At 36.9% G+C, this 72,089-nt stretch overlaps 1 protein-coding gene and 2 long non-coding RNA genes across 3 annotated transcripts; all 3 read left to right on the forward strand.

Annotated features, from left to right (window-relative positions):
* Positions 1–10,740: 10,740 nt before the first annotated feature.
* LOC112709114 (uncharacterized) lies at positions 10,741–13,385 on the forward strand. Its single transcript, XM_025761010.1, has 4 exons — positions 10,741–10,870; positions 11,466–11,580; positions 12,085–12,458; positions 12,562–13,385. Exons 1-4 carry the CDS (start codon positions 10,741–10,743, stop codon positions 13,383–13,385), a joined length of 1,443 nt encoding a protein of 480 aa, XP_025616795.1.
* A 24,110-nt stretch (positions 13,386–37,495) lies between these two features.
* LOC112710893 (uncharacterized) lies at positions 37,496–39,276 on the forward strand. Its single transcript, XR_011865128.1, has 3 exons — positions 37,496–37,651; positions 37,983–38,085; positions 39,118–39,276. It is a non-coding gene; the product is annotated as an uncharacterized lncRNA (long non-coding RNA).
* A 564-nt stretch (positions 39,277–39,840) lies between these two features.
* LOC140174969 (uncharacterized) lies at positions 39,841–49,675 on the forward strand. Its single transcript, XR_011865129.1, has 2 exons — positions 39,841–39,988; positions 49,388–49,675. It is a non-coding gene; the product is annotated as an uncharacterized lncRNA (long non-coding RNA).
* Positions 49,676–72,089: the final 22,414 nt, after the last annotated feature.

Here is a 72,089-nt window from a genome sequence, read left to right on the forward strand (position 1 = left end):
GGCACAGAAGATCCTATGGCATTGCCATGGATCACAATATGGAGGACATTTTGGAAGTGAGCGGACAGCCACAAGAGTCCTCCAATGTGGTTACTACTGGCCTACTCTCTATAGAGACTCCCGAGAGTTTGTACGCAGCTGTGATAGTTGCCAAAGAGCTGGTAATCTGCCTCACGGTTATGCCATGCCTCAGCAAGGGATCTTAGAGATTGAGTTGTTTGATGTATGGGGTATCGACTTCATGGGGCCCTTCCCACTATCATACTCAAACACTTACATTCTGGTGGTAGTAGATTATGTATCTAAATGGGTAGAGGCAATTGCCACACCCAATAATGATACTAAGACAGTGCTGAAGTTCCTCTAGAAGCACATCTTTAGCAGATTTGGTGTCCCCAGAATACTAATCAGTGATGAAGGAACTCATTTCTGCAATAAACAGCTTGACTCTACTCTGATCCAATATGGAATTAACCACAAAGTGGCAACTCCATATCATCCACAGACAAATAGGCAGGCTGAAGTCTCAATTAGAGAACTAAAACAAATCTTGGAACGGACGGTAAGTACCCGTAGAAAGAATTGGGCAAGGAGTCTGGATGATGCTCTATGGGCATACAGAGCTGCATTCAAAACTCCTATAGGGACCTCTCCATACTAGCTTGTGTATGAAAAAGCCTGTCACCTGCTAGTAGAACTGGAACACAAGGCCTACTGGGCAACCAGATTCCTAAACCTTAATGCCAAGTTAGCTGGAGAGAAAAGATTGCTCCAGTTGAATGAGCTAGAGGAATTCAGACTCAATGCTTTCGAAAATGAAAAAATTTACAAAGAGAAAGCAAAAAGGTGGCATGACAAGAAACTGACATCTAGAGTCTTTAAGCCAGGACAGAAGGTTCTGCTATTTAACTTTAGGCTCAGATTGTTCCCTGGGAATTTAAAATCCCGGTGGAGGGGACTATATGTGATCACAAGTGTGTCACCATATGGATATGTAGAGCTTCAGGATGTTGACTCTAACAAAAAGTTCATTGTTAATGGACAGAGAGTCAAACATTATCTTGAAAGCAATGTTGAGCAAGAATGCTCAAAACTGATAGTAGACTAAAGCTCAGTAAAAGTCCAGCTAAAGACAATAAAGAAGCGCTTGCTGGGAGGCAACACAGTCATTAGCAAAGGTTTTTGCTATTTAAATAATAATTATAGGAGTTTGATATAAATTATCTTTAAGGTTGATTGTCCAAATGCAGAAGTTCACAGAGTTACAGAAGGATTCAGAGCACAAAGCAGAGAAAAAGAGCTCACTGGCTCGAAAATGCCAGTAGGAGGTATTTTGGGCGTTAAACACCAGAATGGGTATCATTCTGGGCGTTTAACGCCAGTTAAGATACCTTTTTGGACGTTAAACGCCAGAATGGGCACCATTTTGGGCGTTTAACGCCAGAATTACAGCATCTTGGGCATTTAGAAAAATGCCCAGTGATAAAAGATTTCTGGCGTTTAACGCCAGCTAGGGTACCTGGTTGTGTGTTAAACGCCCAAAATGGGCAACAAATGGGCGTTAAACGCCAGAATGGATACCATTATGGGCATTTAACGCCAGAATGGATACCATTCTGGGCGTTTAACGCCAGAAAGGATAGGGGGAGGAGATTTTGTTTTCACTTCAATTTTTTTCAAATTTTCATGTTTTAATTCATAATTTTCTGCATAAACATGTTACAATTTTTCATCTCTCAAATTTAATTTTCAAAAATTTAATAAGCTTCTAGATTCTTTTTAATTTTCTTTCAAAATTTCTTTCAAATCTTTTTCAAAAACTCAATTATCTTTTCAATTTCTTTCAAATCTTTTCCAACTCATCATATCATCTTTTAATTCTTAGATGCATCAACAAAAATTCAGATTTAACTTCTTTATATCTTTTCCATATCTTTTGAATTTTAAAATCTCATCTTTTTCATATCATGATTCATCTTTTCCAAATCATATCTTTCTATCATATATTTTTCAAAATTTTTGAAACCCACCCCCTCCCTTTTAAATACACGTTCGGCCATCCCCATCAATCCAGCATTCGAATCTGTCTCCCCCTCTATTCCTCTCCTTTCCTTTCTTTTTCTTGAGGACAAGCAAACCTCTAAGTTTGGTGTGTTTTTCCATGATCACTGAGCAAAAACTCACCAAGATCATGGCTACTAAAGGAAATCAAACCACTCTAAAAGGTAAGAAAGAGAATAATCCAAAACCACTTTGGAATCAAGGGAGGTTCTTAACCAAAGAACATGCAGACCATTACCACAAAATAATGGGTTTGAGGTCAGTGATCCCGGAAGTTATGTTCAATCTAAAAGAAGACAAATATCCGGAGATCCAAGAACAGATTCGAAACAGAAGATGGGAAATCCTAACTAATCCTTAGACAAAGGTGGGAAGAAATATGGTCCAGGATTTCTAGTCAAATATGTGGTTAATAGATAAGCAGAGAATGACGGGAACTGCCTTCCATACCTTTCGAACTATGGTCAGAGGGAAGACTATTTACTTCCACCTTGACAAAATAAGAGAGGTCTTCAAGATGCCTCAACTACAAGATGATCCTGAATCCTTTAATAGGAGAATGGTGAGAGTAGATAAGCGTTTGGACCAAGTTCTAGAGGACATATGCCTCCCTCGAACTAAGTGGATAACCAACTCAAAAGGTGTCCCAAACCAACTCAAGAGAGGAGATCTCAAACAAGTCACTAGGGGCTGGTTGGACTTCATTGGGTATTCTATACTGCCCACTAGCAACCGCTCTGAAGTCACTGTCAAAAGAGCAATGATAATTCATTGCATTATGCTGGGAAACGAAGTGGAGATTCATCATCTGATTGCTTGTGAGATTTACACAATTGCAAATAAGAACTCCACTGAAGCCAAATTGGCTTACCTAAGCTTAATCTCAAAGCTTAATCTCTCTGCTATGTAAAGATGTTGGGGTAAAGATGGGAGTGGATGAGTGATGAGCAGATATTTTATACGCTTTTTGGGGGTGTTTTAATATAGTTTTTAGTAGGATCTAGCTACTTTTTAGTATATTTTTATTAGTTTTTTTTTTGCAAAAATCACATTTTTGGAATTTACTATGAGTTTGTGTATTTTTCTGTGATTTCAGGTATTTTCTGGCTGAAATTGAGAGACCTGAGCAAAAATCTGATTCAGAGGCTGATAGAGGACTGCTGATGTTGTTGGATTCTGACCTCCCTGCACTCGAAGTGGAATTTTTGGAGCTACAGAAATACAAATGGTGCACTCTCAATTGCGTTGGAAAGTAGACATCTAGGGCTTTCCAGAAATATATAATAGTCCATACTTTGCCCACGTTTAGATGATGCAAACTGGCATTTAACGCCAGCTTTCTGCCCTATTCTGGCGTCAAATGCCATAAACAAGTTGCAAAGCAGAGTTAAACGCCAGAAACATGTTACAAACTGACGTTTAACTCCAAGAATGGCCTACGCATGTGAAAGCTTCAATGCTCAGCCCCAGCACATACCAAGTGGGCCCCATAAGTGGATTTCTGCACTATCTATCTTAGTTTACTCATTTTCTGTAAACCTAGGTTACTAGTTGAGTATATAAACTACTTTTAGAGATTTATTTTGTATGTCACAACATTTTACATCTAAAATTGTACCTTTGACGGCATGAGTCTCTAAACCCCATGGTTGGGGGTAAGATGCTCTGTAGCGTCTCAATGAATTAATGCAAGTATTTCTGTTTTCTATTCAATCTCACCTGTCTCTATTCTAAGATATTCGTTCGCACTTCAACATGATGAATGTGATGATCCATGACAATTATCACCATTCTCAACCTATGAATGCGTGCCTGACAACCACTTCCATTCTACCTTAGATTGAGTGTATATCTCTTGCGTTTCTGGTTCATGAGTTTGACTGCCTCTCCTCACAACAAAGCATTCAATCCATGAGTCCAGAGTCTTCGTGGTATAAGCTAGAACCAATTGGCAGCATTCTTGAGATCCGGAAAGTCTAAACCTTGTCTGTGGTATTTCGAGTAGGATCTGGGAGGGGATGTCTGTGACGAGCTTCAAACTCACGAACGTTGGGCGTAGTGACAGACACAAAAGGATCAATGGATCCTATTCCAACACAAGTGAGAACCAACAGATGAATAGCCATGTACATGGACCCTTTTCACTGAGAGGACGGCTGGCAGCCATTGACAACGGTGATCCACCAACATACAGCTTGCCATGGAAGGAGACCTGCGTGAGTGAAGAAGAAGACAGTAGGAAAGCAGAAATTCAAAGGACAAAGCATCTCCAAAACTCCAACCCATTCTCTATTACTGCGTAACAAACATTCATTTTATGCTCTTTCACTTTTCACAATTAAAATTAAGAACCCTATTGATATCATGATTAAGAATAATAAGATAACTATAGCTTGCTTCAAGCCAGCAATCTCCGTGGGATCGACCCTTACTCACGTAAGGTATTACTTGGACGACCCAGTGCACTTGCTGGTTAGTTGTGTGGAATTACAAAGTGTGATTGTAATTTTCGTGCACTAATGAGTTTATCTCAGTTGAGCATCCAATCACCAAAAAGTCAATGGAGGGACAACAAGTACACGACAACTCGATTAAGAGGAGGGCGCAGGAGTTCCTCCCAGAAATCCCTCAAATTGACTACTGGGCCCACCTAGAAGCATCTGTCACCAAGCTGTAAGAAGCTATAGATCAAGTTAAGGAAGAACAACAAAATCAAAATAGCATGCTCTGCAAGCTGCTTAAGGAACAAGAAAAGCAAGGGCGTGAGCTACAGGAGCTGAAGCGCCAGAAGCTCTCCCTTGAGGGACTAGACACCCCACAGATTGAAGGAGCATCCATCTCCCAAAATAAACGTTGTTGAGTCCTAATCTTAAATCTGTGATAACTTTTATTATTAGAAACATATCTTAAGAATTACATAAGTATTAGTAATTAGGGTCTTTATTTTTATTTTTATTTTTATTATCTCCAAGTAAGATATAATTTGTTCTTCTCATCATCACTAAACATGAATAAAATAGTAGATTCTCTTTAGAGTAAGGAGGCAAATATTTCAAGTTTTCAATAAGAAAAATTTTGATTATTTTTTTGTGGTGGCAACACTTTTTGTCTTCTGAATGAATGCTTGAACAGTGCATGTTTTTTATAGTGAAGTTTATGAATGTTAAATTTTTTGGCTCTTGAAAGAATGATGAAAAGAAAGAGAAATGTTATTGATAATCTGAAAAATTAAGAAATTGATTCTTGAAGCAAGCAGGAAAAGCCAATAGCCCTTAAAATCAAAAGGCAAGGGTAAAAAGGATCCAAGGCTTTGAGCATTAATGGATAGGAGGGCCCAAAGGAATAAAATCCTAGCCTAAGCGGCTAAACCAAGCTGTCCGTAACTATGTGCTTGTGGCATGAAGGTCCAAGTGAAAAGCTTGAGACTGAGTGCTTAAAGTCGCGATCCAAAGCAAAAGAGTGTGCTAAAGAATTCTAGACACCTCTAACTAGGGACTTTAGCAAAGCTGAGTCACAATCTGAAAAGGTTCACCCAGTTATGTGTCTGTGGCATTTATGTATCCTGTAGTACTACTGGAAAACAAGATGCTTAGGGTCACAGCCAAGACTCATAAAGTAGCTGTGTTCAAGAATCAACACATTAAACTAGGAGAATCAATAACACTATCCGAATTCTGAGTTCCTATGGATGCCAATCATTATGAGCTTCAAAGGATAAATTGAGATGCCAAAACTGTTCAAGAGCAAAAAGCTACTAGTCCCGGTCATCTAATTAGAATCTGAGTTTCACTTAAAACTTTGAGATGTATTGCCTCTTGATCTTCTTTTTATCCTATTTTATTTATCAAGTTTCTTGAGGACAAGCAACAGTTTAAGTTTGGTGTTGTGATGAGCGGATATTTTATACGCTTTTTGGTAGTATTTTCATGTAGTTTTTAGTATGCTTTTGTTAATTTTAGTATATTTTTATTAGTTTTTATACAAAAATCACACTTCTGGACTTTACTATGAGTTTGTGTATTTTTTTGTGATTTCAGTTATTTTCTGGCTAAAATTGAGGGACCTGAGAAAAAATCTGATTTAGTTGATGAAAAAGGACTACAGATGCTGTTGAATTCTGACCCTCCTGCATGCGAAATTGATTTTCTGGAGCTACAGAAGCCAAATTGGCACGCTCTCAATTGCGTTGGAAAGTAGACATCTTGGCTTTCTAGCAATGTATAATAGTCCGTATTTTGCCCGAGATTTGATAGCGAAAACTGGCGTTTTAACGCTAACTTTTTACCCTTTTCTGGTGTTAAACGCCAGAACTGGCATAAAAGTTGGAGTTAAACGCCCAAACTAGCACCAAAGCTGGCGTTTAACGCCAGAACTAATCTCTACACATGAAAGCTTCAATGCTCAACCCACACACGCACCAAGTGGGCCCTGGAAGTGGATTTCTGCACTATCTATCTTAGTTTACCCATTTTCTGTAAGCCTAAGTTACTAGTTTAGTATAAAAACTACTTTTAGAGATTCATTTTGTACATCATGACATTTTACATCTGAATTTGTATCTTCTACGGCATGAGTCTCTAAACCCCATGGTTGGGGGTGAGGATCTCTGTTGTGTCTCGATGGATTAATGCAATTACTTCTGTTTTCTATTCAATCACGCTTGTTTCTATTCTAAGATATTCATTCGCACTTCAACATGATGAATGTGATGATCCGTGACACTCATCACCATTCTCAACTTATGAATCTATGCCTGACAACCACTTCTGTTCTATCTTAGATTGAGTGTGTATCTCTTGGGTTCCTGGTTCACAAGTTTGATTGCTTCTGCTGACAACAGAGCGTTCAGATCCGTGGAACCAAAGTCTTCGTGGTATAAGCTAGAGTCAATTGGCAGCACTCTTGAGATCCAGAAAGTCTAAACCTTGTCTGTGGTATTTCAAGTAGGATCTGGGAAAGGGTGACTGTGACGAGCTTCAAACTCACAAATGCCAGGCGCAGTGACAGTGTGCAAAAGGATCAATGGATCTTATTCCAGCACGAGTGAGAACCGATAGATCATTAGCCCTATGGAACCCGTAGTTGGACCATTTTCACTGAGAGGACGGATGGTAGCCATTGACAACGGTGATCCACCAACATTCAGCTTGCCATGGAAGGAGCCTTGCGTGCGTGAAGAAGACAATAGTAGGAAAGCAGAGATTCATACGACAAAGCATCTCAAAAACCTCAACCTGTTCTCCATTACTACATAACAAGTATTATTCATTTCATGTTCTTTTACTTTTTACAACAAAACTCTCTTCATTATTAATCTCCTGACTAAGGTTTACAATATAACCATAGATTGCTTCAAGCCGACGATCTCTGTGGGATCGACCCTTACTCACGTAAGGTATTACTTGGACGACTCAGTGCACTTGCTGGTTAGTTGTACATGTTGTGAAAAGTGTGATTTACAATTTCGTGCACCAATGCCTGTTTATTTTTTTAGATAAAGTATTTATTTCTAGTTTTAAAAGAAATCAGCGATGCGTTGTCGAGTTAAAGGCTCCTATTTTAATATTAAGTATATAAAGTCGTCGTAATACTTTTTGCTATCAGAGTAGCATAGCGCAAAGCGTGACATTCTGATAGTGAGGGTGTTACACTAATACTCTTACATTCTAAAACCTTAAGATAAATCACAAATAAGAACACAAGTAGAAATCACAAGTAACAACATAGAGATAGAAGAAAGAGTAAACATTCTGAAATTGGAAAAGAAATTACAAGAATACAGAAGTAGAAAAAAGAGTGAATGAATGTGTAGTTCACTTCTGCGAGGCTAACTTTTTATGTTAGAATAAAATTAAATTTTTAATTACTTTTTTCACAAAATAGTAAGATTTTATTTGAAATAATATTAAATTATTAATAGTTTACACGAGAAATGGAGTTGGTCAATCTAATCTGATAAAAAGAGCTTTTTGCAGTATACAAAAGACTAAAAATGTCTAATCACCCATTTAAAAAAAATAGAAAACCTTTTTGCTATTTACGAAATTATTTTTAAAATTAAAAAAATATGAAATCCTTCTCGTTAAGGCTCAATTTTATGGAAATGGAGCCTGTATGTGAGCTTTTCACCGATATGGAATCAAGGTGTGTTAGACATGTATGTGGGGCAGAATTTTGGCAGCTTTTGGGAGAGGAACTCGGACCGTCCGAGTTCTTCGTTTGTGAATTTCGTAAACCCGAAGACGCACGGTCCGACTTGTGGTGGGGAGGGAAAATGGTTTGTTGCTGATAAATCGGACCCTGCGATATGGCTGAGGTGGAAGAGAACACGAACGGTCCGAGTTGCATGTAGCGATTGGAGTCGGACCGTCCGTTTTGGCTAGGGATGGCAGAACCGGTTTATGAAAACGCATGGTCCGATTTGGTTGTTTAATATATTTTTGAATGAAGTTAACCTAGTTGAATGGTCCGAGTTGAGTATAGAGTCTATATAAAAGTGTGCAACGAGTTAGTGTTAGGTTACCCGTCTTCTTCCCCTTCTTCTGCGCCGCTTCCTCTGTTTCGTTCTTCTGGATCACTTTCATGCTTGTTCTAAATCACAGAAGTTAGTAGTTAATGTTATGTTTTTTTTTTGTGAGTAGGAGAAATGAGTGATAGAGTACTACTAAAGGTGTATTATTTTGGTCAAATTTTATTACAAACGTCTGAAGGGGCAAAATTTATTTGTGAAAATCCAGTAGATGTTGTTATTCCTTTTATCATTTCCTTTGAAGAACTCAAAGGTTTGATCTGTGAGAAGATTGATTCTGAGAGGGCACAAAAAATATCCTGTGTTCTATACAGATGTCCCATATCGGTATTTGGTGGGTTTGTCCAATTTCAAACAAGATATGTGACGGATGAAGCGAGCATGCAGGAGATGTTTTCAATGTATATTGAAAACCGGGCCCAGATCTCGTTTATCGAGTTGTATGTTGAGTTTGAACAATCTGAGGCAGACCGAAACATTCTATGGGAAGATTATAATAGTGACAGTGAAGAAGAGTTCGAAAGCAACTACGAATGTGTTGGTTGGTGTACGAAATTGTGATCACATCAATGTAGTATTCTTTGTTGTTGTATGGAATCCTTATTATGGCACTTATGTGTGGACACAACTCCGTTCAACTAACCAGCAAGTGTACTGGGTCGTCCAAGTAATACCTTACGTGAGTAAGGGTCGATCCCACAGAGATTGTTGGTATGAAGCAAGCTATGGTCATCTTGTAAATCCCAGTCAGGAGGATAAAATTATGGAATTTAGAAAATCAAATATGATTAATAAAAATAAACAGAAAATAAAATGGTTAGAGATACTTATGTAAATCAATAGTGGAAATTTCGGATAGGCGTATGGAGATGTTGTGCTCCTCTTGAATCTCTACTTTCTTATTACATTCATCCTATCCTTCTTACTCCTTTCCATGGCAAGCTGTATGTAGGGCCTCACCGTTGTCAATGGCTACATCCCATCCTCTCAGTGAAAACGTTCCTATGCTCTGTCACAGCACGGCTAATCATCTGTCGGTTCTCAATCAGGTTGGAATAGAATCCCTTGATTCTTTTGCGCTTGTCATCACGCCCAGCCTTCAGGAGTTTGAAGCTCGTCACAGTCATTCAATCCCAAAATCCTACTCGGAATACCACAGACAAGGTTTAGACTTTCCGGATCCTCATGAATGCCGCCATCTATCTAGCTTATACCACGAAGATTCTGTTGGGGAATCTAAGAGATATACGCCCAGCCTAAGGTAGAACGGAAGTGGTTGTCAGTCACGTGTGTTCATGGGTGAGAATGATGATGAGTGTCACGGATCATCACATTCATCAAGTTGAAGTGCAACGTATATCTTGGAATAAGAATAAAAGAGAATTGAATAGAAAGTAATAGTAATTGTATTGAAACTTGAGGTACAGCAGAGCTCCACACCCTTAATCTATGGTGTGCAGAAACTCCACCGTTGAAAATACATAAGTGAAAGGTTCAGGCATGGCCGAATGGCCAGCCCCCAAAACGTGATCACAGGATTCAAAATACAATCCAGGATGATAATATGATAGTAAAAAGTTCTATTTATAATAAACTAGCTCCTAGGGTTTACATGAGTAAGTAATTGATGCATAAATCCACTTCCGGGGCCCACTTGGTGTATGTTTGGGCTGAGCTTGATCTATCCATGAGCTGAGGCTTCTCTTGGAGTTGAACTCCAAGTTATAATGTGTTTTGGGCGTTCAACTCCGGATCATGACGTTTTTCTGGCGTTTAACTCCAGACAGCAGCATGTACTTGGCGTTCAACGCCAAGTTACGTCGTCAATTTTCGAATAAAGTATGGATTATTATATATTGCTGGAAAGCTCTGGATGTCTACTTTCCAACAGCATCAGCAGTCCTTTTGTCAGCCTTTTTCAGAGTTTTGCTCAAATCCCTCAATTTCAGCCAGAAATTACCTGAAATCACAGAAAAACACACAAACTCATAGTAAAGTCTAGAAATGTAAATTTAACATAAAAACTAATGAAAACATCCCTAAAAGTAGCTTGAACTTACTAAAAACTACCTAAAAACAATGCCAAAAAGCGTATAAATTATCCGCTCATCATTGATGCAGATGGAGATGAAGATCATGGTGAGGGAAATATGGATCCAGATGTGACAGAGGTGGCAGATGCACTCGCAAACGATATGCCGTTTGGGGAGCCTTCATTCATGCGAGTTCTGGACTTGGAAGCCATGCATGTTCCGGAGTTTCCGGAATATATGACTGCAGGTACGTTATAAAAAAAGAGTAGTTTTTTTTATTTAGTTATTGAATTATTTATGAATGAATTAGTATTTATTAACCATTATTTTAGCATGCGTTGATGTCATGTATGTGTTAGACATTGAACCGGTTGACCCGATCCTATGTAAAAAAAAAATTAAAAAATAGTAAGAAGTTAAAAAAATAAAAGTCAACATATGTGTTCAGTAACATTTGAAACATATAACGTTATTTTAAACGAATATAGAACATAGAAGTTAATATTTTATTATTATTTACGTTATACACTATAGGTATTGGGTAGAAAATAATAATAAAATTCTCTACGTTACGAAAATGAAAGTTAACGTGTGTTTGTAGGTATGACTTAGAGAACCGGACCGGTTAGTATTTGGTTCATCGGGGTTGACGGTCGACCCGGTCGGTCTGGGCCGGTTTTTTACATCTGACGTTCATGTCGGTATTTGTGAAAAAAGTTACCCAGTAACATGATGTTAGGGTCGGATTTATGTCATACTTGATGCAGTTAATATTGATTTAGTATGGTTTTGAAATATATACGTATTTATTGAAATTTTTCCCATGCTGGTTGTCCTGGCAGAAGTTCCTATTGTCGCAGATGGTGAATTTGCTGTTGGGATAGAGTTTAGTTCCCGGGAAGCTGTTATTAAGGCAATAAAAGAGTATACCATACGACGAAGCGTAGACTACCGGGTGTATGAGTCTGAGCCTTTGACATTTTATGCCAAGTGTACACAGTATGGGCCAGGGTGTGATTGGCTTATCAGGGTTAGTCTGATCAGCAGGAAGTATTGTTGGGTTATAAGGAGGTATAATGGTAGTCACACTTGTACCAGAGCCACCATTTCACAGGATCATTCGAAGCTGGACTCCATCACAATTGCAGAAGCAATAAAGCCATTGGTTGAGGCTGACCCCTCCTTAAAGGTAAAATCGGTTATAGCAGAAGTGCAATCGAAGTTCAACTATACTGTTAGTTATCGGAAAGCATGGTTGGCTAAGCAAAGGGCAGTAGAAAAAATATTTGGAGGTTGGGAGGCATCGTACGAAGCGTTGCCTATATGGTTTGAGGCCATGTGTCATAAGGAGCCATCAGCTGTTGTCCATTTTGAGACTATGCCTGCATACCAAGGCGATGACTTGGTCGGTCATATTCGGGTACTGCATAGAGTATTTTGGAGTTACTACCCCTGTATCAGGACATTCAGACATTGTAAGCCAGTTGTCCAGGTGGACGGGACTCACTTGTACGGAAAGTATAAGGGTTGTCTCCTAGTCGCAGTTTCACAGGATGGCAACAACAATATCGTCCCAATTGCGTTTGCTATTGTCGAGGGAGAGACTTCTGATGCATGGCACTTTTTCCTTAGTAACTTGCGTCAACATGTTGTGACTCGGGATAGTGTGGGACTAATATCCGACCGACACGAATCCATCAATGCAGCTGTGGAACGGAGTAACGGAGCCTGGTCACCTCCTAGAGCTTTTCATATGTTCTGCATCAGGCATATAGAGTCGAGTTTTCTGCGGAAATTCAAGGCACCGTACCTCCAAAAATTGTTCGTCAACATAGGTAATCATTTACTAAATTTAAGTAACTTATTAACAGTTGTTAAATATTAATATTTGTTTTCGACATTTATAATTTTTCTTTTTTTTTTGTTGCTATCCTCTAGGATATTCCAGGACGGTGCGGGAGTATGAAGTGCGTTACCAGCGATTACGGGAACGGGGGGAAGCGTATACCAACTGGTTAAACCAAATTCCTCGCGAACAGTATGCATTGGCGTTTGATGGTGGATACCGATGGGGTCACATGACAACGAATATAGTGGAATGCATCAATTCAGTGTTGAAGGGTGCACGCAATCTTCCTATTACTGCTCTTGTCAAGGCAACATTCTACAGGCTAAACGAGCTTTTCACCAGAAAAAGAGCAGAGGCAGAAGCGCGGATTAATGCTGGCCATGTGTTCTCCGAAGTCGTGATCTCGAAGTTGCATGCAAACCAACTTGCATCAGGAAACATACAGGTCAGTTGCTTTGACCGGCAGAATGAGGTCTTCGAGGTGCGTGAGATGCCAAGCGGACTGGAGTTTGCAGTCGATCTACGTGGCCTTCAATGTGACTGTGGTGAGTTCCAGGTGGACCGGATCCCCTGCAGACATGTGTTCGCATGTTGCGCAAACCAGCGACTGGATTGGAAACTATATGTGCATGATGTGTATAAGATGGACCAAGTTCGGTGGGTGTACCGAGCAAGATTTAGGCCACTAGGTAACCCGACGACATGGCCTGCGTACAACGGTCCTTGCTACGTACCGAATCCGTATCTGAGACGTGTCTCGAAAGGGCGCCCCAGGATGACGCGCTTCTTGAATGAGATGGACACGCGAATGTTACGTCGTCCTAGGCGATGTATGCTATGTGGAGCTGAGGGACACAGTCGTAGTAGATGCCGTCAGTCAGCTGGTAGAATTGCCGACGGAAATGCTCAGTAAGTTCACATTGTGGTAGGTGTAGAACGTCACTATTGTGGCATGGGTTGTCATTTTGATGTAACTTGACCTGATATGTGTAACATTATATAATGTTTCTAATTTGTTTTTATCTTTAAACGGTTTTTGTATTCTAATGTTTTTCTTAATGAACCGGCCGGGCCGGTGCACAGATATTCTCGTTGCACTTGCCGGTCCACTACACATTTTTCTTGATTGAACTGGCTTGTTCGCATCACAGGTCTTCCAATTGAACCGGCCGGTCCGGTTCAATCATTTTTAATTGATGAACCGGCCGGTCCGATCCAATCAGTTTCTCTGATTGAACCGGCCAGTCCGATTCAATCAGGTTTTGCTGAACGAACCGGCCAGTCCGGTTCAATCTGTTTTTCTAAATGAACCGGCCGGTCCGGTTCAATTATTTTTTATGGATGAACCGGCCGGTCCGGTTCAATCTGTTTTTCTAAATGAACTGGCCGGTCCGATTCAATCATTTTTAATTGATGAACCGGCCGGACTGATCCAATCAGTTTCTCTGATTGAACCGGCCGGTCCGATTCAATCAGTTTTTCTGAACGAACCGGCCGGTCCGGTTCGATCAGTGAACTGATTGAACCGGCCGGTCCGGTTCAATCTGTTTTTCTAAATGAACTGGCCGATCCGGTTCAATCATTTTTTATTGGTGAACCGGCTGGTCCGGTTCAATCTATTTTTCTAAATGAACCGGCCGGTCCGGTTCAATCATTTTTTATTGATGAACTGGCCGGTCCGGTTCAATCAGTTTCTGAGATTGAACCGGCCGGTCCGGTTCAATCTATTTTTCTGCAGGAACTGGCCGGTCCGGTTCAATCATTTTTAATTGATGAACCGGCCAGTCCGGTTCAATGAGTTTCTCTGAATGAACCGGCCGGTCCATACCAAAGCCGTACATATACAATACCTGTAGCTTAATATGTAGTCAAGATCAATAATACCTGAATAGTGTCCGTAGTGCATAAATACTCTAAACATACAACATAAATGTAGTGCGTACATACTGTAAACATACAACATAAATACAACATAGTCCAGGTGATTGCTACTTAAATAAATAATTTACAAGACAACTACTTTCTCATGGCCCACTTCACATCCTTGACTAAATTCTTGCATTTCTTGGCCGCCTTTCTGAAGACAGATGGAGTGTAGCGACTAGCACTGTGACGTGGTGGATCAATCCTCAGATTGTAACCTTTGGAGGTTTCATCCAGAGTGCTTGCATGACCTGTATACAATTTATAAAAAACAATTAAATGTAGTGCACCAGGTAATCAAAGCAAGACATATACCACATATGATTTACTAAAAGTAAAAAAGAGATGCCAGTTATGAACAAAAAATAAATAAGTAATGGAACATGTAAAGTAAAATACAAAACATAATACCATCATTACGAGATTCCTCATCCTCATCGAAGTCCTCTATTTCATCATCATCATGATCCTCCTCGTCATCCGGGTCATCTACTAGATACGCATCTGTCTCTCTGTCGAGTGTGTTAGCATTTTCCTCGATGAGTCCCATGGAAACACAGTTAGGATTCTGACTAAAAAAAGCTCCGCGTCCACCATCACTCCTACTAGAGTCAACCGACACAAACCCCCCAGAAGCAACCGATGATGTATGGCCCGGATACCTCGCATCCAATGAATACCTACCTGCCATGAACTCAGGCTGATGTCCATATTGTGATAGTCCAGGATCTGCAGACATCAACCCAAGCAACTGGCTAAAAGAACCTCCTTCTCCTGTTTCAAACTGTGAGGTTCCCCAATATTGTTGACTTATTGGAACTGATGGGGGGAACTGTGTCTGAGGTACATAATGGCTTGAGGACTGAGGTTGTTCTTCTGGAATCGGGTTTGTAGGTAATATATGCGGTGAATGTGGCTCTTCTACTTGATTGTCATCATCCATATCCTGACTACCCTCATCGGTATCCTGATTATCCTCATCCAAATCCTGATCACCTTCCTCCATATCTTGATCACCTTCATCATTATCTTGACCCACAAGATTTGACAAGTTCAAGTGGTCCCCATATTTTGATCGGTACCAATGCATGTAATTATCTAGTAGATGATGTGAAGGCATGGGAAGCTCAGATAGAATGTAGTTATATCTGTTTGACCAATGCATCACCCATTTTGAATGACTCGGTTCCGTGGCCCAATTAAGATTCTTGGGACCCTTCAGGGTTTCTCCATGCGCCTTCTCTAGATTCCGCTCCTGGCTAGGTAGTCCCTGAACAAAACCAAACTGTCGCCTAAACCTATCGGTAGCATGCCACTCGATACATTCAAATGATACCAACGGAACTGTAGCGCTCCAAACCACCGACTGCATGTAGATTTCAGGAGGAATGATGTTCGGATCCACCCGTCCACAGCATAAGCAACCCAAACAAACTGGAAAAAATAAAGGAACCTCAACATAACAGTCCACAAAGCCAATTACAATAACAATGCTGTATAATTATGTCTCAGACCCTAAACAGAAAACTAATACTACTTTAATTAAAACACACCTGCCCTTCCTGAAGTTCATCAAATGACTTCCTAAAGTGAGCTAACTTCATATATCTATATCGTCGGTCACCACGCTCCCAGTTCCGCCACCTATTATGATATATTCAATTACCTCAACTACCATTAAATGAATCTTAAATATCAAGATACGGGTACATTCTAACAAATTATTACCTGTTTGCTAGCGGAAAACTTCGAGGTTACCTAGGTAGCAGCGATAGGTATGGCAGCCTGATCCAAGCCCAACAGAGTAGAAGTGTTAGTGGACCATCTATTTCCTTGCAGTTAAAACGGGATGCCCGGCATAATGCCCTGTAGAGATGTGCCAGGCATGCCGCTCCCCAACTATACTGACCAATACTACCAAAATCACGTAGCAAGGGTAGAAATTTCCAATGCACTCCTGCCCCAGACTTATCCCCAAACAAGATCGTCCCGATCAACAACATAATATGGCACCTCACATACCTCTGTATACTGATATCATCAATCAACTGTAAATTTTCCTTTAGATCACGCAGCCAGGTAAGTTTTATGCAACTAGATCTACAATCAGACATACGCGGTGCAACTCCAAATTGAAGCAAACACTGCGCCTCCAACACTTCAAAACTGCTCATTGTCATCCCTGTGACTGGAAGACCATCTGTGGGAAGACCAAGAATCAGAGCTACATCTTCAAGTGTCACAGCACATTCACCAATGGGAAGGTGGAACGTATGTGTCTTTGGGTGCCAACGTTCAATTAGAGCATTTACCAATGCTTTCTGACACTGCACTATCCCAATCTAAGATGCATGATAGAACCCGGTAATTCGCAAATGATCCTCCACCCTTTCGTTGTACCGATCCGGAGGAAGTGGATGGTTACATGTCAACATTCTTGATTTCTACAAAAAAAAAACATAACAAATTACTAATCAAATTATTAAGAATTACTAACTTACCATCATCAATCCTTTGACTAAATCCTTATACAACTAATTCTTGTAACTTCTAAATTTAACTAGTTAATCCTCAAAAGTATTCATAACTGCTAATGAAACTCATTACAAATACATATATTCCTAATCATAAATCTCAACAATATTACAACATCCACAATAATATCGAACGTTAATTACTCTTTTGTTAAAAAATTTTCCCCCTGCAATACAAAATATTAATAATCTGTATATGCCATCATTCATATTCTAACAACGGTAATAATTAACTTGCTAATAATAATTACTACAATTAAAATTATTTAAATATTCTCATAAAGAAATATCTAACATGGCTTAATTAAAATAACCTTTCTAATCAACTCAGCATTAACACTTTATCACAATAATAATAACATTTAACCAAAATCGATAACAGTTATACTTAATTTCTTAAAAACACATTTAAATAACATTGGCTTACAAATAATAACTATACTAAAAATAAATAAATTTATAAAAAATTTACATTATCTACTACTTACTACTACAGCCAAAAACACAAAACTAAACAACAGCAACAACATAATCATAAAAAATTTTCTTATCATGATATATATAATTAATAATCTGTAAAAAAATATTTAAATAAAACCTAACAAATATTTAAAAATTAGTCATAACCATTCTATTTATATTCTTCAACTACATGTCTAACAACATAATCATAACAAATTTCCTAATCATGATTTATATAATTAATAATCTGTAAAATAATTTTAAACAAATCTAACAAACAATAAAAAATAAGTCATAATCATTCCATTTATGTTTTTCAAGTGCATCTCTAACAACAATATAATCATAAAAAAATTTTTAATCATCATAAATATAATTATTAATCTGTTCAAAATATTTTAAAATAATCTAACTAATATTCATAAATTAGTCATAATCATTCTATTTATATTCTTCAACTGTGTGTCTAACAACAATCATAATATTAAAATTTTATATTTTAATAAGTATAAATATAAAAAAATTAAAAAATTTAAAAAAAATAAAAAAAATACTTACATAATCAGGATCACTGAGATAGTGAATAATATGAAGCTCAGATCGATCAACATCTTTAGTTTTATATTTTTTGGCATTGTTGTTGCTCCTCCACCATGCAAAACTCAGAGAAATGAAGAAGAAGGCTGTGAGGGGGAAAGGTTAGTGGGAGTGAAGTGTGGATTCGGATGGTGAGGGAGCTAACTTCTCTTTCTGTGTTTATAAGGGGCACCGTTTAGGGACTCAACGGGGAAGCGACGCGTGTCCATTGTCGGCACCAACTCCGACCGTGCGACTAGTCCAACGAAAATCGGACGGTCCATGAAGCTAGCCATCTCAGAGGGTTCGAGTCCCTCACCAACCTGAGCCAAATGCACTGGACTCGGACCGTGCGTTTTGTGCCTTGAACTCGGAGGGTCCGAGTAGCTTTCCCCCTGACACCACAACTTGGTTACACACCTCCCATCCCCATATCATTATCATAAACCAGCTAGGGTACAATATGTAAATTAAAAAGCGTCTCGTTAATAACAAGAACCCTTTTTCAAATTTTATAAAAAGTAAATAAATTTTCTCGCATAGTGCGAGATGCTTTTCCTTGTTTAATAAAAAATAAAAATCCAGTATCTCCCAGTATGCGAGAAGGGTGAGCCTACAAACCCTCGACCCTACACTCCATGTTTCGATCTTTGAGAATAACACCAAAAATAAATTCATAATCAAAATTTTTAGCCCAATTATGTATCTAGGGTGTTAATTATATATGTAAATAGATCAAGTCATTTAAAAAAATAAAAAAAAGTCTTGTTACACATCCAAGTCCTTTTACAACTAAGTCTAACTAAGTTAGTCCAAACTCAACAAAAATCAGTTTTATTAGTGAGAGCATGAGTACATGCTCCAACTCCTAGCCACTAATGTGAACGTGAACGTGAACATTCATATTGAAGGATTACTATTTGTTCATAACACGCAGCGGAAGAAAAGAAAGTAATCCTAAAGATTTTTTTTGTGCTTAAACTTTATTCCAATAATAAATATATATTAGATCAGATATAAATACCTGAGTACGCTAGTGAAAATCTTTTTCTTCTTCGATGGTACGAAGGCGCTATGCGTAGCCACACCAAGACCAATCTTTGCTGTCAACTCCTTGACCAATGGACATCTGATCTGAATTGAGAAACCTCTTGAAACTCTTTGCACGTCATAAAATTCTTCTCCAAGAATCAGGCTCACATATGTTTATGTGTGTAGAGGTAGTGGAATAAAACTCTTGTGTTTTATTCTCATCTCCGTCACATTCCTCTACTCTTGGCATACATATATATAGTATGAGATTTGTTACTGATTTTAAATTTGAATCTCAATTCAAATTTAAATCATATCTTAAAATTCTAAATCTGAATCCTTCAAATTTATGAATGATATCATAACTCAATTTGAAACAGAATCATTTAGGATCTCATCCAAATTTAAAATTCAAATTTAGAAATAGAGTAACTAATTCTCAAATCTCATTTAATATTCTCAATTATCATACTATTATTATATTCTTGGTACTAGCGAAGAATATCATAATATTTCATTTTGAATTAATATAATTATTTATTTGATCAAATCAAAATAATAATTAAATAATTATATGGCAAAGATTAGAACACTCGTTAGTGTGTGACCCCATAGGTTCAATACTAAGCGGGTAGTAAATTAGTCATACTAAATTTATTAATCAAGGTTGGCGTCTAGCAACACTCCTCAACGACCCAATAGCTTGAAGTAATATATTTTTACTAAGAACTCGAGAAGAACAAAGTATAGTTCCTTCCATCTTTTCAGCTCTTGGTTAATCTTTAGAGTATGGTTTAATTGTCAAACCCTAACTTGTTACCATTATTATAATGAACTGTGAATGACTTAAGAAACTCATTTCTTCATTCATTCAATCTCCTTGGCCAAGGTTTTATTAATCTCGGTCATTATAATCATAGAGTTCAAACTCTTTACCGAGAGTTGATGGATTCCTTATTGACTAATCATTAATTCTACAAGTATTTAAATCATACACAATGTCCATTCAACTAGCACACTAGGGTATTAGGTGTCCAGAATCAAAGTATAATAAATACATTGTTAATTACTATGACAATCGCAGGTTAAAGGAAACTCTATTACTATGTTCAACTTGAGAATATCATATTGACAAATATGTGGTAATTATAACCATTAGGAATTCTCAAAGTGAGTCAGTTCAATGGTCATATCTTTATATGCACCATCTATATATATATAATTTAATAAATGAGATCTATTAATCTTCATCCAATGAAGACCATTATATATATATTTGATCTTTCCAGATTATTAATGTCCTTTTTAATAATCCTATGACCAAGAACAATTTAGATTAAATTATAAAAGATTTATCTCTCAATATTATGATCACTATCACAATGATAAATCTCTAAATTTAATCAAGGACTTTATTATATTAACATTTTAATATAATAATAACAACAAATTATTTGACACATGATTGATTGGAGTATGACCATTCCCAACACATATCCTTCTTCTTCTTCTCATTCCTCCTTCTTCTTCACGCGTTTTTTTCTCCATCGCCATTCTTTTATTGATGTTGTTATTACTGTATTTTTTTTTCTTTTCTTCTTTTTCTTCCTAATAATTTTGCAGCATTAATTTTTCTTCTTTTTTTTGGTTTTATTTCTCTTAAGAGTGTGAAACAAAAAAATTATGAGAAAATAAAATAAGCAGAAGAAGATGAAGAAGAAAAAGATTAAAAAAAGAAGAAGTAGTAGCAGAAGATGAAAAGGAGGAAGAGGAAGAATTTTGAATTATGAAAATTTATCGGAATAAATAACACTGAAATTTCTTAAAAATAACATATAAATTTATTAATTTTTTTACACCGAAATTTTTCTACAAAAGCACAAAAATGTCTTCTTTAATAATGCTATATTTTTCTTCTTCTTTTTATTCTTCTTTTTTTCTTTCTTTCATCTCTTGCTCTTATTTCTTCTTTTAGGAGCATTGCTTCTTATATTAGACTTGAATGAACAAGTTTGTAATGTATTTCAATCTTATTTAATTAAATGAATGTAGATTTATCTTCTTTCTAATAATTTTGTAGTATTATGTATTTTTTTATTTGATTTTTTTTATTTTTATTCTTATTAAGAGAGTAAAAGAAGAAGAATCAAGAGAAGATAAAATAAGAAGGAAAAGACAAATAAGAAGAGAAGAAGATGATGATAATAATGAAGAAGAAGGAGGAGAAAGAGGAGTTTTGAGTTATCATTAAGTAAATTTGGTGCATTCTGGATTTAAATAAGGTGCACTTTTGGTCTATGCTTGTTTTGAATTGAGTTCGTTTGTGTGACATCATCGTTGATTAATTTGGGTGCATTCTGGATTTAAATAAAGTGCACTTGGTCTGTGCTTATTTTAAACCAACTTTGTTCGTGTATCGTCAGTAATTTCGGTGTATTCTGGATTTAAATTAGGTACACTTTTAGTCTGAACTTGTTTTGAAATGAGTTTCTTTATGTGTCGCCATCATTAAGAAATTTTCGCGCGTTGGAACTGTTATATATATAAGAAGAAGACAACGATGATGATAATAATGATGATGGAGTAGGAGATAGAAAAGGAAAAGGAAGGATCAAAGAAATTAAAAGGAGAAAAGAAGGAGGAGGAAGAGGAAATGGTGGTAGTGGCATGGTGATGGTGATGATAACGATAATGAAAAAAAAATATGAAGAAAAAAGAAGAGAAGAAGAAATTTAAATGAAAAAGGAGGAGGAGGTGATGGTGGTAACGGCGACGAAAATGAGAAAAGAAGAAATAGTAGCAACATGAGAGAAGAAGAAGAAGATGCAGCAACAACACAAGTAAAGAGGCACATGCATAAATTTAAAATTTTTATAACAGTTTGTTTAAATTTGGTTAAATATTTTACTTAGTTATAAAGGTTTTCTCTTTTAAAAATGCATAGCTTTTGGCTTTTAAAAATGCATATGTAGAATATACGTAGAGTATATAATAATAGTTTTATTTAATTAAAATATACATTTGACTCTTTGCTTTCTATACTAGCCGCCCTCAAATCATACATAAGACGAATGTTGCATATGAATGCATTAACCATATCTTTATATATAAAGAGTAACTCAATAATGGTGTATGTTCCGTTTGCTTTTCTTGTTACGTTTCTCTTTTCTTCTCAAGTCTTCTTGACTCATGAAACTCAAAAGGGTGAGTATATTCTTGATAATTGTAGTAAATTAATAATATTGTAGCAAATTATTTTATACCTTTTTTAATAATTTATTAGTTACTATTTATATACTATATTTAAGTAACGTTTTCCATAAAACACGTAATATTAAAATTGACTTAACAAATTAATTTGAAAAAAACCAGTGTTGGGGAATAGGATTTTTTTAAATAAATAAAATAATTTTTTAAATTTAGGAACATAGATATTTTGTACGGGTTTTATCGATATACACTCTATTTCTTATCTCGTTTACAATGTAAATGAAATAACATTGTGTATATCTCGTTTACATTATAAATAAGATAAGACACGACACGACGTGGCTGTATGACATTTACACATGTGGTGTGTAACGTCATTATCTCGTTTAGAGTGTAAACGAGATACGTAAGAAGCGCGTTTATATAAGAACTCGTTTACAATGCTTTTTGAAGCCACTTTTGATCCATTTCTTCTACTTTTCTCCCACTTCTAGTCTTTTCTTACGATATTATCGAAGTACTCGGAGAGGATGACACGCGCAGATGTATGGGACGATGACATCAACCGCCTAAATGCGATGTGGCATATCGCTGGGGCAGCCAACTTCGAGGTTAGGATTGTTATTCTCATGTATAAGTTAAATAAGCATATATTTGTAGTCATGGTAATGCATGAGCATCTTAGTTGTTTTTAGTTATTATTTCTTTGAACAAAGTTAGTGATTTTGTTATTTTCATTAAGATTCTTATGCTTTTAATCAATATTTTTTTGGAGTTGTTTTGAGCTTTGATTTATGTAGGAAAGTGTTGAAAACATAAAGAAAAGAACAAGGAAGAAGGAAGAACAGCGAAAAATCCACAATTACTATCAGCAAGTGCACCGAGTTGTATCAAATAATACAATGGGAGTGTGTTATCGTTCTCACAATAATTAACGGATTAAGCAAGTAATAGTTAATTGATTATTCTAGTCAGACAATAAAATACTTTTGAACTCTTTATTATTAAAGCAAAGAATGTAAACAAGAGCAATTATAAACATGTAGAAGGTAATATGAGAGAAGAGTTAAGCTGTCAGAGATATTTAAATTTCAAGATTAACAATTATTGCCATCTACTTTGATCATACATAAATGTGATTTATGACAAACCCTAAGTGATCAAACCCCAACCCCTTGGAAATTTGATTTCTCTTAACTCAATCAACTGTCAATTCCTTAAACAATTAATTATGATAAGAGGTTGAGCATGATTTTGATTTAAACTGGCATAATTTTTAAGAGCCAAACCTAATTGATTTTATGTCACTTATCAAATTAGTTTCAGACAATTAAAGAATCATGAGAAGAAGTTTCAAGCTTAATTCCAAAGATTAACTTTTTCCAAGATAAAAGAGAAATTCAATTCAGATCAAAGTTATTTTTCAATACACTCTAACACTTGATATGAAGAACGAAACTAACTTCTTAAATTAAATATCAATGCATAAATCAAAAGTAGAAGAACAATAACATTAATCCATCGAAGTAAATAGAGCTCCTAACCTTAAAACGGAGGTTTAGTTGCTCATGGTGTAGAGAAAATAAAAATAGTGTATTCTAACAAAGAAAAAAACAAAGAAGAAGAGGGAAGACCCCTGCTCGAGTGCCAGCTTCCCCTTTTTAAACTCAATCCTTTATTCCCAAATCAAAATTCAAAATCTCCATTAAAACGTATCCCTCCATCCAATCCAATCAATTCTTTCCTCATAAATTTTAAAGCGCACAGTGATTTTCTCAGGTTCCGGGCCTTCTTATAGGAGACTTGACGTTGAACATGGGTTTGGTGGTGTCAAATGCCACTTATGAAGTAGTTTGCGCAACCTATTCTGCTATCCTTACGTTGAATGTCGCTGGATTGCTGTTGAACATCATTTCAGCTTGTCATCATTGGGTTTTCGGCATTGAACGCCACATTTGATGCCTCCTGATCAACCAATTCTACCCATTTGGCTTGGTGGATCTGGCGTTAAACGCCACTTTCTTGGCATTAGGCACTGGATTTTGGACGCTGTTTTTACGTCCAGAAAGGCGGGGGGTCATTCGTAGCCCAAACGTAACATCCACTATAGACATATATTTATATTGAATTAAATCTTTGAATGTTAGCTTTCCAATGATGTTGAAACTATCTCATTTAGACCTCTATAGCTCGAGTTATCCTTGCTTAAGTGTGAAAAGGTCATGATGACAACATCTAAAAATTCTCTTTGCACTTTCCTTGAGGCTTGCTTGCTTGTTCTTCCTTTTTCCTTGTTCTTTTCTTTAAGTTTTCAACATTTTCCTACATAAATCAAAGCTCGAAATAACTCCAAAAAATATTGATTGAAAGCATAAGAATCTGAATGAAAATAAGAAAATCACTGACTTTATTCAAAGAGATAATAACTAAAAAAAAAAAACTAAAGATGCTCATTCATCACAACACCAAACTTAAGATCTTACTTGTCCCCAGGCAAGGAAAGAACTATGCACATAAGAGTCTTCTAAATTGGAGTGGATTGAAAAATTGCTTGACATTTCATTGAGTGAAGTGATTAAGTGGTAGTGGGGTAAACTCTGAATTGTGTGAGCATGTATGGATTTCAGTGCTCACTAGAGTTACAATTCAAAGTCTTAGAACTTAGGAATTACATTCGAATGATACTATAGAGGTCTCTTTTATATATTTTCACCTTAATGACAACTTTTCTTTTTCTTTTCTTAGGTGCTTTGCACCTTGAATCTAGCTGTGACTCTAAATATTTTGTCTCAAGGTTTGCTCGATACAGAAATGCCACAAGCACTTAACTGGGGAACTCTTTGAGTCCGTGTTTCTTTTTATTCTTTCCAGTCAGTGGTGCTCAAACCTATGGCTTCTCTTTTATTTGCACTTAGATTTGAGTCTAAATATTCTATCTCAAGATTTTCTCGACACAGTAACACCACAAGCAGTTAACTAAGAAAACAATTCTTTGAGCTTTGGTTCTTTTGAACCTTCTTAGCTATTGGTGCTCAGAGCCTTAGGCCTTGCTTTTTTGCCTTTCTTTTCTTTTCTTTTCTTTTCTTTTCTTTTTTTTTCTTTTCTTGTTGCTTCTTGGTTTTATAGATTTTTGAGATCCTCCATAATACTTTTCTAAACATCATTCTATGTCTTAGAGCTTTACATGTAAGTTTTCACAAACATGTAATTTCATGACACAATCATACTATCAGAACCCCCACTTCTCTTAATCTTTACCTGCCCCAAATTTTAAAAATTTTCTTCAAATTTTTCCGTTCAAAAACTCTTTGTTGCATGCTTAAATATTGGGTGCAGGAAATTTAAAAATTGAGGTGAAATGAGGAAGATTAAATCATGATTATCAAAACAGGTGCAAGATATAAGAAATAAAAGCTTAAAGATAGAGTTACCTCCTTTTTCATCATCTTTTGATCACCCCTAGTTTCTGCTTGTCCCTGGGTTGCTGGAGAAGGCGTGTATGTTTTACAGTGTTAATGCGGTAGCCAACAACAAAAATCCACTTTGTTAGTTATTTTCTTCTTTATTTCAAATAGAAAAACCAAACGCCTCGTCCCACTTCTTTTCTTCTTTCTTTCAAATAGAAAAACCAAATGTCTCCTCCAAGTGACAAAGTCTGAAGTCTCACTAGTCGCTTCAGTTTCCACAAGATAACAAGTCTTCAATTATCATTTCTGAGTCTTCATTTTTTGTTGTGAGTTATTTTTTTATTAATTCTTTTGAATAATTTTTGTATTTATTTATCTAGTTTATAATCTTATAATAGTAATTTAAGTTTTTGAAAAAAATTAAAGATGATAATTATGCAATTATGATGTTAATATAGCATATATTGTTTTATTTTTTCTCTCTCATTATTAATTCTTTGTGAATTGTGACATTGATATTATTGATTTGAAAAAATAAAATTAATTAAGTTTAGCTAAGTTTCATAATATGTATGATGTATCTATGTGCATTCTCAATTGTAGGAATTTAGTTGAATCATGAGTAAGATGAAAACAATAGACACTTTTTTTAAATAGACTGCTCAAAAGAGTGAAGATGTTTCTAATATTGTTACATCAACACCAATTTCTTTAATACTTGAAGTATCAAACATTAATACTTTAGATTCTCAACAAGGTAGTTCAAAGTCAAAGTGTCCATGACTTAATCCTGAACAAATGAAAGTATGTCATCTGGTAAGAGATCCGGGAATTCGACCAATGATTTGGAAGATTCATCCAAGTAAAAGAGATGAAATTCATTGAGCTTATCTTAAAGCTGTACCAAATCAACTAATACTTGACAATTATCCATTCTCGAGCGATACAAGTCATCGTCATCGTTTTCAAGCTTCTTGGTTTAAATTATACCCTTTATGGTTAGAGTATTCTATTGAAGATGACGCTGTATATTATTTAGCATGCTACCTATTTGCTAAGAAATCTTCAATCAACACAGGTTTAAATTCCTTCATTGAAAATGGCTTTAGAAATTGAAAGAAGGTAAATAGTGGAAAGAATTGTCCTCTTTTAAATCACATCAGCAAAGGCCTCAATTCGTTCCATCACAAGGCAACAAAATTATGTGATGATTTGATGAAGCAATCACAACATGTTGATACACTTATGAAGTGACAACCATCAGAGAAAATTAAGAATAATCGACATAGACTTGGAGCATCTATTGATTGTATTAGATGATTGACTTTTCAAGGTTGCGCTTATAGGGGCCATGATGAAAGCTCGAGTTCACATAATTGAGGTAACTTTATTGAATTGCTAAATTTTTTGGGGTCATACAATAGTAGTGTTCAAAAGTTTTTTTTGGAAAATGCCCCTTGATTTGCTAAATATACTTCAAGCAATGTTCAGAAGGAAATTCTACATGTTCTTGCTGTAAGAACCCACATTTTCACATAAAACCGTTTTAAAAATAATAATTTTATTGTCCGGAATAGATTCAAAATTTAGAAGTTTTAATTTGAAAATATAAATGAAAAATTTAATTTCAATGAATTTTTCTGAGTTAGAAAGTGTATTTCTTTTGAAAGGACAAAAATAATTTAGAATTGAAAACCGGGCAATAATCTTAAAGATTTTGGCCCAAAGTGAGCCAAACAGACCAAAAACACTTTGCTGGTTGGATCGGACCTAAGTGGGCCCAAGTCCAACATATATAACCCTCATTAAATGAGGTTTTCAGCTCATTCCACCCTCATTTGAAAGAGGGGGCGCTGCTGAGTTGAGAGGAGAGGGAGAAGAAAGAATACTATTCACTCTCACATTCTTTTACTTGTAACTTGAGCTACGAACCTCCGATTGACGAGCCGTTTGTGACCAGACAAATCTCTTGTCGAGCTCTATGTTTCTATGCAAAGAAACCTGGTAAGAAATCGCGTCTCTCTTCCCAGTTTCATGCCCTAGATTTTTGTGTTTTTGAGGTTATGATTTTGAGTAGATTTTGTAGTTTTGGTTGTATAGGTAATCTCTAGTAGCAGGTAAATATTGGATTTTACCTTTAATCACGTTGGGTAAGGTAACGTTTTACTAAATCCTTGTATTTAGCTGTTTGTGTATCTTAGGTTTTGATTTTGGTATATATATGTGATGTTAGATTGAGTTTTGGTGTTTGTTGGAGTTGGTTTAGAGTTTGGATCAAGCTTGGTGGCTTCGTTTTAGTGTTGGTTACGTTTGGGAATCAGCCAAGGTATGGTTTCGGTTTCCTTTATATAATATATAATGTTTCTGGACACTTAGGCTAGTTGACCCTAAGATAGGATTGAATGTTGTGGGTGTATGAGTAATTATATGTGAATTGATGTTAATTGTTGGTGTATGGAATTATTGTGGATGATGATGATTGTTGGAAGTTATTGATGTTGATGAGTATTGATGATGATTATTTATATTGATGGATAATGAGAATTTTGAGAAATTAAGGTGATGAGTTAATGTAAAAATGTTTATAGTGGGTTAGAATAAAGGATATTGATGATTATGATGTTTGATGATATATATTGATGATGATTTTTTATTATTGGTTATTGTGGTTGTTGAGGATTGTTGGGTATCATTGGTGTTGATGAGCTTTATGATGGATTTGGTTAATGATGGATAAGGTTTGATAATGATTATTGGAATTTATGAGGATTTGTTTTGGTAGTTGAGGTTGTTGTTGATTGATTATGATTATGAGTGTGGATTTATGATTAAGTAGGAAATTATGGATTTGGTAGTGAGATATGGTATAATGGTTGAGTAATTTAAGTGAAATTGAGGAGAATGATATGAAGAGGTAATGCGTTGTGTGTGGTAGTGGTTTATGATGATTGGGTAGGTTTTGATTTGGTTTTGAATGGAAAGTTGGTTAAAATTGAGGTTTTGAGGCTTTTGGGTAAATGTTGGCTTTTGGTGAACTTTGTCTAATCATAACTTTTGCCTCAGTTTTCAAAATTGATTGAAAATTCTTTAGAATGAAAGTTTATTGAAAACCCTTTAAATTGATATAAAGTTTACCAAATTTAGAATTTTTTAGAGGAAGTTATGATCATTCAAAGTTGGTGTTAAAAATCTGAAATTCTGCAAAGTTGCAAAATTTCAGGATTTTCTGATATGTGCACACGCACAGCCTTATGCGCATGCACAACCCTGCAAAAATTCTATTCTATGCGGACGCACAGACCTGTGCGTATACGCAGGTAGGGGAAAGGGCTCTGGTAGCAACGCTAGCATAGATTGTGCGCACGCACATCAATGAAGAATTACGACCTGTGCGGATGCATAGCCCTGTGCGTACGCACAAGTCGGGAAGGGACGTCTGTTAGGGGCGCTCGCACAGCTTGTGCGAGTGAATGGACTTTATAAATTTTAGTACATGTGTGTACGCACACTTCAAAATCTTCTTGGGCATGCACATGCACACCCCTGTGCAGACGCACATGTCCTATTTCATAAATTTAAACTTTGTTTTCAACTATTTCACCTTCCCAACAAGGTTGTAAGCTTCTATAACACCGTTTTAAGGCTTTTGGGCTCGATTTGAGTATGGGAATAAGGGAAATAGGCAAAGGGTTTTAGTTGATGATTATTTTGAAAAGTTAGAGAATGGAGGCTTAGTTTTCTGGTGTACTGAGGATGGGTGTGGTAGAGTGTAAAGTAAGAAAGACATATGAATTGAGAAATTCATGAACTAGTGAGTTCCGAATGGAAAATCATGGATAGATGATGGTTATGATGAGTTGAGAAATTGGAAATGGATGAGTATGGTTGATGGAATGAGAATGAGTGGAAGTGTGCTATTGGGAGTGGCCTCTGAGTTTGATTTCGTAATTATCATATGCATTGCTATCCATCGTAGGGGCTGTGGCAGTATCCCACCTACGTTCGGATGTGAGGCTTGGCGTTGAGCTTCTCACTCATTTTGATTGCTCCAAAGGAAGGTGGTAGGGCACGCATCCCTCGGAATATTTTCCTCTGAAAGGAGAAGGTGGTAGGGTACTCTCCCTCGGAATTTTCCTCCTGAGCATGGGTTTCTCTCTTATTGCAAGGTGGTAGGGCACTAACCCTCGGAATCATTCGACAACCAGAGGAAGGTGGTGGGGCACGCTCCCTCGGAATATTTCCCTCTGAAAGGAGAAGGTGGTAGGGCACTCTCCCTCGAAATTTTCCTCCTTATGCGTAATAGAGAGACTAATCCGGGAGTTGTCAACCAAATTTTTTGTCGGGTTTGGCACAATAACCGACATATGATATCACAGCCAATAGGACAGACATTCATCATGTGCATCTTCTATATGCTTGCTTGCTTTGTTTACTTGGGTTTGCCTAATTGTATAACCTGCCTACTTGCTTCTTGAATTACTTGTTGTATATGACTATTATCTGTGTTTTACTTGCTTGCATTACTTATGATTGTTTGGTGCCAAGGAGGTTAGGTAGGCAGTGGCGATGGGATCGCACGGAGGTTAGGCTAGCGAGGGTTGTGGGATACAGCGGTGTGATTAGCATTAGATAGAAATCTCCTAAGTTTAGATGACCTGACTTATGGTTTAAGTTCTTTATTTATTTAGTGATGTTAAGCTTGAATATCAGTATGTGGTGTGAAGTTCTAGGATAGCCTTCGGCATCCCGGAGCCTTACATCTTACATCATTGGGCACTGTTACCATACTGAGAACCTTCGATTCTCATTCCATACTTTGTTGCTATTTTTCAGATGCAGGCCGTAATCTATTTCAGTGAGATTGCGGATATGGTGATAGAGCAGAGTATGGATTCCTCCTTGGTTTATTTCTATTTTGCTTTGTTATAGTTACTCTCACATCTCTTTGTATTTTATCTTTATGGCCTTAGAGGCTTACTTGAGAGTTAAGTTGTATAAGCTGTTTTAATTCCAAAACTCTGTATTTCTCTATTTGTAACTAGTTGGCTTAAACTCCGCAAGCTGCGGCTAGTTCCCTATGATTTATTATAATATTATATCTATATTTTTTTATTCTCTTGCATCTATACCTTGTATCTTGTGTGTTAGCTTCGTATGAACGTTAGATTTTTGCGCTTTTGTAATTCTGTTTTTGAGCTTAATCCTTCATCAGGCTTCTAGAATATATTACTTCCTTCTATATAAATATGTATAAGCCTTAGACTTCATAACCTTTAATTAACCTTTGCTTTACAGCTAGAGGTAAAGCTTATGGTAATTGCGGTGTTACACTTGATACAATGGTGAAAAACTCAATTAGAAAAGATGTTGGAGATGCCAAATTTTGTATTATTATTAATGAAGCTCGTGATGAATCTAAAAAAGAGCAAATGACTTTTGTTTTGAGATTCGTTGATATGGATGGTTTTGTTCGTGAACGCTTCTTTGATCTTGTACATGTTAGTGACACTAGTACCTTGACTTTGAAAAAAGAATTAGTGTATGTGCTTTCTATTTATGATCTCCAAATTGAAAACATTCGAGGTCAGGGGTATGATGGTGCTAGCAATATGAGAGGAGAATGGAGTGGTTTATAAGCTTTATTTCTCAATGATTGCCGACAAGCATATTATGTCCATTGTTTTGCTCATAGATTACAATATAGTACTGGTTGTTGCTTCATGAAAAGTATTTCAAATTCATGAACTTTTCACATAACTACTATTGTCATATTGTTGGTGCATCTTACAAATGCCATGATCAACTACAAGAAGCTCAAAAAATTGAAAATACAAAATTGATTGCCAATGATGAGCTAGAAACAGGTCAAGTTGCAAGTCAGGAGGCACTTTGCAAAGAGTTGGAGATACAAGATATAGTTCTCACTTTCATTCTATTTGTAGCTTGATCAAAATATTTACAGCTACTCATACCTTTCTTAATAATACTATTGATGATGGTACAACTTCTACTCCAAGAGGTGAGGCTTATGGTATCAACAAAGTGCTATCCTCGTTTGAATTTGTTTTTGCATTACATTTGATGAAGGAGATTATGGGATTACTACTAATATTTTGTGCCAAGCATTACAACAGAAATTCCAAGATATTTTGAATGCAACGCACGTTGTTTCCACATCAAAACTACTTCAAAAATTAAGGGATAACGGTTGATGCAGTTTACTTGAGAATGTATACAAGTTTTTTGAGAAGAATGAAATTGACATCCCTGATATGAGCGCACAGTACACAGCTGGAAGAGGTCGATCTCGTCAACCAAAGATAACAATTGAGCATCATTATCGAGTATGTGTATTTTTAGCAACAATTAACTCTCAAATACAAGAGTTAAATAGTATATTCAATGAGGAAAGGAGCTTTTCACTTTAAGTGCTGCCTTAGATCCTAAAAACAATTTTAAGTTGTTTAATATTCAAAATATATGTAAGTTAGATGAAAAATTTTATCCTTCAGATTTTTTATCATTAAAAGATTCTTTTAAATGCTTAATTGCAATATTATGCATTTGATATACTGAATCATTAAAAGGATGTTGAGACACTTTTTGAGTTATGTCAAAGATTGAAAGAAACAGGAAAATTAAGAACTTATCATTTAGTTGATAGATTGATTCGAAATGTCTTAACTATTTCGGTATCTACAGCAACAATAGAGAGAGCATTTTTGGCAATGAAAATTATTAAAACAAGACTTCGGAGTAAAATGGCAGATAAATTTCTTGTAGATAATTTAGTCATTTACATTGAGAAAGAAATTGCAGCTACTTTCAGTATAGATTCAATAATAGATGACTTTAAATCAAGGAAAAAATATCGAGCCCAATTGTCTATATAAGTTGCAAATTTTAATTCATTTCAACTTTAGTAATTGTTATTGATTTTTCCACTGCATAAGTTATATATAGCTGTGATTTAAATTATTTAAATGAAGTATAAATACATTTTGTTAATTTTTTTTATAATTTTCCATGAAACATCTAAAAAGAAATTGTATAATATTTATAGATTTTAAATGTAACAACCTATCTTTATAATATTTGAGATTAGTTTAACATATTTATGTTTAATTATTTTGATATACGATATATTTAATTATCTTGTAAGGAGTAATTTTTAAGTTTTAATTATTATTTTGATTTAAAAATGTTTATATATTTTTTGTTAAAATAGAAAATTAAAAAGAAAATATCCCTCCCCCAAACTAAATATTACCTAGCTTCACCCCTGGCTGGGACTCTACCAATTTTGTTGTTCCTGTTACACAATAAATACAATCATTATATAAAATATTGGTGACAAAACACAAACACAAGTAAATATTAATAGAACATGACTAATAATGTGAAAATATTACATTTGTAAGTCAAGAGCACGTGTCCACCCCCACACATTCTTATCACCCTTACATGTTTGAAGTTCTTTGAAGGCTTTCTCATGAGTAGATGTACGGTCCAACTCTTTATTCTGTTTTAGATAAAGTGCACACACACCAACTCCTTATTCTGTTTTAGATAAACCGTGCATTGATGAGCGGATATTTTATATGTTTTTTGGCATCATTTTAATGTAGTTTTTATTATGTTTTGTTTAAGTTTTAATATATTTTCATAGGTTTTAATGAAAAATTCATATTTTTGGATTCTACTTTGAGTTTGTGTGTTTTATGATGATTTCAGGTAAATTCTGACTGAAATTGAAGAGCATTGGAAAAAGTCTGATTCAGAGACAGAGAAAGGACTGTAGATGCTGTCAAGATCTGACCTCCGTGTACTCAAAGAAGCATTTCTGGAGCTACAGAAATCCAAATGGAGCGCTCTCAAAAGCTATGGAAAGCTAACGCCCCAAAACTAGAAATGAAGGTCCAAAACTGGCGTTCAACGCCAGTTCTTCACCCCCTTCCTGGCGTTGGAAGCCCAAAAGGAAGCAGCTGGCGTCCAATGCCCAAACAGGAGTCCCAAGCTGGCGTCCAACGCCCCAGAGGTAGTACTGATGAGCGGATATTTTATACGCTTTTTGGGGGTAATTTCATATAGACTTTAGTATGTTTTAGTTAGTTTTTAGTATAATTTTATTAGTTTTTAGGCAAAATTCATATTTCTGGACTTTACTATGAGTTTGTATATTTTTTTGTAATTTCAGGTATTTTCTGGCTGAAATTGAGAGAGCTGAGCAAAAATCTGATGTAGGCTGAAAAAGGACTGCTGATGCTGTTGGATTCTGACCTCCCTGCACTCGGAAAGGATTTTTTGGAGCTACAAAAATCCAATTGGGGTGCTTTCAATGGGTTAGAAAGTAGACATCCAGGGCTTTCCAGCAATATATAATAATCCATACTTTGCACGAAGATAGATGACGTAAACTGGCATTCAACGCCAGTTCCATGTTGCAGTTTGGCGTTCAACGCCAGAAACAGGTTGCAAGTTGGAGTTCAACACCAGAAACAGGTTACAACTTGGCGTTCAACTCCAGAAATAGCCCAGACACATGAGAAGCTTAAGTATCAGCCCCAACACACACCAAGTGGGCCCCGGAAGTGGATTTCTGCACTATCCATCCTAGTTTACTCATTTTCTGTAAACCTAGGTTTCTGGTTTAGTATTTAAACAACTTTTAGAGATTTATTTTGCATCTCATGATATTTTTTTTAGATCTGAATTTTATACTCTTTGACGGCATGAGTCTCTAAACTCCATTGTTGGGGGTGAGGAGCTCTGCAGCGTGTCGATGAATTGATGCAATTATTTCTGTTTTCCATTCAAACATGCTTGTTTCTATCTAAGATCTTCATTCGCGCTTCACTATGAAGAAGATGATGATCCGTGACATTCATCACCTTCCTCAATCCATGAACGTGTGCCTGAAAACCACCTCCGTTTTATATTAGATTGAATGAGTATCTCTTAGATTCCTTAATCAGAATCTTCGTGGTATAAGCTAGAATTATTGGCGGCATTCATGAGGATCTGGAAAGTCTAAACCTTGTCTGTGGTATTCCGAGTAGGTTTCTGGGATTGGATGACTGTGATGAACTTCAAACTCACGAGTGTTGGGCGTAGTGACAGACGCAAAAGGATCAATAGATCTTATTCTGACATGATCGAGAACCAACAGATGATTAGCCGTGCTGTGATAGAGCATTTGGACCATTTTCACTGAGAGGATGGGAAGTAGCCATTGACAATGGTGACACCCTACATACAGCTTGCCATGGAAGGAGCCTTGCATTTATGAAAGTGAGGAAGCATTATGTTACAGAAATTCAGAAGACAAAGCATCTCCAAAACTCTAACATATTCTCCATTATTGAGTAACAATTATTTATTTTATGCCCTTTCACTTTTTACAATTGAACTTAAAAAAACACTGTTGTTGGTATCCTGACTAAGAATAATAAGATAACCATAGCTTGCTTCAAACCAACAATCTCTGTGGGATTCAACCCTTACTCATGTAAGGTATTACTTGGACGACCCAGTGCAATTGCTGATTAGTTGTGCGGATTGCAAAAGTGTGATTGCAATTTTCGTGCACCAAGTTTTTGGCGCCGTTGCCGGGGATTGTTTGAGTTTGAACAACTGATGGTGAATCTTATTGCTTAGTTTAGGAAAATTTTATTTTTTTTACTAGAATTGCATCTTTTATTATCCCTTCTAAAAAAATTTTTCAAAAATATTAGTTTTCTTTATTAATTTTTAGTTTTTCTGTGAATTTAGTGTCATGTTTTAAGTTTGGTGTCAATTACATGTTCTTTATTTTTCCTTGATCTTCAAATTGTTCGTGGCAAATTTTCTTGTTTGATCTTTGGTTTTTCCTATTTTGTGTATTTTTCGTGTTTTCCTTGTGCAAGTTCAAAATACCAGTTTTCAAAAAAAAATTATTTTTATTTATTAAAAATACCTCTTTAAAACACGTTACATTTATAGCTCAATTGTCTAGAGCGTTGGTTTATGTTCTTGGTAATTAGGTATCTTCTTTTTAAAATATTTTTCAAAAATCATTTTTCTTTGATTGAATCTTGTGCCAAACTTTAAGTTTGGTGTTTTCTTGTTAATTTTCTTTAATTTTCAAAGATTTATTTTGGTTTTCTAAAAATTTTAAGTTTAGTGTTCTTTCTTTTGTTCTTGTTGTTCTTGTGATTCTTCAAGGTGTTCTTGAGTCTTTCTTGTGTTTTGATCTTAAAATTTTTAAGTTTGGTGTTCCTTGGTGTTTTCCCTCCAAAATTTTCGAAAACAAGGAGCATTAGATCTAAAAATTTTTAAGTCTTGTGTCTTTTGTGTGTTTTTCTCTTTCATCATAAAATTCAAAATTCAAAAGAATATCTTTTCTAACTATTTTTAAGCCATATTTTCGAATTTTTTTTTATAAAAATTCACATTTCAATTTCAAAATTTTTCAAATCTCATCCTTTTAAGATTTTTTTTTTAAAAAAATTATATCTTTTCCGAAAATATTCTAACCACTTTCTCTCTCCTCACTTTTTTGAAAATCTTCATAAAATATTTTTAAATTTTTTATTTTTATTTTTATTTTTATTTTTATTTATTTTTATTTGTATTGTCGTCTTTATCTTATCTTATTTTATTATTATTATTTCAAAATTTTTATATATAATAAAATAAATAAAATAAATTCACATCATCTCCCTTTCTCCATCATGGACATAAGTGGAAATGAACAGTCCAGAAGGACTCTAGGGTCATATGCTAACCCCACTACTGCTTCATATGGGAGTAGTATATGTATACCCTCCATTGGAGTTAGTAGTTTTGAGTTGAATCCTCAACTCATTATCATGGTGCAGCAAAGTTGCCAGTATTCTGGTCTTCCACAGAAGGAGCCTACAGAGTTTCTGGCACAATTTTTACAAATTGCTGACACAGTACGTGATAAGGAAGTAGATCAGGATATCTACAGATTATTACTGTTTTTATTTGCTGTAAAGGACCAAGCTAAGAGGTGGTTAAATAACCAACCTAAGGACCATAAAAACATGGAAACATCTATCAGAAAAATTCCTAAATCACTATTTTCCTCCAAAACGGATGTCACAGCTAAGACTGAGCATCTAAGGCTTCAAACAAGGAGATAATGAATCCCTTTATGATGCTTGGGAGAGATACAGAGAGATGCTAAGAAAATGCCCCTCTGAAATGTTCTCAGAGTCGGTACAGTTAGACATCTTTTATTATGGGCTTACAGAGAAAGATCAACACTACAAGAAAAATACCCATTCAGCCACACTTTTTTTAGGCTACATTAGAATAGGCTACGCTTTTCTCTGTGTTGCCTTTTTATAAGAGAAAAGGATACACAAATGCAGCATCATTTAAAAAGCGTAGCCTTAGGTATTAAAGATATCACTTAAAAAGCGTAGCCGTAGGTTGATATCTATAGGTTCACTTTTCATATCAAAGGAGACGCTTTTAAAGGATAGCCTATTTGTTAAGTTTTGGGTGCGTTTCAAAAGTGATGCCTAATGTCTCTAGAGCCAAAAACTTTAACACTTAGTATTTTTTCCTTGTTTTTCCTGAAAGACCTTAACACTTAGTAAAACTAAGCAAATTAAACTTCTGAGTCTCAGTCACCTTCATCCTCGAGCAACAAACCCTCCATAGCACCCTCTCACTCTCGGTCTCGATAGCTAACCATCGTCGCCCCCCACTCACGCTCGCCATTGACCCTCTCACTCTCGGTCTCGCCATTCACCCTCTCACTCTCGCCATTGACCGCCTCACTACAAGCGGAAACCCTCTCACTGTCGCCGTTGAGAGTCATCGCCTCCCACTCACGACTCACCTGCACTACTCTCCATATTGACCGTCGTCATCTCCTCTTCGCCATCGCTTGCACTGATCATCGCTGTGCGGCCCTCACCATCGTCGGTGTGCGACCGTCACCATCGTCGCTGCGCCGCTCTCACCATCATCATCTCCGTGCTTCTCATCATCGTCTTCGCTGTGCTCACATCATTGAATAGGTATGTATTGATTTCTATTTGCTTCCGAAATTGATCAGTGGCTTAGGGTTCCTATTTTAGGGGTTTTAATTTGGGGCTTTTAATCTCTGAAATATGGGTCTGTGAACTGTAATTTGATAACATGCATGCTGTTATTGATGAAGATGTGTGGTATTTTAGGGTTTGTGAACTGTGATTCAATATACAGCTTGTCTATTTTCTCTGTATTTTTGTTTCTGAGACTGAATCCAAATGCAGCGTTAATAAGCTTTTGTTTCTGTGATTTCTCAATGAATAAGTTGGCTTTCGTTTCTCTGTTTTCAGCTTCCTGTTTCTAACAGAGTTCTTACAGTTTGAACGGTTTCTTGGTTAGCCAGAAACAGAAATGGTGTGAAGAATGTAAAGAATGAAAAGAAGACAAGGAGTAGAGAAGAAGTAGAAGAGGAAGAAGAAAGGTAAGCTGAATTGTAAATTGAATTGAAAACTCACATATACATGCTTAGAAGAATTTCTTAATTCGTCAATTTCGTTGTCCTGCAAGGATCTGTTTTTGGATAAGGTATAATTTGCAGCTTTTTTCCTCAGAGTTCATGCTTTTATTAGTTATATGTCTAACAGGACTGATAAATAGTCTTTTGCAATCTCCTGGGTAATTCTGCTGCACAACATACCTTGTAGAAAACCTTCTAACTACTGAATTTATTGACTTTGTCTGCACATAACCATTAAAAGAGCTCAAAATACTTAGCTAATGTGGTCTAATCTGGAGAGAAAATAACTCAAGTTGTAGAGTACTTCAACTGTATCTATATTATCCAAAATTTGTGACAAAATTTTCTCCGCAAAGAAGGCTTGGTTTTGGAAAGAAATTAACCCCACTCAAACCCTCAACTTTTCACAAATTAACAGGCCATGAATATTGTTGCCAATAACTTTATAGTTAGAGAAAAAATGTCATTTATGCTTAGTCCTACTATAGTGTTATCACTATATTACATATTAGATGCGTAAATCCCTTTTCCTAAATATAATCAATTTGTCACCCACCGATCATTTTCAATATTTTTCCAAGACGATGCTAAAAAGAACCAGCAATATATTTTATAAGCTAAGCATTAATTTCTACTAAAGCTAGTTATAAACTAGCTCAATTGCCAACCTATATTCTCAGTTTTATAATGGGCAGCTTAATAAGTATTTCCCCAGAATAAGAATAAGACAAATAAAGCCAAGAGACTAATTTAAAGTAATGGACATAAGAGTTTTCTTACACTTTTAAATCCTTTATGCTTCCAAGAAATAGCCTAATATGACATCATTATTTCATGAAAGAAGACAAACCTTGTGTGTATTTGATAAGCTGCCAAAATGTTGCTTAAACATATCACTGTCTTCTTCACAATTTAAACTGCCAATGTTAGCTTCAAGAATCGGTTTTGACTCACTTACAGATTCATCTAAATTGAGCTACTCTGCTTTTATATCAGAAATTTCTTCAGAAGACAAAGAAGAAATACAACTATTATTGAAGTCAACTTGCTCTTCTGAAACAACACCCAACTCTTCTGAAACAGAAATGGTGTGAAGAATATAAAGAATGAAAAGAAGACAAGGAGTAGGGAAGAAGTAGAAGAGGAAGAAGAAAGGTGAGCTGAATTGTAAATTGAATTGAAAGAAAGAAATCTGATTAACATGAAAACCAATCATATACAATCCTGGTAAGGTGAACAAAGAATGAAAGGGTTATGGATGGGTAAAACTATATAAGAAAATTGAGTTTTCTAAGAATAAATATTTATAATTTACTTTTTTAATTTATCAATTTCTCCACTTTAATTAACAATCAAATCCTTGTATACACACCTGTATACACACTTCTGATATGTCAAGCTAAACTATATAATTATTTTAAACATGTTTTGAGACTTCACTCAATAATTAATTTTAAGTATTGGTTGTTGAATAGCTTAGTTGTTATTAGATTAAGAAGCAGTTACGTTCACACGGTCATAGCCTCCATTTTTCTTTGTTTGACTTCATGACTTTTATGTTAGTCCAAGTCTTACACACGGTCCATTTCTTTCAGATTAATATAAAATAATATGAAATATGAACATGAAACGTTTTTTCTTTTCATGATGTCACCGTTTTTTATAAGATTATATTCATTCATGCAATCATCTATCTATATTATTTAATTAATTAATGAATTTGTGTGGTTTCTTTTTAGGAAAGGGAGATTTAATAACATGTTCTAAGCAAAAGAATTCAGAGTTATTTCACACGGTTCTTAGAGGCTTAGGACAATTTGGAGTTATAACAAGAGCAAGAATTTCTCTTCACCCAGCACCCACAAAGGTACGTTTTCATTTTAAAAAATATAAAAAAATAATTTATTTTTAATTTTATCTTTTTTAAATTAAGATTTAAAGCTTAAATTTTAAAATTTAAAATTTAAAGTTAAAAATAATTTCAAGAAAATAATTTATAATTAATTGACAGAAAAAATTTAACTTTCTAATTGACAGAAATCTGATTATTTGACATCTCCATTGTAGAAATCTAGGTAGTCATCTATAAAAATGGGGACATTGTAGTTACTTATACCCTTTTTGAGTAAAACTACAATTTTTCCATCAGTTGCTGATTCTTATGGTAATATTCTTCTGAGACTGAAGTTGATTTCTTGAATAGGTGAATGATTTAATGTGTTATGTGTGTAATATTGAAACACTTTTTGTTTTGAAAGTTTTTGTACTTGATTAAATGTTTCTCTTTGATATTTTTTTCTTTTAAACTGTTAGTGCGGTAATTGGCTTTCTGCTAGAATCTGTGGTTTAAAATTGTTTGTGTTTGATTTTTTTTATTTGTTATGTATTTATTTTTTTCTGAACTCTGTTTGTTCTGTGAGTTATTGGCATGAGGGTTTGTGCTAGGTTTAAAAAAATTGTTATGACATGAACTTTCTTGTGATAGTTCAATATAAACCTCATGTGGAGCATTGTTGTAAAGATGAAACAAGAGAACTTTTAACAAAGGAGCTAGATAGGTCGATTAATAAGTTATTGATTACACTTATTGATGACATCTAAAACAAATTAAATAGACATACTCTAAATCCAATGCAGGGTCTTGGCCACATCGCAGGCGAACACTGGAGAATTCTGTGCCCCAACTCCACTGGAGCTGAAGAACAGAGCCACGAAAGAGAGCAAAACAGAGACATTGGGTGCTCTATTTTCCGAAAGAGCCATTCCCATTATGGAATAGCCAAACAAGGGTACACTAGTTATGAATATCATGAGCTATGTATATATATAATATTGATATAACATGCTTAAACTAGTCCGTGAAACTCAGCAACCTCTTTTTCTTTTTTTACTTGAGACACTCATTTTGTTTGGATGCTCAACTTGCACCACAGATATAATCCATGATATTGGTTACATTAAGAGAACTATTATGCATTATTAATTTATCATTGGTTAAAAAGACCTTTCTCCCTAACTGTTTGTGAATAAAAACAACATGTAGAAGGTTATTTATCTAAATGGTTTCTTCTGATATTCTCGTAAATTGGAATGGAGGGCACAATTGTGCAAAGGTAGTAATTGCTTCAGAAAGTAAATCACGTGAGGCAGGTATGGCCGCAAGCTTCTATGTGTGTTTGTGGAAGGGACAAGGGACTAGAAAAAGTAAAAGGCCTATTGGTATTTAGTGAAATGCAAGAAAAAAATAAAAAACAGGTCAAGTTAGTGGTAGAAATTTTGGATAGGAAAAGGGTTCTCTTTTTCTTCTGTTTGAGTGGCACTGAGATGTGAAAAACTAAAAACATTGTTGTGATCTTTGTGTTTATTAGTTTGGGAGATCCCAAATCCCAACTTGATCCTGTGAAGATCTTAGTCTGGATCAAAATAAATGATTTTTCGGAATGGACTCATTCTTTGCAATGTCCTCAATAAAGTCCACCCTCGTGCTGTTTATAAAATAGTTTTACACAATAATATTTTGTATTTTACTTAATTTGATTGCCGTTATCTGTTGAATGATTTAATTGCTACTGCTACTGCTGGGTCCCAAATCTGTTTGATTACATCAATTTAATTCTTGCTTGCTAAATGATGATTGTGCTAAATTCGTGGTTAAATGGTTGGATATGGAAATTACAATTTTTTTTGTCTGTAATTTTTACAGTTATTCGTGGTTAAGGTTGAAGGCGAAAGTTTTTGGTTAAGGTCTTTCAAGAAGATTTTGTCAAAACGTTGATCGTGTCATGGCAAGGTACAATGCATACTTTAATTCTTTTGATTTGTTAGTTTTGAAGTTGCAATTTAACTTATTATATTTGTACTATAAATTCTATGTTTCTCTTTATTTGTTTTACCTCAATGGGTTTCTAGAGAATTACTTCTAAGACTAGGAACTATTTCCCTTTGTAGCGAATAACACCCTGCCTCCTCTATTCTTCTAATCTTCACTTTGCAACCCCTTATAAATTTTTTGCCTAAAAAATTTAATAATTATCGATTAGGTTTTGTGATATGCCAAAGGATTGGATGGATCTACCGAGGTATAGCGAAGAGTATATCAATGGTGTTATTAGTTTTTTAGACTTTGCATACTCTGAGGGAGAACCGGACGGACGAAAAATTCAATGTCCTTGTAAGAGGTGTTGTAACATTAATTGGTATAGAAGAGATGTGGTATTTGACCATTTAGTAGCCGACGGATTTGTTAAGGGATATAGAACATTGATTAATCATGGCGAATGGGCAATCCCGATGGCAGTTGACGATGACACGGATGATGAAGAAGGTGCACGCGATGACATCGAAGGACTGCTTAATGATGCATTTGGAGATGTATCTCATGCTGAGGGTGTTACTGTAGGTCAAAATGAAGAGGCTAAAAAGTTTTACAATTTAATAGATGGGGCAAGTCAAGAGTTATACCCGGGTTGCAAGAAATTTTCTACATTATCTTTTACCATCCGTCTGTACTTGTTAAAGTGTTTGCACGGTTGGAGCAATGCCTCCTTCACTTCACTTCTTGAGCTATTGAAAGAGGCAATGACTGACATTAACATACCTTCATCTTTCCATAAGACAAAGTCTATGATAAGAGATTTAGGTCTGGATTATAAAAAAATTGATGCTTGTCCTAATGATTGCCTCCTGTATAGAAAAGAACTAAAGGATGAAAAACACTGTCGTGTGTGTGGAACTTCTCGATATACTGAAAATTCCAGTGATAATAGCGAGAACCAACCTGACAAGAAAGGTCGTCTTATTCCTGCAAAAACTCTGAGATACTTTCCTATAATTCCAAGACTTCAGAGATTATTTATGTGCTAAAAAACGGCAGCTAGTCTGAGGTGGCATGATGAGGAGCGCATAAAAGATGGGACGTTAAAGCATCCTGCTGATGGCTTGGCATGGAAGAACCTTGATGAAATGGATGAAGAATTTGCTAAAGAATCTCGCAATATTAGACTAGGCTTGTCAAGTGATGGGTTCAACCCATTTCGTAGCATGAACATTTCATGGAGCACGTGGCCCGTGATGCTGATGGTATACAACTTGCCTCCGTGGATGTGCATGAAACCCAAATATTGTATGCTATCTTTGCTTATTCCTGGGCCACAATCACCTGGTAAAGACATTGATGTGTATCTACAACCATTGATAGAAGACTTGAAGTTGTTGTGGGAAAAAGGGGTCGAAACCTATGATGCGTCAAAGAATGAGACCTTTCACATGCGGGCAGCTCTTTTGTGGACAATCAACGATTTTCCTGCTTATGCTATGTTGTCTGGGTGGAGTACAAAGGGAAAGTTGGCTTGCCCTTGTTGCAACAAAAATACTAGTAGCTTACAACTAAAACACAGTCGGAAGACAGTTTATATGGACCATCATGTCTTTTTACCCATGGATCATCCATGGAGAACCAATACAAGGTCTTTTAATGGGAAGCAGGAATTAAGACCCCCTCCACCTGTTATAGAAGGACCCAAAATTTTTGAGATGCTACAAAATGCTGAGAATGTCTTTGGAAAGAAGCAAAGTACATCAAGTAGTTTCCCATGGAATTGGAAAAAAAGATCAATTTTCTTTGAATTGCCTTACTGGCATAAGAACCCACTGCGTCACAACTTAGATGTCATGCACATAGAGAAGAATATACTTGACAGTGTAATTGGAACTCTCTTGGATATCCCAGGCAAGACAAAGGATCATTTGAATGCTAGATATGACTTAAAAGAAATGGGTATCTGGAAAAATCTTCAACCAAAGGAGGTGAATAATGGCAAGAGAACAAAGTTGGCAAAGGCATGCTTTTCTATGACTGCTGCAGAGAAGTCAGTTTTTTGTGGTGTTTTGAAGACAACAAAGCTACCTGATGGCAGTGCTTCGAATATATCACGCTGTGTACATCTAGGAGAAAGAAAAGTTTCTGGATATAAGACCCACGATGCTCACTTTATGCTTCACTATTTACTACCAATACCGATTAAAAGCATCCTTCCTGATCATGTAGCCATTCCGTTGATTCGACTAAGTTCCTTTTTTCGTCGCTTGTGCAAAAAGTTCATCACACTGGAAGAGATAGGTTTACTTGAGTTAGAGATTGTGGAAACATTATGCCAGCTTGAGAGGATCTTTCCCCCTAGTTTTTTCGACATAATGGTTCATCTTCCCATTCATTTAGCAAATGAGGTGAGATTGGGAGGTCCGGTGCAGTTTCGTTGGATGTATCCTCCGGAAAGGTACATGTGTACATTAAAGTCATATGTTCGCAACAGAAGTCGGCCCGAAGGTTCTATTACAGAGGCATATCTGGCTGAGGAGTGCTTAACTTTCTGCTCAAGATACTTGCATGGAGGTGTGCAAACAAGACTTAATAAGCGGCCTCGGAATGATGATGATCCTAACGAAGACGAAGTTGTGCCATCAAAGTTGTTTTCTAACAAAGGTCGTTCGTTAGGCGTGGGAAATGGAGAACCAATTAATTTAGATGACAGATCTTCTGCTCAAGCCCATGTGTATGTATTACACAATTGTGAAGAAGTGGCAGATTATGTTAGGTAACTTAATTAAAATTTTTTTAATTCCGATCAAGTTCACCCATATTTTTTAGATCAAACCTAACTATTACTAATTATAGAGAGCATGAGGAAGAGGTTAACAATCAGTGGGGAACGAAATGGAGAAAAGCAAAAGTTCACAACAAAACATTCGCGCAGTGGTTTGAAACTCATGCGAGGGATGCAAATGTGCCTTTCTGGCTAAAAGAATTATCTCGAGGTCCAAGCTCTGTTGCAAGAAGATTTTCTGGATATGTAATTAATGGATACAGGTTTCACACGGTGGAACGTGAGGCAAGGAGAAAAACACAAAACAGTGGTGTCACATTAACTGCTTTAACTTCAAGCTTTGCAAGTGCTAAAGATCAAAGTCCAATCCAAGACAATGTAGCTTATTATGGTAGGTTGTTTGAGATAGTAGAGTTAGACTATTATGGGCGTTTTAAGGTTGTCTTATTTCGGTGTGAGTGGTACGATGCTGGGAGAGATAAGTATGGTCTTACATTTGTTCACTTCCATAAGAAATGCTTCCAGGAAGAACCTTTTATACTAGCATCTCAAGCGCATCAGTGTTTTTATGTGCAAGATCCATATGAACATAACAAACATTATGTTATGGAAACTGTCCCAAGAGACTTATTTAAAACAAGCGACGAATCTGAGTCTGAGGCCCGTCAAACACACTATAGTGAACAACACGAGCGTATAACGAGCCCTGCCATACCAGCTGATAATGGTGAACTTATTCTGGAGAGGACTGATTTACGACCCACGGTTATTGAAACGGTTCCCCAAGTGACTTCTGCCCAAGAATATGAGGCAGATTTCATTGGAGATTCTGATTCTGATTGGTCATCCTAAGAAATTTATTGCTTAATATGTACATATGTATACTTAAGTTTTCTTCTTCACATTTTTATTTGTAAGTAATACTTATTTTTTTTGTTAATTTTTCAGTCTCTTACACTTTTCTCATATTGATTTTGATGGGTATATTGACTCTACTTAACTAATTTATTTGTCTAGGAATAAGGAATTTATTGATCTTAAAGCTACATCAAGTAAGAATTTGCTTAGACAATTCGAGGCTAAGAGACAAAGGATTGTGTCTGAACGCAAGAAATATGAAATGGAAGCTGCAGTTGCTAATGACAAGGAAAAAGCTGAGCGACGGGTGGATGAACCTGAAAGTCAATTGGAGATGCGTGCAACCAAAGGACAGAAGAAATCCACGTCAAAGAAGTTGGATTTTAGTCATCTGCAAAGAACATTCGACTCTATTAGTCATAGGACTAACTCCACGCCTACAACCTTGGAAGTACAACCAAACATTCCACCGCAACAGCCAGAAAATAAAAAGAGAAAGGAGCTATTGACTATGCCTACTGCTGAGAAAGTCAAAAATGGAGTGCAGGGTGGAAAATCAACACAAGGCTTGAAGAAGTCTAAGCCTACAAACATGGAGGCAGATGAACTTACAAGGAAGCTCGAAGCAATTCGTAAAATGAATAAGGGCGTGTCAACAAGTCTAAGCCAAGAGCGGAGTTGTCCAAGTTCTACTCAACTCACAATCAACAAAGGGCAGCAGCAGAATGTTCAACTCACAGATGAAGAGACTCAAACAGGGCAAGATGACACAACTTTGCCTTCTCCTGAAACTACCCCACAAAATGAAAGTGCAATGTTGGAGCAAGAAATATCAACAAAGGGTAAGAGGATGCCAGGAGTAAAGGCTACAACAATTGACGAATTCTTAAAGGAAAATGGGATAGATGTGGAAATTGAAGGACCAAGCACTGAACTAAGTGAGGACGGGGAAGAAAGCATGGCACTTGATAAAGACTATTATCAACATGTGATGGAGGACATTGATGATGAAGAAGGTACTGTTTTGCTCTGTTTTTATTGATGATAACTATTTATTTTTTTAAAAAAATTTATAGAAAAACTGGACTGATAGATCTAGTTGTTTGAAGCTGCGACTACTTGCAATGTGTGAACACTTTATAATTGATCCCTACTACCATTAGTTTACTTAGATTCTGATATGACACATGTTTGAAGCAAAAAGCACTTATCTTAATTACTTTTCAGGTGAATTATTATTATGTGAAATTTCTAAATCTGGAAGCTTTAATTAGCAACATGAATATCTCTATCTGCCAATGCATGTGGAGTATGTAATTTCATAATTGGCCAGTGGCCCCAATGCAAGTTATACCTTTTTACAAATAGATACATTACGTGTAAGTTATGTAATTACTATAATCATATATATCATGCTTGAAAGTGACTTGCCCATCATGCTTGAAAGTATTTTATACTTATTTCTTCTATTATGACACAGAATAATAATCTATTATCCTACAGCTCCGTAATAACAATAATAATCATCTTTTTATGCGTATTTTAAAATTCAGTGAAGTCCATGATGTGGAATAAACTTAAATGTTGTGTGCTAAATTCGATTTCTATAATAGCTAAAACTTGTCCACTTCATGGTATCAACTACAAAGGTCAGATTTATAATTTTTATAATTTTTATATTTCTGTACTTGTTTGCTTTATATTCTTGTTGAGCTCGAGTTAATTAAGCATAATCTGATGTTGACCAATGAATGAAACTAGGAGAGCCAAAGAAGAAGAAAACCCGTGGAAAAACAACTTGCAAGGAGATTTATGCAAGGACTATGGAACAGCGAGAAGAAATCACTTTTGATCTTGGACAGCCCGTAGGACCAACCGACCAAAGTGTTTCTAATTTAACTAGTTTTGTTGGCACTATTGGTAGAAATAAAAGATTCGTTAGTCTTGTGTACACTAGTTGGCATGCTGTTCCTCCTAAAGCTAAGAAGTTCATGTGGGACTATGTTAACGTAAGACACTTGATAATTATTGATTTCAGTTTTTTTATTCAGCACAAGAGCATATAACAATTACCTATAATCATGCAGACCAAGTTTCTCCTCCTAGACAGTGGAGAAAAGTGGGTAATACAAGCGATTCGAGATGCTTGGAAGCGGTTCAAAGGAAAGATTAAGCAAAAGCACTTCGTTCGCTATGATAATATTGAAGATATGGTGAAGAATCGACCCCCACAAGTACCAGAAAGTGGTTTCATAAAATTGATCTATTATTGGAGTCATCCTCTAATCCAGGTAAAAGACTATATATGTCGACTTTTCATGTGAAACTATTTGACTATTGAAAGAGCAATTTGGCAAATGAAGGATCTGAGTAGCTAGCTTTTTAGTTCTTACACATAATCTCTTATTGCAGAATAGCTTTTCCCCTTGAATTTACTTTTGTAATTTTTCTGCATCTAATGTCTTCTGATTTGGAAGTGGGGTTCTATTCTGTTTCATACTTCATTATGCTGCACGTTTTAGTAACTGTATGCTAACTTTTTATTCACTTCCAGTCAATAAGTCAAAGGAACAAACAACACAAAAAAAATGTGAAGTTTCCACATCGCATGGGGCCTATCAATTTCGGAAGAGTACGAGTGGCTATGGTAAATAGTATATTTATATTTATTAGAATTTATATTTGCATAAATTGAAGGAAGATATTGAAGTATGATCTTATTTTGCAGCGAGCAACAAAGGAAACAAAGGAGGAACCAAAAAGGTTTGAGATGTTCATTGCTACCCGAACAAGTTGGAAGAGGAAAGAAGTGGATGAGGAAACACAAATGGCTGTTGTAAAAGTTCATTAAATCATTCATAATTACATTTCAAATTTAAGATACCGTAACTAACTCAATTTTAAATGTTTCTTCTATGCAGGAAGACTTCCAACACCGCCAAGCTGCTGGTGAAACAGAAGAGGAAGCATTTGAGGCCTTATTTGGGAAAGAACAACCAGGTCGGATAAGGTTGTATGGAAGATCCGTGACAAAGACTGATTTAAAAAAATATGTTGAAATTAATGAAATCAAGAATCAGCACAAAGAGGAAGTATCCAGTCTGAAGGATAAACTTGGACACATGGAGGCCCAACAGCAAAAACAAGAGGCCAAACAGCAAAAACAAGACGAAGAGATTCATGGTTTGCGAAATATGATCAAGTTATTACTGCAGCGATCGGAACCTGGAATGAGGCCAGAAGAACTAGAAGCTTTATTACAAGACGCCCAACAATCTCCTATTGATGCGAATAGCGGCCATGGATCAACACATTTTCCGAACTTAGATGTGGTATGTCCTTATCTATTCCTTATTCCATAGTTTTTACTTGCATTTACATTAATTGCTATGGCTAAAAATGTTTGTTGGCTTTATTAACACTAAAGTTGTATTGCTACGGCTGAAATTTGTTTGTGTAATTCTGGTGGTTGTATCTTTGATTTTGTGCACTTGGTACATATGAATTTGTCCCTATATCTAATTTAAGTGTGAAAGTTTGGTTAATTAGTGCATGAAAAATGCTATAGGGACATATCAGGATTGTGTTAAAGGAAATGGAAGGAAGAAACACCAGTAGATTTTCATAGTTTGAATGAAACAAGATAATACATAATTCCTTGAATTCACCTCTTCTGCCGTGACCATGTTATTTTTTTAGTATATATGCTTTCTTGGCTTACTATGACTACGTGTTCCATTTAATTTTTATAATTACGAATGTCATTATGAATATTTTTTTAACTACTTATCTATATAATTATGCAGGATAACAATGAAGATTAAGCAATGAAGAGTAAGCTGACTATTATTGTGGTTTATTGGCTAAGATAGAGTGCTATTTAGGATCTTTACATGTATGGTTGACTAATGATTTTTATTAGAAGATACCTTTATTGGCCAAGTGATATTATGGTTTTGATATGGCTATGCTTACTTTAATTTGAGTTGTATGAATTTTTACAGTTAATTTCATTCTAGTACTTTTGGATCAATGTTATAAATATATTTTGGTTTGAGACAATTTTTATTATATAAAGAAATTATTTAGTATAATTATATTTTTATTTTTATTTTGTAATATTCAATTCATTTACACATGTAATCATATTAACTATTATGTTGTATTAATAATTATTAGATAATTATATATATATATATATATATATATATATATATATATATATATATATATATATATATATATATACAGAAGAAAAAAAAAGACCAAAGGCTACACTTATATGTACAGTAGCTATAGTATAGAAAAAAAAATGAGACCTAAGGCTACACTTATATACAGTAGCTATAGTATACAGAAAAAAAAACGAGACCTAAGGCTACGCTTATATACAGTAGCTATAGTATACCAAAAAAAAAAGAGGGACCTAAGGCTACGCTTATAAAAAGTAGCTATGGTATACAATGGGGCTACGCTTTACAAGTGATGCAGTAGCATTGAAAAGCGTAGCCTATTCTGGAAGAATGAAAGCTGAAAAGCGTAGCCTTTGGTCCTGAACAGCATCACTTGAAAAGCGTAGCCTATTCCCAAACGCCAAAAGCGTAGCCCTTGGTGTAGAAAAGCGTAGCCTTTGAGAATAGGCAACGGCCGAATAGGAATCACTCCAAAAAGCGTAGCCGTAGCCCAAAAGGCGTAGCCGTAGCCTAAGGCATCATTTTTTTTCACTTTTGGCTACACTTTTCAAGTGTACCTGAATGGGTGTTTTTCTTGTAGTGCAAATTTCTCTAGACCACTCAGCTGGTGGATCTATACACATGAGAAAGACAATTGAAGAAGCTCAAGAGCTCATTGATACAGTTGCCAGAAATCAACATCTGTACCTACGCAGTGAACCTTCCATCAACGAAGAGGCTAAAACAGTAACTGCTCAACTCAGTCTTACAGAACAAGTTACTAAATTCAATCAGCAACTAGATTTTCTAACAAAACAGCTAGCCAAATTCAAGGAGATACTACAAGAAACAAGAATGGCTAATATGAATATGGAAGTATAGTTGAAGCAAATAGAACAGCAATTATCAAAACAAATAACAGAAGAGTGCCAAGCAGTTCAATTAAGAAGTGGGAAAATATTAAATACCTCACTTCAAGATAACAGGAAGCCAAGAAATGAGCAAACTAACCAAAATACCTCTGAGGATAGTAAGAGCCCAGAGAGGAATAATTCTGGTGCTCAAACGCTAGAGAATGGGTGGAAAGCTGGCGTTGAACGCCCAAACCATGCTCAGTCCTGGCGTTCAACTCTAGAAACAAGCAAGGAATTGACGTTGAACGCCCAAAGGAAGCACAATTCTGGTGTTCAGACGCAGAAACAGATAAGGAGTTGGCGTCTAACGCCACTCCAGCTTCCACTCCTGGCATTCAAATGCCAGTGGGAGATCAAACACATACAAGTGCTGATAACAACCCTTCTAAAAAGGCTTCTCAACCCACGGCTGTAGGCAATAAACCTGCAACAACTAAGGTTGATGAATACAAAGCCAAAATGCCTTATCTTCAAAAACTCTGTCAAGCGGAACATGATAAGCAATTTGCTCGCTTTGCAGACTATCTAAGGACTCTTGAAATAAAGATTCCGTTTGCAGAAGCACTTGAGCAAATACCCTCTTATGCTAAGTTCATGAAAGAGATCTTAAGTCATAAGAAGGATTGGAGGGAAACTGAAAAAGTTTACCTCACTGAAGAATGCAGTGCAGTCATTCTGAAAAGCTTACCTAAGAAGCTTAAAGATCCTGAAAGCTTTATGATACCATGCACATTAGAAGGTACTTGTACCAAGCAAGCTCTATGTGATCTTGGGGCAAGTATCAACCTAATACCTGCATCTACTATCAAAAAGCTTGGATTGACTAATGAAGTCAAACCAACCCGGATATGTCTCCAACTTGCTGATGGTTCCATTAAACACCCATCAGGCGTGATTGAAGACATGATTGTCAAGGTTGGGCCATTTGCCTTTCCCACTAACTTTGTGGTGCTGGAAATGGAGGAGCACAAGAGTGTAACTCTCATTCTAGGAAGACCTTTCCTAGCTACTGGATGAACCCTCATTGACGTCCAAAAAGGGGAAGTAACCCTGAGAGTCAATGAGGACGACTTTAAGTTAAATGTTGTCAAAGCTATGCAGCATCCAGACACCCAAAATGACTGCATGAGCATTGATATTATTGACTCTCTGGTAAAAGAGGTCAATATGACTGAGAGTCTCGAATCAGAGCTAGAAAATATCTTTAAAGATACTCAGCCTGATCTAGAGGAACCAGAGAGAATAATAGAACCTCTGAAAATCCATCAGGAAGAGGAGAAACCCCTAAACCCGAGCTCAAACCATTACCACCATCCCTGAAATACGCATTTCTGGGAGAAGGTGACACTTTTCCTGTAATCATAAGCTCTACCTTAGAGCCACAGGAAGAGGAAGCACTAACTCAAGTGCTAAGGACACACAAGACAGCTCTTGGGTGGTCCATCAGTGATCTTAAGGGCATTAGCCCAGCCGGATGCATGCACAAGATCCTATTGGAGGATGATGCTAAGCCAGTGGTTCAACCACAGAGGCGGCTGAATCCAGCCATGAAGGATGTGGTGCAGAAGGAGGTCACTAAATTACTAGAGGCTGGGATTATTTATCCTATTTCTGATAACCCCTAGGTAAGCCCTGTCCAAGTCATCCCTAAGAAGGGTGGCATGACAGTGGTTCATAACGAAAAAAATGAACTAGTTCCTACAAGAACAGTTACAGGGTGGCGTATGTGTATTGATTATAGAAGGCTCAATACAGCTACCAGAAAGGATCATTTTCCTTTACCATTCATAGACCAGATGCTAGAAAGACTAGCAGGTCATGAATACTATTGCTTCCTGGATGGATATTCAGGTTATAATCAAATTGCAGTAGAGCCCCAAGATCAAGAGAAAACAGCATTCACATGCCCATCTGGAGTATTTGCATACAGAAGGATGCTATTTGGTCTGTGCAATGTACCTGCAACCTTTCAAAGATGCATGCTCTCTATTTTCTCTGATATGGTGGAAAATTTTTCTGGAAGTCTTCATGGATGACTTTTCAGTGTTTGGAGACTCATTCAGCTCCTGTCTTGACCATCTAGCACTTGTTCTAAAGAGATGCCAAGAGACTAATCTGGTTTTAAACTGGGAGCAATGTCACTTTATGGTGACTGAAGGAATTGTCCTTGGGCACAAAATTTTGAACAAGGGAATAGAGGTGGATCAAGCTAAGGTGGAGGTAATTAAAAATTACCACCACCTGCCAATGTTAAGGCAATCAGAAGCTTTCTGGGGCATGCAGGATTCTATAGGAGGTTTATAAAAGATTTTTCAAAAATCGCCAAACCTCTGAGTAATCTGCTAGCTGCTGACATGCCATTTATCTTTGATAAAGAGTGTCTACAGGCGTTTGAGACTCTGAAAGCTAAGCTGGTCATAGCACCAGTCATCTCTGTACCAGACTGGACATTACCATTTGAATTAATGTGTGATGCCAGTGACCATGCCATTGGTGCAGTGTTGGGACAAAGGCATGACAAGCTTCTGCGCGTCATTTACTATGCCAGTCGTGTTTTAAATGACGCACAGAAGAACTACACAACCACAGAAAATGAGTTACTTGCAGTAGTTTACGCCATTGACAAGTTCAGATCTTATTTAGTAGGATCAAAAGTGATTGTGTACACTGACCATGCTGCTCTTAAATATCTACTCACAAAGCAGGATTCAAAACCCATACTCATCAGATGGGTGTTGCTTCTGCAGGAGTTTGATATAGAAATAAGAGATAGAAAAGGGACAGAGAACCAAGTAGCAGATCATCTGTCCCGAATAGAACCAGTAGAAGGGGCGTCCCTCCCTCTTACTGAAATCTCTGAAAACTTTTCGGATGAGCAACTTTTTGCCATCCAGGAAGTGCCATGGTTTGCAGACATTGCAAACTACAAGGCAGTGAGATTAATACCCAAAGAGTACAGTAGGCAATAATCAAAGAAATTGATCACAGATGCAAAGTACTATCTTTGGGATAAACCATATCTCTTCAAGAGATGTGCAGACGGAGTAATTCGTAGATGTGTACCTAAAGAAGAAGCACAGAAGATTCTCTGGCATTGCCATGGATCATAGTATGGAGGACATTTTGGAAGTGAGCGAACAGCCACAAGAGTCCTCCAATGTGACTTCTACTGGCCTACTCTCTATAAGGATTCCCGAGTGTTTGTACTTAATTGTGACAGTTGCCAAAGATCTGGTAATTTGCCTCATAGTTATGCCATGCCTCAACAAGGGATCTTAGAGATTGAGTTGTTTGATGTATGGGGTATTGACTTCATGGGGCCTTTCCCACCATCATACTCAAACACTTATATTCTGGTGGTAGTGGATTATGTATCCAAATGGGTAGAAGCTATCGCAACACCCACTAATGATACTAAGATAGTGCTGAAATTCCTCTAGAAACACATCTTCAGCAGATTTGGTACCCCTAGAGTATTAATCAGTGATGGGGGCACTCATTTCTGCAACAAATAGCTTTACTCTGCTTTGGTTCAATATGAAGTTAGCCACAAGGTAGCCACTCCATATCATCCATAGACAAATGGGCAAGCTGAAGTCTCTAACAGAGAACTTAAAAGAATCCTGAAACGGACTGTGATTAATCGTAGAAGGGATTGGGCAAGAAGCTTGGATGATGCTCTGTGGGTATACATAACAGCATTCAAGACACCTATAGGAACTTCTCCATACCAGCTGGTGTATGGAAAAGCCTGTCACTTGCCAGTGGAACTGGAACATAAGGCCTATTGGGCAAGCAGATTCCTAAACCTTGATGCCAAGTTAGCTGGAGAAAAATGATTGCTCCAGTTAAATGAGCTAGAGGAATTCAGACTCAATGCTTTCGAAAATGCAAAAATTTACAAAGAGAAAGCAAAAAGATGGCATGATAAGAAACTATCATCCAGAGTCTTTAAGCCAGGGCAAAAGGTTCTGCTATTTAATTCTAGGCTCAGATTATTCCCCGGGAAATTGAAATCCCGGTGGAGAGGTCCATATGTGATTACAAGTGTGTCACCATATGGATACGTGGAGCTTCAGGATAATGATTCTAACAAAAGTTCATTGAGACTTCATTAAAGCTTAGTATTAGTCCAGCTAAAGACAATAAATAAGCGCTTGCTGGGAGGCAACCCAGCCATTTACAAAGCTTATTTGTCAATTAATTGATTTTTACAGGTTTATATCAATTATCTTCAAGGTAAAATAGCAATTGCTTGAGTTCACAGAGTTACAGAAGGATTCAGAGGATAAAACAGCAAAAAGAAGCTCACTGGTGCAAAAAAAAGCCAGTAAGAGCTGTTTTAGGCGCTGAACGCCCAAAAGAAGCACTTACTGGGCATTCAACGCCAGTAAAGATAGCCATCTGGGTGTTAAACGCCAGAAAGAAGCATCTTCTGGGCGTTGAACGCCAGAAAGAAGCACCTTCTGGGCGTTCAACGCCAGATTTATAGCGTCCTGGGTGTTCAGAAAAACGCCCGGTGACAAAGGAGTTCCTAGCGTTCAACGCCAGCTAGAAGCAACAGCTGGGCGTTGAACGCCCAGGAGAAGCTGCAAATGGGCGTTAAACGCCCAAAACATGCAGCGTTTGGGCGTTTAACGCTAGGATTGTGGGAGGAGGTAAATTCGTTTTCAATTCACATTTTTTCAAATTTTTATGTTCCAATTCATGATTTCTTGCATAAACATGTTACAAACTCTCATCCTTCAATTCCAAAAATTTTAATCCTAATTTCTAAAATCCCTTTTTCAAAAATATCAAATGTATCTTAATTCATAAACACAAATTCTTTTTCAAATCCCATCCAACTTCTTTTCAAATCTTTTTCAAAAAAATCAATTATCGTTAATCCCAATTTTTTTTTTAAAAAAAAATTCAGATTTATCTTTTTCAAATATCTTCTATATCTTTTCAATTTTCAATTATATCTTTTTCATATCATATTTATCTTTTACAAATCATATCTTCTATCCTATCTTTCTGCAAAATTTTCAAAAACCCACCCCCACCCTTTAAATCCACTCTCGGCCTCTCCCCTCTCCTCAACAATTCGAACACAAGCTCTCCTTCTATCCCTCTCCTTTCTTTTCTTTTGCTTGAGGACAAGCAAACCTCTAAGTTTGGTGTGTTTATCCGTGATCACTAAACCATACCCACTAAGATCATGGCTCCTAAAGGAAAACAACCTACTCCAAGAGGCAAGAAAGAGAGTATTCCAAAACCACTTTGGAGTCAAGGGAAGTTCTTAACCAAAGAACATTCAGACGATTACTACAAAATAATGGGTCTAAGGACAATGATCGCGGAAGTCAAATTCGATCTGAAAGAAGATAAATATCCGGAGATCCAAGAACAAATTCGAAATAGGAGATGGGAAATCCTAGCTAATCCTGAGACAAAGGTGGGAAGAAACATGGTTCAGGAATTCTACGCTAATCTGTGGCAAACAGACAGGCAGAGAATATCTGAAACTGCTCTCTATGACTATCGGACCTTGGTTAGAGGAAAGATTGTTCACATCCACCCTAATAAAATCAGGGAGATCTTTAAGCTACCTCAGTTGAAAGATGACCCAGACTCCTTTAATAGGAGAATGATGAGAACAAATAAAGGCCTGGACAAGATTCTAGAGAACATATGCCTCCCTGGAGCCAGGTGGACCACCAGCACTAAGGGCGTCCCAAATCAACTCAAGAGAGAAGATCTCAAACCAGTTGCCAGAGGCTGGCTGGACTTCATTGGGCGTTCTATACTGCCCACTAGCAACCACTCTGAGGTCACCGTTAAAAGAGCAGTGATGATCCACTGCATTATGTTAGGAAGAGAATTGGAAGTTCATCAATTGATTTCGTGTGAACTTTACATAATTGCAAACAAGAACTCCAAAGATGCCAAATTGGCTTATCCTAGCTTAATATCTATGCTATGTAAAGATGCTGGAGTAAAGATGGGAATAATTGAGTATATCTCAGTTGAGTGACCAATCACCAAAACATCAATGGAAAAACAACAAGTGCAGGATGACCCCATCAAGAGGAGAGCACAGGAATTCCTCCCGGAATTTCCTCAATTTGAATACTGGGAGCATCTTGAAGATCGGTTACCAAGTTGCAAGAAGCTATGGACCAAATAAAGGAAGAACATAATAATCAAAATAGCATGCTTTGCAAACTGCTTGGGGAACAAGAAGAGCAAAGGCGTGACTTAAAGGAACTGAAGCGTCAGAAATTATCTCTTGAAGGATCAAGCACCCCACAGACTAGAGAAACATCCACTTCCCAAAATAAAGGTTGTTGAGTCTTAATCTTATCTTTACTCTGTGATAGTTGTCTTATAGATTTACCTTAGAAGTTATATAGGAATAGTAGTAATTAGTATATCTATTTTGATTTTATTTTCAATTAAGCTATAATTTATTTTCTTCTCATCATCATCAAACATGAATAAAAATAGTAGATTTTTAGAATAAAGAGGCAATTTAATTTCGAGTTCTTAATAAGGAAAATTCTAATTATTTATATGTGGTGGCAATACTTTTTGTTTTCTGAATGAATGCCTAAATAGTGCATATTTTTTTTATATTGAAATTCATGAATGTTAAAAGTATTGGCTCTTGAAAGAATGATGAACAAGAGAAATATTATTGATAATCTGAAAAATCATAAAATTGATTCTTGAAGCAAGAAAAAGTAGTGAAAAAAAAGAGGAATCATTTGATAAAGAAAAAGAAAAAGCCTACAACCCTTAAAACCAAAAGGCAAGGGCGAAAAGGATCCAAGGCTTTGAGCATCAATGGATAGGAGGGCCCAAGAAAATAAATCCAGGCCTAAGCGGCTAAATCAAGTTGTCCCTAACCATGTGCTTGTGGCATGCAGGTCCAAGTGAAAAGCTTGAGACTGAGTGGTTAAAGTCATGATCCAAAGCAAAGGAGTGTGCTTAAGAACTCTGGACACCTCTAATTGGGGACTCTAGCAAAGCTAAGTCACAATCTGAAAAGGTTCACCCAGTTTTGTGTCTGTGGCATTTATGTATCTGGTGGTAATACTGGAAAACAAAGTGCTTAGGGCCACGGCCAAGACTCATAAAGTAACTGTGTTCAAGAATCAACATACTAAACTAGCAGAATCAATAATACTATCTGAATTCTAAGTTCCTATGGATGCCAATCATTCTGAATTTCAAAGGATAAAGTGAGATGCCAAAACTTTTCAGAGGCAAAAAGCTACTAGTCCCACTCATTTGATTAGAATCTGAGCTTCACTTGAAACTCTGAGATATTATTGCTTCTTAATTTCTTTTTTTATCCTATTTTATTTATCTAGTTGCTTGAGGACAAGCAACAGTTTAAGTTTGGTATTGTGATGAGCAGATATTTTATACGCTTTTTGGGGGTAATTTCATATAGACTTTAGTATGTTTTAGTTAGTTTTTAGTATCATTTTATTAGTTTTTAGGAGAAATTCATATTTCTGGACTTTACTATGATTTTGTGTGTTTTTATGTAATTTCAGGTATTTTCTGGCTGAAATTGAGGGAGCTGAGCAAAAATATGATTTAGCCTGAAAAAGGACTGCTGATGTTGTTAGATTCTGACCTTCCTACACTCGGAATAAATTGTTTGGATCTACAAGAGTCCAATTGGCGTGCTCTTAATTGGGTTGGAAAGTAAACATCCAAGGCTTTCCAGCAATATATAATAGTCTATACTTTGCGCGAAGATAGAGGACGTAAACTGGCGTTCAACACCAGTTCCATGTTGCAGTTTAGCGTTCAGCACCAGAAACAGGTTGCAAGTTGGAGTTCAACGCCAGAAACAGGTTACAACCTGGTGTTCAACTCCAGAAACAGCCCAGGCACGTGAAAAGCTTAAGTCTCAGCCCCATCACACACCAAGTGGGCCCCAGAAGTGGATTTCTGCACTATCCGTCCTAGTTTACTCATTTTTTGTAAACCTAGGTTTCTAGTTTAGTATTTAAACAACTTTTAGAGATTTATTTTGCATCTCATGACATTTTTTTTAGATCTGAATTTTATACTCTTTGACGGCATGAGTCTCTAAACTCCATTGTTAGGGGGTGAGGAGCTCTGCAGCGTCTCGATGAATTGATGCAATTATTTATGTTTTCCATTCAAACATGCTTGTTTCTATCTAAGATGTTCATTCGCGCTTCACTATAAAGAAGGTGATGATCCGTGCATTCATCACCTTCCTCAATCCATGAACGTGTGCCTAACAACCACCTCTGTTCTACATTAGATTGAATGAGTATCTCTTAGATTCCTTAATCAGAATCTTCGTGGTATAAGCTAGAATTGTTGGCGGCCTTCATGAGGATCCGAAAAGTCTAAACCATGTCTGTGGTATTCTGAGTAGGATTCTTGGATTGGATGACTATGACGAACTTCAAACTCGTGAGTATTGGGCGTAGTGACAGACGCAAAAGGATCAATGGATCTTATTCCGACATAATCGAGAACCAACAGATGATTAGCCGTGCTGTGACAAAGCATTTGGACCATTTTCACTGAGAGGATGGGAAGTAGCCATTGACAACGTGACACCCTACATACAGCTTGCCATGGAAGGAGCCTTGCATTTATGAAAGCAAGGAAGCATTATGTTACAGAAATTCAGAAGACAAATCATCTCCAAAACTCCAACATATTCTCCATTATTGAGTAACAATTATTTATTTTATGCCCTTTCACTTTTTACAATTGAACTTAAAAATCCACCGTTGTTGGTATCCTGACTAAGAATAATAAGATAAACATAGCTTGCTTCAAACCAACAATCTCCGTGGGATTCGACCCTTACTCACGTAAGGTATTACTTGGACGACCCAGTGCACTTGCTGGTTAGTTGTGCGGATTGCAAAAGTGTGATTACAATTTTCGTGCACTAAGTACCAACTCGTGGCTTCACTCAAGCTCAGCCCAAACACTCATCAAGTGGGCCTGGAAAGTGGATTTTTGCACTACAAGACTAGTTTACCTTATTTCTGTAATTCTTAGTTATCATTTTAGTATATATAGAACAAGGATCACCGATGCCAGGGCATCTAGGCCAGTTTCACTGACCTTTTCTTTACTGTTTTAGGGTAATTTCATGCATTTTCTTAGTGAATAAGGCAAGTTTTGGATGAAAATACACTCACACCTTGATTCAAGCAACTATTGTGAACTTTACATGATTTCATGAGTATTTTGCTAGAATTGCATGATAAATTGATGATGCATAATCTCATGACTTTGGCTAGAGCTTTGATGCACTTTAATTGCTTGATTTCAGGGCAAAGGAAGCAAGGAAGAACCACGTTAGTATTCACGTTAACCTAGTTAACGTGAACACTAACGTGGAATGGTAAAGCTTGCAACGTTAATGAGAAAAGTGATCACCAATAACGCCTGCGAAGCCATCCATAGCCCACGTTACTTGCCACGCTAACTAAGTTAACGTGGTAGTTAACGTAGAAGCAAAAGGGAACTCCAACGTTAAGAGAAAACGTGAACACCAATAACGTTTTCCTCCAACGTTAGTGGTAAAAGTGAACACCACTAACATTGGAGAATTTGGCAATGATCCATGTTAAGAATCACGTTAACTTAGTTAACGTGAACTCTAACGTGGAAGAGGAAAACAAAAGCCAACGTTAGTGACACTCACTTTTGTCACTAACGTTGGACCAACAAGCATTGCCTACGTTAACTTTCACGTTAAGACCATTAATGTGAAAGTTAACGTGGAGTTGAGATCAAGGAGCCAACATTAGTGACACTCACTTTTGTCACTAACGTTGGGAAATGGCATCACTACTACGTTAAGAGTCACGTTAACTTAGTTAACGTGAGTTCTAACGTAGAGAATTTGGGCATTTGGAGCGTTAGTGACAAAGGTGGGTGTCACTAACGCTCTCGAAGGTGAAACACACCCACGTTAAAAGTCATGTTAGCTATACTAACGTAAACACTAACGTAGGAACAAAGGAAACTAAGCAATGTTAATGGGAAAAGTGATTCCCATTAACGTTCGCGAAGGGGTATAAGCCAACGTTATTGAGAAAAGTGAGTCCCAATAATGTTGGCCAAAAATTGAAAAGGCAACGTTAGTGGTCACGTTAAGACCACTAACGTTGGAGTTAACGTGGGTATATAAGGTTGGAACGTTAGTGGAAAAAGTGAATGCCACTAACGTTCTCGAACCCACAATGGCACTCAACGTTAATTTCACTAAATACCCAAGCCTAATTCATATTTCTCTGCAAGCTGGGCCCACTAAAGATGAGAACTGCTTCAACTCAAGATCCAGAGCCCACATCCAGGACTTGAAGAACTCACTAGAAGATCAAGAGGAGTAGTATATATAGGAGTAGTTTTGAACTATAGGGAAGTTTGGCACTTTTGGGAACTACTCTCTATAGATTTACTTTTCTGCACTTTTAGCATAGATTCTTCTTTTCTGCCATTTTTCATTTCTAGAGCTATGAACAACTAAACCCCTTTCATTGGGTTAGGGAGCTCTGTTGTAATTTGATGGATCAATTATAGTTTTCATTCTTCTTCTTCTTTCTTTTCTCTTGATCTTACTAGAAAGCTTTCGATCTTAATTCAATTAGTTAGTTGTCCTGGAAAAGAAATTCTCCATAATTGGATCTCCTTTGAGCCTTGAAAAAGGGATGAGGAGATCATTTTAGAAATGCTTTCTCATGTTGGACCAAATTGGGGTCTGGACGGATATAGTGACATGTAATCCTCCCAACACTTTGATTTGGAAATACATGTGGTATAATCAGTGACCACACTTCATCTCTTCCCACGAGCAATTAAATCAAGGAATTGGACAATTGTTCAAGCTTAGAGAGATTGGATTGCCAAGGAATTGGGATCCAATCACTTAAGATTGCCAAGGAGATCAATGAATGCATTGATTGAGGAAGAGATGAGAATGAACTTGATCCGGAGAATGCAACATCTCCTGAACCCAATGATTTCCCCATTTCTGATCTTACCCATTCTCCTTACTTTCTGCCATTTAATTTCATGCTCATTACCCCAAATCCCCATTTAAGATTCTGCACTTTAATTTCTATTATTTACTTTCCAGTCATTTAAATTTCTGCAAGTTCTCAATCTAAATTCTGTTTAGCTCAACTAGCATATTCTTCTAACTAAAGTTGCTTGACCAATAAATCCTTGTGGGATTCGACCTCACTCTATTGTGAGTTTTACTTGACGACAATTCGGTATACTTGCCGAAGGGAAATTTGTTGAAAGACAAGTTTTCATGCATCAAGTTTATGGCGCCGTTGCCGGGGATTGATTTTGAATCAACAATGATTAAGTTTGAAGATCACTAGATTGAGCATTTTTCTTTTCGTTTATTTGATTTAGTCAATTTTCTTTTAGTTTGTTTTGATTTCTTCCTCACCCCCTTCACCCTCTTTATTTTTTTGTTCTTTCTTTCTTTAATTCTAATTCTGCTCACTAACCCACTAACTGTTTGATAATTTGCATCACTCATACTAACAATTACTCTAACAAGAATAGTTTCTTCATTTTATCTCCTGTTGTGCAATCTGTTTGTTGTATGACAGGGAGAAGAGAAGGAGTTTCAACATCCTTTGATTTAGAACCTGAAAGGACCCTTTGGAGACTAAGAAAGGAAGCAAGAGGGAAAAGGATTATTGGTGCTGAGGAAAAAGAGGAAGAATACTTTGAACCCAACATGGAAGAGAATTTGGAGAACAATCATGAAGAAGAAGCTCATAATCATGCCAGAGAAGGCCATGCAAACCGTGCTGGGCAAGAAAGGAGAGTTTTAGGATCCTATATCAATCCTAATCTAGGAAACTGTGGAAGCAGCATTCAGAAGCCCACCATACATGCCAACAATTTCGAACTAAAACCCCAGCTCATCACTCTTGTTCAGAATAATTGCTCATTTGGAGGAGGTGCTCAAGAAGATCCCAATCAACATTTAACCACCTTCCTGAGGATTTGTGACACTGTGAAGTCCAATGGAGTCCAACCAGATGTCTATAGGTTGCTCTTGTTCCCTTTTTCACTCAGGGACAAGGCATCCAAATGGCTTGAATCCTTCCCAAAGGAAAGCTTAACAAATTGGGAGGATGTGGTGAACAAGTTTTTGGCAAGATTTTACCCTTCTCAAAGGATCAACAGGCTGAGAGCTGAGGTGCAAACTTTTAGGCAACAAGATGGTGAGACACTTTATGAAGCATGGGAGAAATTCAAAGACCTAACAAGAAGATGCCTACCAGAGATGTTTAACAAATGGGTTCAACTTCACATCTTCTATGAAGGTCTTTCCTATGAGTCAAAGAAGGCTGTGGATCATTCATCAGGAGGCTCTCTAAACAAGAAGAAAACCATTGAAGAAGCCATAGATGTCATTGAAACAGTTGCTGAAAATGACTACTTCTATGCCTCCGAAAGAAGTAACACCAGAGGAGTAATGGAGCTGAACCACATGGATGCATTATTAGCTCAAAACAAGTTGATTACCAAGCAGCTAGCAGATCTTTCCAAGAAGGTGGAGGAGAACCAAGTTGCAGCAGCCATCACCTCATCATCAGCTCAAGAAGGAGTAAATATAGGAGAAGAAGGTGATTGAGAGCAAGCCAACTATGTTGGAAACTCACCTAGACAAGTCCATAATCCGTACTCCAAAACTCATAACTCTGGATGGAGGAATCACCCCAACTTTGGATGGGGAAACCAACAAGACCAAGGGCAAGATCAGAGACGCCACAACCTCAACTCCAACAACAATGCAACTCATCAAAACACCTCACAGAGATATTACCAACATCCATCTAACCAACCTTCTCAACCACCTAATCACAACCCACCATCATTAACAGATGATAGGCTCTCAAATATTGAGGCTCTACTTGAAAACTTATGCAGAGAAGTCCAAGACAACAAAGTGTTTAAGGAAGAAGTGCGAGACAACATCAAGAACCAAGGAGAAAACATCAAGAGATTGGAGTCCCAAGTGGGGTATCTATCTCAACAAATTCCCAAACCCACTGATGGATTCCCCAGTGATACAGAGAAGAATCCAAGAGGAGAAACAAAGAAAGTGAGATGGGAAGAATGCAAAATGATAACCACAAGTGATGAGGGGAGTATGAATAGAGTAGAACACCCCCAAAGTAATCAAAAGGAAAGTCAGGAGGAAAGAAGATATACACCCCAACCTATATCCAAGGAAGAGCTGAAGAAAAAGGAGGTATTGAACCCATATGCACCTTTTCCCCACAGGCTTAAAGGTGGTGTAGCAGGGAGAATGTATTCAAGATTCTTTGATATGTTTGCATCTCTTGATGTAAATATACCATTCATTAAAGCCCTCCAGCAAATGCCTTTCTACATCAAGTATATAAAGGAGCTACTAGCCAGAAAAAGTCCATTCAAGGGTGGGCAAACCATAAAGATGAACAGGAAATGCAGTGCTCTCATTCAACCAGGGCCACCCACAAAGAAGGAGGATCCAGGGAGTTTCCACATTCCTTGTGCCATAGGAGAAACAATGATTGACAAAGGGCTTTGTGACTTGGGAGCAAGCATGAACTTAATGCCTCTCTCCCTCATGAAGAAGCTCCAAATCAATGAACTAACTCCTACTGATGTAATTATCAGATTGGCTGACAAAACTCAAAAACAAGCAATAGGAGTGGTTGAAAATGTGCTTGTGAAGGTTAGGAGCTACTATCTTCCCACAGATTTTGTTGTTCTGGAAATGGATGAGAATCCTATTTATCCCATCATTCTGGAAAGACCATTCCTAGCTACAGCCAGAGCACTCATAGATGTAGAGTGAGGAGAGCTAGTGCTGAGAATACATGATGAGCAGCTCACCTTCAATGTTTTCAACCTCTCACAAGAATCAAGTCAAGAGAACAAAGAATCAAGAGAAGAGCATAATGAAGCACTGATGTAGGAAACAAGCAAGAAAGAACAAACAACACAATTGGAAACCCCATTGGTTGGGAAGCCATGCATTCAAGAAGAACCTCATTCAAAGGTAACTCAAGGGAAGCTGAGCAAACCAGAGTCATGCAAAGCTAGCAACCAAGAGTCCTTAGGGAAAGAACCTATAGAAAGCAAGACAACATCAATGGAAACAAGGAAGAAAGTACGCAAAGGATGGAGAAATAAGAAAATTCCTACAGAAAATTTCTTGCCAGGTGATGAAGTGATCTCTACATGCTTTCCATCTATACCACCTCACCTCCCCACTATTCCATCTCAGCTGCTTCCTGTGTACACTATCAACAAAATCTTGTCCTTAGAGCATATAGAGCTTATCAACAAAGACAATGGACATAGGTTCACTGCAAGAGGAGAAGACTTCAAGCACTATCAGCCACCTTGACAAGGACCAAACGTCAAGCTAATGACACTAAAGAAGCGCTTCATGGGAGGCAACCCATGTTCTATACTTCCTCTCTTAAATCTCTAATAATAGTAATAAGGCAATTTCCATGGAATTTCAAATCAATTTTGACAACTAATATAAGGCTCCTCTACATGCAACGTATAGTACATGATAAGTTTGGTGTTCAAAGCACACCAAGTGAGATTTGAACACAACCTATGAGAAAGATTTATTCCCCAAACTTGTTGCACCATGTGATCAAAAACAAGTTTGGTATACCAACGTGCAGGCATGGGAAGCTTAATGGTTGATTGATTTGCATTCATGGAAAGCATTTAGTTATGTAAAAAAAAAAAATTTTTGTTCACACTTTAAGGTTTTCCACCAAAAATTTCAAATAACCAATTACACTTTTTCTTCGTATATAGGGAATCAAAAAGGACATTGATGGTACTTGATAGGACAATTGAGGAAGGGAGATTCGGCCACTACACCAAGGAAATTTCACACTTGTCTTCATGGGAAATGCCCTTGAAAGTGTTGCCATGCAACATTGGGAGTGGACAATCTTGAGGACCGAACCAAGACCTCCATAAAGAAGGTGATCCTTGTGCTCATTCAATCTTAAAACCCCAACCGTCCACTATCAAACAACACCATCAATCCATACCCTTCAATCAATTGCCATCTTTCTATATAAACCATTTCCCACTTTCTTCCTTCGGTCATACACACATCACCCTCCACCAAAGGCTTCACATACACCCTCCTAGCCATCTTGAGAATAGCCAACACATCAACAATCTTGCATGGCATCATCAAGCTCCAAGAGACAAAAGGGGAAGGAACCCATAGAGCATCCTCCTTTTGATGAAGGGTGATTTAGAACCTTTCATCATGCACTCCAGTATGGGTGGATGACTGAGAAAAAAATCATTTATGAACTAGGCTTTCAAGTCACAAAAGCCGAGTGTCCAGAAATCACAAAGAAGATGGAACAACGCCGATGGGAACTCCTCACCGATCCGATCACAAGGGTGAATGCAACTCTAGTAAGAGAGTTTTATGTAAATGCAGTTAGACAAGACAAGGCGGATGACTCATACACAAGTTTTGTGAGAGGAGTCATGGTGGATTTTAGTCCCACGACTATCATGAGAGTGTTAAAATTGAGAAGCATACCCTTTGAAGAGGAGAGCTATAACTCGAGAATGGACAAAAACCCCAATTATGACCAGATTATACAGGATATATATGTGCAAGTAGCAGATTGGGAAAGAGGCCCCAAGAGGAAGCCCAAATTTATAAAAAGAGGAGATCTCCTCCCTGAGGCTAAAGGTTGGTTTGAAATTGTAAGGAGATTCATCCTCCCAGCTGGAAACAACTCAGAGGTAAACCTCAAGAGAGCAATAATGGTGCAATGTCTAATGAAGGGAGGAGAGATCAAGGCTCATGAACTCATAGCCCAAGGCATTCGGAAGCTTGCTGAGAAGAGCAATTCTGGAGGAAAGTTGGGTTATCCCAGCACTATCTTTCGCCTTTGCAAACTAGCCAGAGTGATATTTGAGGATGAAAACTCCGAGTGGATAAAAGTTGGTCTTCCAATCACTTATCGTCGGATGCATGCTACTGCAGCACCACTACCTCCACGAAGGGTACGAAAGAGGCCAGCTCATTAAGCTGAAGAAGAACAACATCCACAGGAGCAAACCCCAGCCACCTTAAGCATGCACCAATTGCAAGAGGCTATTGATACCTTATCTAGGCAATGTATGGAAAATCAAGGGGCACAAAGGGAGTTTCAAATGCAATTAATAGACCGCCAAGAAGGATCACTCTCTAGATGGATGGGTCAGCAAGGGGAATGGCAAAAATAATTGATGGACCAGCAAATGGAACAAGGGAGACAATGGAGTGAATCCTTCCATAATCTGAATCAGAAGCAAGATCAACAACAAGAAGCCATCCAAAGGCTAACCAACATCCAAGCACATCAAGGTGCACACATCCATGAGATGCATCGGAAACAGAAAGAACAAGCAGATATTTTCGATGAATACAAAGCATTTTTGGAAGGTGTCTACATGAGTGAGACTGGGTATCATGTGAATACCCAAGCCAGGCTTGGGTACTTAGTCGGACAACTACCTGTTTTGCATCCTGGGATAACAAAATATGAAGATGTAAAGGATGAGTTAGCACGAGTGGAGCGCAAAAGGATAGAACAAAGTCATGAATTAGTACGGAAGGCACTAGAGGATTGGAAGATAACCAGAATGAATCGGATGAGAGGAAGCACAAGCGGACAAAGTAAACTTAAAGAGGGCAAGGAAGCAGAAGAACATGAGCATACCAACAAGTGAAAGGTGGTGAAGTTCCTTCTTAGTTTACCTTTTTCAAAGCTTTAAATAAGGAAAATCATGTATGAAATAGAACATGCTTCCATGAGTAATTTAGGATTTTCAATTCTGCGTTTAAGTTTCGTTGCTTAGGTTAAGTGTGCTAGCTTAATGTCTTGAGTGTTCACTTTCATCTTTCTTACTTGTATGCTTGTCTTCTTAAGTTAATCAAAAAGAAAATGTTATGAAAAGAACAAGAGTGGAGTTATTTTATGAAGTGCATTCTGAATGTTTGTGGTAGGATGATTAGTAAGCTAAGTTGGTTCACCAAGTAAGGAAAGAAAGCAACTATCTATCCTAAGTCCTATGTTTGAAACACATCCTTTGAGACTAGCTAAACAATAAGATCCCAATAAAAAAAGAGAAAGAGCAATAAAAGTGAAAAAGAAAGAAACACAATAAGAAACAATGCTAGGCACCAAGGGTTTCAAAATTGAGGCATGTGTCTGTGGTGTTTTTGTACAAGGGATATACTTGGATGAATAATCTCTTAGGGGTGCCTTATCACTTGGTAACTTGGATTAACTAATCCGGGATTATCAGCTGAAAGTCCACTATCAAGAGTAACCTTTGCTACAGAACACTTAGTAACCCAAAGAGGTGCTGGACACCAAGGTCTCAAGAAAGGAAAAATAACAAACTATATGCCTATGGTGTGTATGTATGAGGGAAAGAGACTTGAGAAAGTAAGTCCTTAGGGGTGTCTTAACACCTAGCACCTTAAACCAACTGGTTTGGGAGTGTTGGCTGAAAGCTTATCATAAAGAGTCGCCATCTTACAAAGCACTTAGCAAAAAGGAAAAATAAACTTTGAAAAAGAAGGAAGGATCAATAAAAAAAAGTCTCAAAGGATGCAATCAAGAAAGTGACCAAGGAGTTGATAAAGGCTTGAAACCTAAAGGGGAGGAACCTAAGTTGCTATGCATGAAACTCTATAAACGAGGAATTATACTTCTATTTTATCTTCTTATTCTTTCATTTCATTCTTCTTATGCTTCAGTACTTGCTTAGGGACAAGCAAGCTTTAAGTTTCGTGTTGTGATGCCAGGACATCTAGGCCAGTTTCACTGACCTTTTCTTTACTGTTTTAGAGTAGTTTCATGCATTTTCTTAGTGAATAAAGCAAGTTTTGGATGAAAATACACTCACACCTTGATTCAAGCAACTATTGTGGACTTTACATCATTTCATGAGTATTTTGCTAGAATTGCATGATAAATTGATGATGCATAATCTCATGACTTTGGCTAGAGTATTGATGCACTTTAATTGCTTGATTTTAGGGCAAAGGAAGCAAGAAAGAACCATGTTAGTATTCACGTTAACCTAGTTAACGTGAACACAAACGTGGAATGGTAAAGCTTGCAACGTTAATGAGAAAAGTGATCACTAATAACGCCTGCAAAGCCATCCACAGCCCACGTTACTTGCCACGTTAACTAAGTTAACGTGGTAGTTAACGTAGAAGCAAAAGGGAACTCCAATGTTAAGAGAAAATGTGAACACCAATAACGTTTTCCTCCAACGTTAGTGGTAAAAGTGAACACCACTAACGTTGGAGAATTTGGCAATGATCCACGTTAAGAGTCACGTTAACTTAGTTAACCTGAACTCTAACATGGAAGAGGAAAACAAAAGCTAACGTTAGTGACACTCACTTTTGTCACTAACGTTGGACCAACTAGCATTGCCTATGTTAACTTTCACGTTAAGACCATTAACGTGAAAGTTAACGTGGAGTTGAGATCAAGGAGCCAACGTTAGTGACACTCACTTTTGTCACTAACGTTGGGAAACGGCATCACTACTACGTTAAGAGTCACGTTAACTTAGTTAACGTGAGTTCTAACGTAGAGAATTTAGGCATTTGGAGCGTTAGTGACAAAGGTGAGTGTCACTAACGCTCTCGAAGGTGAAACACACCCACGTTAAGAGTCACGTTAGCTATAATAACGTGAACTCTAATGTAGGAACAAAGGGCACTAAGTAACGTCAATGGAAAAAGTGATTCCCATTAACGTTCGCAAAGGGGTATAAGCCAACATTACTGAGAAAAGTGAGTCCCAATAACGTTGGCCAAAAATTGAAAAGGCAACGTTAGTTGTCACGTTAAGACCACTAACGTTGGAGTTAACATGGGTATATAAGGTTGGAACGTTAGTGGAAAAAGTGAATGCCACTAACGTTCTCGAACTCACAATGGCACTCAACGTTAATCTCACTAAATACCCAAGCCTAATTCATATTTCTCTGCAAGCTGGGCCCACTAAAGATGAGAACTGCTTCAACTCAAGATCCAGAGCCCACATCCAAGACTTGAAGAACTCACTAGAAGATCAAGAGGAGTAGTATATATAGGAGTAGTTTTGAACTATAGGGAAGCTTGGCACTCTTGGGAACTACTCTCTATAGATTTACTTTTCTGCACTTTTAGCATGGAGTCTTCTTTTCTGCCATTTTTCATTTCTAGAGCTATGAACAACTAAACCCCTTTCATTGGGTTAGGGAGCTCTGTTGTAATTTGATGGATCAATTATAGTTTTCATTCTTCTTCTTCTTTCTTTTCTCTTGATCTTACTAGAAAGCTTTCGATCTTAATTCAATTGGTTAGTTGTCTTGGAAAAGAAACTCTCCATAATTGGATCTCCTTTGAGCCTTGGAAAAGGGATGAGGAGATCATGCTAGAAATGCTTTCTCATGTTGGACCAAATTGGGGTCTGGACGGATATAGTGACATGTAATCCTCCCAACACTTTGATTTGGAAATACATGTGGTATAATCAGTGACCACACTTCATCTCTTCCCATGAGCAATTAAATCAAGGAATTGGGCAATTGTTCAAGCTTAGAGAGATTGGATTTCCAAGGAATTGGGATCCAATCACTTAAGATTGCCAAGGAGATCAATTAATGCATTGATTGAGGAAGAGATGAGAATGAACTTGATCCGGAGAATGCAACATCTCCTGAACCCAATGATTTTCCCATTTCTGATCTTACCCATTCTCTTTACTTTCTACCATTTAATTTCATGCTCATTACCCCAAATCCCCATTTAAGATTCTGCACTTTAATTTCTGTTATTTACTTTCCAGTCATTTAAATTTCTGCAAGTTCTCAATCTAAATTCCGTTTAGCTCAACTAGCATATTCTTCTAACTAAAGTTGCTTGACCAATCAATCCTTGTGGGATTCAACCTCACTCTATTGTGAGTTTTACTTGACGACAATTCGGTATACTTGCCGAAGGGAAATTTGTTGAGAGACAAGTTTTCATGCATCAATCACCCTTATTCAGCACAAAGTTTTACCTTATCTTCTTCCCCCACTTTTACATTCGAACACTATTCCATGTACAGTATGAGTCACTAACCTCCTAGGTTAAGGTTAGGAGCTCCGCTGATTCTTATGGATTAATAATATCACTATTCTATTTCAATCTATGCTTGATTCCATTCTAAGATGTATCTTTGTTCTTCATCCTAATGAATTCAGAATGTAACTTGACCGTCATCCCTATTCTACATGGGTTTGTCCGAGTCCTTGATGGGATAGTACTAAACCACAAGCTTGAGTATACATCTCTTAGACGGTTAATCCACGACTTCGATGGGTATTTGGAGACATCAGTGCAGCCGAGGTATGGGGCGATTAGGTGGTATAGGCTAGAATCAATGGCGCAGTATTCTCTGATCTGAAAGATCCGACCTTGTCTGTGGCGTTTTGAGTAGGATCACCAAGGGAATGGACTGCCAGAGCTTCACCCTCGTTCAGATTGGATGACCGCTGACCCGGTGTTTGATCTGAAGCGGAGGAGATTAATAACCACTGACTTGGCGTTAGTCACTTACAGCCTGCCATGGAATGAATCATCAGAAGTTGGAGTAGACAGTGAGAAAAGTTGATCCAGAAGGAGGAAGCATCTCCAAAGCCTCAACCGTTCTCTCATCACTGATTTCACACCAATTAAGTAATTCTATCTTTATTCTGTTTTATGCGTTTTTCGTGTGAACTATATTTTCTTTTTGCCTGACTAAGATCTACAAGATAGCCATTGCTTTTTCAAACCAGCAATCTCTGTGGGATCGACCCTCACTCACTTGAGATATTACTTGGACCATTCGGTTCACTTGCCGGTCTATCTGTGCAAATATTATGGAGCCAATTTCGTGCACCAAGTTTTTGGTGCCGTTACCGGTATTGTTCCAGTTTTACAAACTACCGGATTATCTTATTGCTTAGATTAGGTAATTTTCACTATTTTGTTTTGTGTCTTCTATTTTCTTTTTTAAAAACTTTTTCAAAATCCATCTTTTCTTCATCTTTTATTTGAGTCTAGTGTTAGTTCTTAAGTTTGGTGTCCTTTGTGTGTTCTTTATTTCTTTATCTTTGAATTTGTTCTTGAATGTTCTTCTTGATATTCAAGTTATTCTTGTTTCTTTTCTTTGTTTGAGCTTAAAGTTTTTAAGTTTGGTGTCTTTTGGTTGTTTTTCTTTAAAATTTCGAAAAACTAGTATCTTTGAATTAAAAAATTTAAGTTTGGTGTCTTTTGGTTGTTTTTCTCTTTCTTCATTAATTCAAAA

This window comes from Arachis hypogaea, chromosome 9 (assembly GCF_003086295.3).
Source record: "Arachis hypogaea cultivar Tifrunner chromosome 9, arahy.Tifrunner.gnm2.J5K5, whole genome shotgun sequence".
NCBI classification, from domain to species: domain Eukaryota; kingdom Viridiplantae; phylum Streptophyta; class Magnoliopsida; order Fabales; family Fabaceae; genus Arachis; species Arachis hypogaea.

What these genes read in the sequence shown, in the direction of transcription:
- LOC112709114 (XM_025761010.1), top strand. Translation starts at nt 10,741, where the DNA reads ATGGATCCAGATGTGACAGAGGTGGCAGATGCACTCGCAAACGATATG. An exon ending in CGAAGCGTAGACTACCGGGT is followed by an intron (nt 11,581 to 12,084) that starts GTATGAGTCTGA and finishes CCCCTGTATCAG; the next exon opens with GACATTCAGACATTGTAAGC. An exon ending in AAAATTGTTCGTCAACATAG is followed by an intron (nt 12,459 to 12,561) that starts GTAATCATTTAC and finishes GCTATCCTCTAG; the next exon opens with GATATTCCAGGACGGTGCGG.